The sequence below is a fragment of the Aquarana catesbeiana genome, linkage group LG05, assembly GCF_042186555.1.
Source record: "Aquarana catesbeiana isolate 2022-GZ linkage group LG05, ASM4218655v1, whole genome shotgun sequence".
Lineage (NCBI taxonomy): Eukaryota > Metazoa > Chordata > Amphibia > Anura > Ranidae > Aquarana > Aquarana catesbeiana.
In genome coordinates, this window is record NC_133328.1 from 543,902,937 (window position 1) to 543,975,025 (window position 72,089).

Here is a 72,089-nt window from a genome sequence, read left to right on the forward strand (position 1 = left end):
ACTATGTCGCATAGCACTACCGAAATTACATTTCTGGATGTACTTGTCAAGAAACAACCAGATGGAAGTTTATCAAGTCAAATATTTCATAAACCTACAGCAGGGAACTCACTGCTTCACGCAACGAGTTTCCATCCAAAACCCCTGCTTATGTCTATACCCGATAGACAGTACCTTAGGGTTTGCCAAAATTGCTCAGATGATACTACTTTTAAAAACGAAGCGGATATTCTTGGAAAAAGACTCCCCGAAAGAGGTTATTCTAATACCTGTCTGAAAAAGGCCTACAAAAAAACTATTAAACTGTCTCGTCGTGACCTACTTAATGTACAAAAAGAACCGCCCACGGATGACACACATCGCCACATATTCAGTACAACATAAGCAGTTCAGGCGAATCCTAAATAGGTACTGGAATTTATTGACCATGGACCCCTCCCTGTCTCAGTTTGTCACCAACACACCAGCTGTTACATTTAGAAGAGCTTGTTCTGTGGGTAATAGGGTAGTTAGCAGTGAATATCAACTCAACAGGGGTGATGCATGCAAAATGCTTGGCACTTTCTCCTGTGGTGGCTGTCCATTCTGCCAATACATGGACAGAAGAAATAACATTGACCTACCTAATGGTCAACGATTTCACCCAAAATACTATGTTAACTGCACAACTCCTGGCGTAGTGTATCTGTTCACTTGCGAATGTGGCTGCTACTACGTTGGGAAGACGATTAATGAATTTTGGAAAAGAATTATCGTTATCCAGATGCAGTCATTGGCAGAAACATGGCCATGGTGCATCCAAAATCACTTCCCAAGGTACTCTTCTTGGCACTGGATCGAGTGCACTTTTGCCCCAGAGGAGGCTACTTCAATAAATGCCTCCTCCAGTGCGAATCCAGGTGGATTTTCAACCTACAGGCCACTCAACCGCCTGGGTTGAATGAAGCAGTCAATTTTAGATAATTTCTCCCAGGATTCACATCCCAGGTTTGTGAGCTAAACCTGTAGGACTTCATGTCATTTTTATCTTATTTTGTAATTTTATTAATAAGTTTCTATTATCACCATTTTCTCTAATTACCCTTTTTCTCCTTTTTTGTTTTTCTTGCCATCCCCAATATGCCATGTATTGTGTGGTGATTTTTTTATAATCTGTAAACATTCTGGCTGTTCATTCATCCATCCATTAGATGGCTTTCTGCCACATTTCCAGTTGCCCTTGTCCCTACGTAGACACTCGGCGGGTAAGCTCCACCAGTGCGGGCCGACTGGACAATGGATTGTTCCATCTCTGTGTCAGCCTCATGTGCTGGGGGAAGCAATTGTGTTCCCCTCATTGTACTTTAGCGTCATGAGCTGGGAATTCCCTCCCGCCAGTGACGCGGGGATGCGTGACGTCATCACGCCCCGATGGGCGTGGCTATGCTGTGCACCTCCGTGTCTGAAAGGCTCATGGATCTCAAAGTCAGCTGTTTCCCTACAGCTGATCAAGCGAGATGGCAGGCGCAATTTTGATTGGCTGGCGCCAGACACAGCCTGGTATTTAACTATCGATGCCCACAGGGCTTTGTTAGTATGCCGGCTGCTGACCTGATGTCAACATCACTCACGCCATCACTCCTGAAGGTAAATACTTTGATCTTTAAACTTGCTGAGCAAAGCTATCAGCTACCAAGAGCACCTTTTGTTGCTTACTATACAACCTACTTTGTATATATATATATATATATGCACCTTTGCCAAGAGAGGGAATCACCCCCTTCTCTTACCATTGTCTCCGCAGTGCATATCCTGCTGCTGTGGCAACTGTCAGGCACCTTTTGTGAACATGTTCCGACAACAGGGTTATGGATATACGCTTTAACCACTCATATCGTGTATGTGTATGGATGTGCACAGCCGGCATGTAAAACTTTCTTGTATAGTCCATCATCCTTGTCAAACATGCAGTGAATCTATTATATGTAAGTACTTTTGGTCTTGCTACTCAGTATTATCCATAGAAGGTTGTTGACAGTATTAATATTTATTGGATGCTGCCATGCAAATATTATTATATACCTATATTTATGTTGCAGACAAGAACATAATTACCCATTCTAAAATTACCACTGAAGAAGAAAAATGCACACCATTGCACAAACAATTTCCGAAACATGTCGGGTATATGTCTAAGAGTCCAGTCGGCTGACCTCTCTTGGTCAAGCTAGTGACCTTTTGACTACCGGTTCGGGTTACTATGTACTAATTATTTCTTGTTCATGTTGATTTACTGATGTACCATTGCAATACATTTTAAGCCGTTGTGTTTGTATGTGATATATATATATATATATGTATATATATATATACCGTATTTATCGGCATATAACACGCACTTTTTTCCCCTTAAAATCAGGGGAAAATTGCGGGTGCGTGTTATACGCCGATCCCCCGCTGACTGATCTTCAAAATCGCCGACCGCGATTTGAAAATGGCGCCGCCGGCGCCGAAATACACAGAGCTGGTCCTCGGCTCTTCTTGGCCACTTTCGGCTTCACTCGAGCGCCGCCCGAACCTAGCCCGGGACCCAAACGTCAAAAATCAAAAGTGCCCATTTTGAAGGCTTAAATGCAAGTAATTGGGCATACAATGGTTATAGGGGTCTGGGTCCTGCCCTGGGGGACATGTATTAATAAAAAAAAGTTTGTGAAAATTGAGCAATGATTTTTTAAAAGGGAAAGCATAAAAATGAAAAATGCCTTCCAATATAGTGCCTGGGGGGTCCCCTTAGTCTACCTGTAAAGTGGCAGATCTGTACCATGTCTAGAATCTGCTGCAGCAATAATTACATTTATAAAGCCCCCCAAAAAATGACATTTTCCCTGCAAGCTGCCTTTGCTTTGCTTATAAACAGCTGGGGAGGCAGTGTACGCACTGGGACTTGACGGGGCCTTCCCTGTGGCATTCCCCGTGATGTCAGAGGGGGGCGGGGTCACCGAGTGTCCCTATTTAAGAACCGTCAGAAGAGGAGAATCGTCACACAGCGGGAGCCTCCCTCCATGCCATCATGGATGTGGAGCGGCCCGGAGAAGAAGATGAAGAGAAGAAGACCCTGCAGAGGAGATGCCAGATGAGAACACCGGAGGAAGAACCAGAAGAAGAAGAAGATGGAGGAAGAAACCGAAGGAAGATAGATGATAGAAGAAAGAAGAAGCATTTAAATAAAGGAATTGTCAAAAACTGTCTCTTGTCATTTTTAAAATTTTTGACACTTTTTTTGTGAAATGGTAGGGGTACTTTTGTACCCCCTTACCATTTCACACAGGGGGGAGGGCCGGGATCTGGGGGTCCCCTTGTTAAAGGGGGATTCCAGATTCCGATAAGACCCCTGCCCGCAGACCCCCACAACCACCGGCCAAGGGTTGTGGGGATGAAGCCCTTGTCCCCATCAACATGAGGACAAGGTGTTTTGAGGGCATGTGGCCTGGTACAGTTCAGGAGGGGGGGCACTCTATCGTCCCCCCCTCTTTTCCTGCGGCCTACCAGGTTACGTGCTCGGATAAGGGTCTGGTATGGATTTTTGGCGGGACCCCACGCCAATTTTTTTAAACATTTTGGCACGGGGTTCCCCTTAAAATCCATACCAGACCTGAAGGGTCTGGTATAGATTTTGAGGGGGACCCCATGCTATTTTTTTTTTTAATTTTGGCCTGGGTTCCCCTTAATATCCATACCAGACCTGTAGGGCCTTGTAAGGAATTTAGGGGGACCCCCCACGTCATATTTTTTTTTTTAATTTTGGTTCGGGGTTCCCCTGTGGGGAATTCCCATGCCGTTTTTATCAATTAACTTTTATGTGTATTGTCGGACCGGCAATTCATTAATAACCACGAGTAGTTTTAAATGACTTTTTTTTCCTTTGAAATGTCATTTTGCTGTCAGACTGTTCTAAACACGGGAAACATGCGCCCCTTTACAGGCATACTATAGACACCCCCCAGTACGAAATTTAAAGGAATATTACACTTTTACCTGAGGTAATCGTCCACCGTGTGATGCAGACGCTGCTGATGGAATGTGAAAGCTGACAGCCCTGGGCGGCGAGGACTTAAAAAATTCCGAAATGCCTCACTTAGGCGGGCGCCTTCTCCAACGCTCCACTCTTGACCAACAGAAGACTGCAAACTACATTTTACACATCACTGTAACCTACTGGAGTCAGGAAAAACGTTCAATAAAATCCACTTTAAAGTGTCCTCAAGAGATTTTATCTTCTGCACTCTCTGTGGGGATGGGATGAGTTCTGAGACCTTCCCCTTATAATGGTGGTCAAGGAGAGTGGCCAACCAGTAATCATCCTTCTCCTTTATGCCAAGTAATCTTGGGTCCTTTCGCAGGCTTTGAAGTATGAGGTTGCCCATGCACCTCAAATTTGCCGAGGCTTGAGAAGCAGACTTCTCGGGGTCACTGAGGATTACAGCACCTGGAACTTCCTCCTCCTAGCCACTTACTACTCCCAAGGGTCCTGGCATTGGAAAGCCATCGCTTACAGATTGACGCATGTCTTCTTCCTCTTCGAAGCCTATGAAAGTGCCAGAATCTTCCTCCTCATCCTCCTCCCCTCTCTCCTCCTGTGTGTTCTGTGATATAGAAATGATGGTGTCTGGATAAAGTGGGCCTTGAGAGGAAAGGAAGTCCTCCTCTTCCTCCTGCTGCTCTACCTTCAGTGCCCTGTCCATAATGCCATGTAGAGTCCTACATGGCATTCCAGCAGGAATACATCAGGGATTGTGTCACTGATGCATGTACTGTCATGGCTCACCATCCTTGTGGCCTCCTCAAATGGTGACAATACAGTGCATGCATCCTTAATGATTAGCCATTGGCGTGGGGAAAAAGCCTGAGCCCATCGTTGTGCCGTACTGGCACAGATAGTTGTGACGGCCCTCTGCTGCATTTATAGCCACTGCAGCATTCCCAAAGTTGAGTTCTGGTGGGCATGTCACAAATCAGGCGGTTTACAGGCAGGTGTAATTCCCGCTGAATTTAAGCCAACCGAGCACTGGCTGTGTATGACCACCTGAAATGGCTACAGACTCTTCTGGCCTGCTTTAGTACATCTTGCAACCCTGAGTACATACTTAGTAAATGCTGCTCCACCAAATTTAGGAAATGTGCCAGTCAATTTTCCCTGTCTAAGGGCGTACAGGAGGTTTGAACCATTATCAGACACCGCCATTCCTGGCTCCAGCTGGCATGGTGTGAACCACCTCTGGGCCTGTCCTTGCAGAGCTGCAAGAATCTCTGCTCTGGTGTGGTTCCTGTCCCCTAAACACACCAGCTGAAGCACTGCATGGCACCTTTTAGCCTGACTCTGGGAATAGCCCTTTGAATGCTTAGGGGGTACCTGATGTTAATAGGACAATTCTGCAGAGGAGGGCATGGAGGTGGTGGAGGAAGAGGAGGAGGAGAAGGAGGTAGCGCTCACAGGTCTGGCATCATCACCACCAGCTGTATGGAGACATGGGGCACAGCAAGCTGCAGCACCGAGCCCTGTCCTGCATCCTTTCGAGTTGCAAGCAGTGTGCTGTGAATAAAATATATCATCCCTGCCCATGCTTGCTGGACCACGTGTCAGCAGTAAGGTGGATTTTACGGCTGACTGCCTTGCCCAGCAATGCAAGAACATTCCCTTCCACGTGATAGTAGAGAGATGGAACGGCCTTACGTGAAAAGTAGTAGCGACTGGGCACCTGCCATTGTGGTACAGCACATTGTGCAAATTCACGGAAGGTAGCAGAATCCACCAGGCTGAAAGGCAGAAATTGGAGTCAACAGTTTTGACAAGCTTGCATTCAGACACTGGGCATGTGGGTGGCAGGGACTGTATATTTTTTTTTCACTGCAGCAGGTGGTGTTGTGCTGCTAGGACCTGGGACACCCTGTGCTATATCATCATCCCTGTCAGTGGAGGCTGCTGAGAGGTAATGACTCGGTATGGCAGGGGCAGACTGAAGTGGGTAAGGAGGAGGGACAGATTTTTGCCCCTTTGTGTGGCTTTTAGGTGCTCTTGTCAATGGGTTGAGTGGTTGGACATTAAATGCCTTGTTAAGCATGTGGTACCAAAATGGTTGGTGTTTTTGCCACGTTTTATGTGCCTAATATACAGTTGCAGTTAGCAACAGTGGGATCTGCTGCAGATGTGCTGAAAAAGGCCCAGATAGATGAGCTTTGGGGCGTGTACCAGGAGATAACAGCTGCAGAATGTGATGCAATAGGGTGGCTGCTCTCTACTCTTTCTTTATGTCAGTCTCCTTGGCAGTGGCGGCCCATGCACTATGGGCACCGCCCCCCCATCCATGCACCCGGCCCCTTTCAGGATGCCAGACGCATGGATTCCTATGGTGGGGTGGGAGGGGGTGGTATTTTTTGAAGCATGTGATTAGAGCCATAGGCTCTAATAGGCTTCAAAATAGGGTGGGATCAGAGCACAGAGAGTGCGCCCTGATCCCACCCAATTGTGTGACAATAGCAAATTAATTTTTGTCTATTGTCACATTAACCTTCCTCCCCACCAATCAGGAGGCAGGACATCAGACCTGCTTCCTGATTGGCCAAAGTGCCAGGCCACCCTATTGGATGCCTGGCGCTTAGGAAGAGCAGCAAGGAGACTCACGCTGGAGCCGCCGCTCTGAGAGGATCTCCAGCTGACAGTGCTGCGGTAAGTCCCCTTGGCTCTGTCAGAGCTGCAGGGGGTGTGCCGGAGCCACGATCCGCACGAGTGGGGGTGCCGGAGCCATGATCTGGGGGGTGCCAGAGCCGCAATCCACGACCAGTGGGGGGCTCCTGCCAGAGCCGAAAACCCCACAAGTGTGGGGGTCGGTGGGCATAGTGGCTGCATTTGATGGGTGAGTGGCTACATATGATGGGCACAATGGCTGTGTTTAATGGGCAAATGGCTGCATTTGATGGGCACAGGTGGCTGCATATGATGGGCACAAGTGGCTGCATATGATGAGCACAACAGGCTGAGTTTGATGGGCACAAGTGGCTGCATTTGAAAAGTACAATAGCTGCGTTTGAAGAGCACAGGTGACTGCATTTGATGGGCACATGTGGTTGCATTTGATGGGCACATGTGGTTGCATTTGATGGGCACATGTGGCTGCATTTGATGGGCACATGTGGCTGCATTTGATGGGCACAATTGGCTGCATTTGATGGGCACAGGTGGCTGCATATGATGGTCACAAGTGGCTGCGTTTGATGGGCACAATGGCTGCATTTGGTGGGCAAAGGGGGCTGCATTTGGTGGGCACAATGGCTGCGTTTGATGGGCACAAGTGGCTGCATTTCATGGGCACAAGTGGCTGCATTTCATGGGCACAAGTGGCTGCGTTTGATGGGCACAAGTGGCTGCGTTTGATGGGCACAAGTGGCTGCGTTTGATGGGCACAGGTGGCTGCATTTGATGGGCACAGGTGGCTGCATTTGATGGGCACAATGGATGTGTTGGATGGGCACAGGTGATTGCATTTGATGGGCACAGGTGGCTGCATTTGATGGGCACAATGAGGCTGCAATTGATGGGGGGTTTCAGTATTTTTCAGTTTGTTTGCGCCCCCCAAAAATTTTGAGCACCAGCCGCCAATGCTCCTTGGGGTTGTGCCGCCTCACCTTCAGTTTCCTCCTCTGCTCTATCTTGCACCCAAGTCGCATCAGTGACCTCATCATCATCATCATCATCATCATCTCCATCTCTTCTATCATCATCATTACCACTGGAGACAACTTGACAATACGCTGTGGCTTGGGAAACATGAATGCCAATTTGTCTACCAGTGTTTCTCCCTCTTTCTAGGCTCATGCTCCTGTCATCCTCAACCTCAGACCCAACATCTGAATCCAGTAATGGCTGGGCATCATCAAGGCGAAAGTGGCTGACACTGTGGTCAAATAACTCAGCTGACTCCTCAATGGCTGATGTTGGGGCTATGGCAGGAATAGATGTTGGCAAGGAGGCATATTTATCCACTCTGGCAACTGCAGGGGACTGCAAACTTATCTCTGCTTGCATGACAGAGGATGAGGAGGATGAGGAAGGTTTAGTAAGCCAGTCCACCACCTCCTCTGCATGCTATGGCTGGATAGCATGGGTATACTCACTAAACAGAGGAAATGATGCCCTGCCTGAGGACTGACCACCACTACCACCTTTGCCTGTGGACACATTTGTTGCTGGCCCCCTTACAGTGCCAAGGGAACGTCTGCCTCTCCTTGTTGTCCTCCCAGACATTATTGGGAGGGAGGGGGCGGTGCTTATAAGCAAATGTAAAGAAGAAGTTGAAATCTGTACATAGATGCAGTTTAATCAATGTAAAGAGATGTTTGGTGAACTTTAATTTGAGTACTCACACTACACAGACACACTCCATGGATACACTATAATATACTGTAATATAATGCACTAAAAGTACAGTGACGCACAGAACTATATGGCGTTAAACTGGCAGTAACGCACACAGAAGTAAATGGCGTTAAACTGGCAGTAACGCACAAAACTACATGGTGCTAAACTGGCAGTAACACACACAAAACGATATAGCGTTAAACTGGCAGTAACGCACAGAGACGTAAATGGCATTAAACTGGCAGTAATTCACACAAAATGATATGGCGTTAAACTGGCAGTAATGCACAGAGAAGTAAATGGCGTTAAACTGGCAGTAAAGCAAACAAAAGTAAATTGCATTAAACTGGCAGTAACACAGAAAACTATATGGCTTTAAACTGGCAGTAACACACACAGAACTATTTGGTGTTAAACTGGAAGTAATGCACACAGAAGTACATTGTGTTAAACTGGCAGTAACGCACACAGAAGTAAATGACGTTAAACTGAGAGTAACGCACACAGAACTATATGGCGTTAAACTGGCATTAACACACGCAAAACTATATGGCATTTAACTGGCAGTAACGCACACAGAAGTAAATGCCGTTAAACTGGTAGTAATGCACACAAAGCGATATGGCGTTAAACTGGCAGTAACACACACAGAACTATATGGCGTTAAACTGGCATTAACCCACACAGAAGTAAATGGCGTTAAACTGGCAGTAATGTACAAAACTATATGGCGTTAAACTGTCAGTAACGCACACAAAATCATAAGGCGTTAAACTGGCAGTAGCGCACACAAAACTATATGGTGTTAAACTGGCAGTAACGCACGCAGAACTATATGGCGTTAAACTGGCAGAAATGCACGCAGAACTATATGGCGTTAAACTGTCAGTAACGCACACAGAACTATATGGCGTTAAACTGGCAGTAACGCACAGAGAATAAAATGGCGTTAAACTGGCAGTAACACACAAAACTATATGGTGTTAAATTAGCAGTAACACACACAAAACGATATGGCGTTAAACTGACAGTAATGCACGCAAAACTATATGGCATTAAACTGTCAGTAACGCACAGAGAAGTAAATGGCATTAAACTGGCAGTAACACAATCAAATAGACGGTGTTCAACCTAGTCATCTGAACTGATCCTACTCTAGCTATACACTAATGTAAAGATTACTGACACGGTCTCACTACACTACACTGAAACTATCTGAGCTGTCCCTACTCTACACTGATGTATGTATGAATGGCACGGTCTCACTACATTACAGTGAAACTATCTGAGCTGTCCCTTCTCTAGCTGCACACTATGCAAAGCTGAATGATGGTCCTCCTCACTACACTCACACTATCCCTAGACTGACACTAAACTAATATTCTACTCTGGCAAATGTTGTTAAATTGGCAGTAACGCACACAGTAGTAAATGGCGTTAAACTGACAGTAACACACACAAAACTATATGGCGTTAAACTGGCAGTAACGCACACAGAAGTAAATGGAGTTAAACTAGCAGTACCACACAAAACTATATGGAGTTAAACTGGCGGTAACACACACAAAATGATATGGCGTTAAACTGGCAGTAATGCACAGAGAAGTAAATGGCCTTAAACTGGCAGTAACGCACACAGAACTATATGGCGTTAAACTGGTAGTAATGCACACAAAACTATATGGCGTTAAACTGGCAGTAATACAATCAAATAGATGGTGTTCAACAGTCTATTCATCTGAACTGTCCCAACTCTAGCTATACACATGTATATGTATACTCTAGCTGCACACTATGCAAAGCTGAATGATGGTCCTCCTCACTACACTCACACTATCCCTAGACTGACACTAAACTAATATTCTACACTGACAATTAAAGCAAAATAGCACAGTATAGCACACTAACTAACTAATAGCACTGAACAGAGCCTTGTTCTATCTCTCTCCACACTGAAAATGGCTGCCATTGAAAGAATACTTTTATACTGTGGGGTTGGAATGAGCCATGATTGGATAAAGTCGGGATGACAGTGTCCAATTATGACTCTGACAGTGCTCTATGCCCTGATTGGCTGAAGCTTTCACTGATTCAGCCAATCAGGGCTTGCAATGCACTGCAATGCATTGTGGTCGTTTCAGGGAGCCGAACAAATGGTCGAATGACCAATTTGTTCGGCTGATTGCTGAACATCTGAACAGAGAAAGTTCGGCCTGAACTTATGCTCGGGCTGAACCGTTCGCCCATTCCTAATCTCTAGAAGAAGGACAGAGTCTCGTCCTTGAAACGTGTCAGCTCATTTGTCTATGAGCGAGGTCCAGGCCACATGGAGTGCTCTCATCTTGTTTCCATTGCCAGTTTTGGGGTTGGTGTACCCCTTGAGGTCTTTAGCCTTTTTGGCTCCTATGAGTATGTTTTTGGCATTTATATATTCTAAATAAACGCTTTTTAAGGTAATGCACCAGGTTATGTGCCCGCACCTTTGTCTTTTATTGTTAATTATGGAGACCTCCCCAGTCTGAAGAGGGCTGCATACCTGAGGTTAACTGGTGATTGAAGTGTACTATCATTGCGTCTACAGTGGATGATTTTAATTATGACGCTCAAAGTGGTTCTCAAGGCTTAAGGTTTTTTTACCTTAAAGCATTCTCTGTATTAAGGTAGAAAAAACCTTCTGTGCCATGCGATCCCTTCAAAAGCCCCCTTATATTCACCTGAGCCTGATCTCAATCCAGCACTATGCATGAGAGTAGCAGATCTCTCTGATTTCTTGAGGATTGGGTGGGGGAGCTTGCTTAAAAATTCTGGCACAATCCCCTAGGTCAGTGGTTCTCAACTCCTGTTCTAAGGACCCACTAACTGGCCAGGTTTGCAAGATAGCTGTTCAGTGATTGCAGTATTCTAGTCTGCATCTCCCCAAGGTAATACATCTGGCCTGTTAGTGGGTCCTGAAGACAGGAGTTGAGAACCACTGCCCTAGGTAAAGTCAAAATTGTGAAGAAAATGTTTCCCATGTCTCACCCAAGGAGGAATCTGTGGGAGATGGGGATTTTAAAGTGCCCAGAAACAATAGACCACTATGATAAGATACATAAAATCACAAAATATTTTTGTTTTTTATACAAAATTATTTTAAAAATAAACGGGAGTACAAACTCCATCTCTCTGCTTTCTCTCTTCTCACAGGGCAGATTGATAGCAGTGAGAGCCCTTGGCTCCTGCTGTTGTCAATCAAGCTTTGTGACAAGGAAGTGGGGGCTGGGCCAAGCTGCCCTGTCTGTGTCTATAGATGCAAGCAGCATGGCTCGGGATCAAGCTTGCAAGAGTGCCCCCATAGGAAGCGGCCTCCTATGGGGGCATTCGCCAAAGTGGCAGAGCCAGGAGTGACAGCGGAGGGGCCCCAGAAGAGGAGGATCGGGGCTGCTCTGTGCAAAACCATTGTATAGAGCAGGTAAGTATGTCATGTTTATTATTGTAAAAGAAAAAAAAATGTACAACCACTTCAAGCACTAATGTATTCATTTATTAGCAGTTATATATGTTACATAAGTGGAATTTACCTTTCAGTATATACTGTGATTTCCAACATTAGCCACATGCTAAAAAGTTACTTTTAATAATGTGCATGGTGCAGCCCCCCCATAGTGATTGGATCATGGGGCTAGTATAAATAGCACTCTGATATTACCCCACTTTTTTCTTTAAACAAATATGGCCTTCCTTGATATAGATTGGCATCAGATTGTTTTAAGTTCATATAGCCAAAGTTCATTTAGCTTTAGATTTAGAATTAGAACTCCTGTCAAGTTTTACTGCCATCAAAGGCTCCTTTGAAAAGATTTCTTAATTTCCTGTCTCATATAAAGGTTGCCAATGAAACAGGAAGTTAGGTGGAATCACTCTAGCAGCAAAACAGCAAAGTAATATATGAATATATTTTTACGTATATTTAACTCTTATTTTTACGTATATTTAACTCTTAGGGACCGGAAGGATTTACCCCCTTAATGACCAGGCCATTTTTTGAGATACGGCACTGTGTCGATTTAACTCACAGTTGCGCAGTTGTGCGATGTTGTACCCAAACAAAATTTATATCCTTTTTTTCCCATAAATAGAGCTTTGTTTTGGTGGTATTTTATCACCTCTGCAGTTTTTATTTTTTGCGCTATAAACAAAAAATAGCGTACATTTTGAAAAAAAACAATATTTTTTACTTTTTGTTATATTAAATATCCCCAAAAAATATATAAAAAAATAATTTCTTCCTCAGTTTAGGCCAATATGTATTCTTGTACATATTTCTGGTAAAAAAAATTGCAATAAGCGTATATTGATTGGTTAGTGCAAAAGTTATAGCGTCTACAAAATAGGGGATAGATTCATGGCATTTTTATTATTATTATTTTTTTTACTAGTAATGGTGGTGATCAGCGATTTTTAGCAGGACTGTGACATTGCGGTGTACAGAACTGACACTTTTTTGGGACCAGTGACGATTATACAGCAATCAGTGCTATAAAATGCACTGATTACTGTATAAATGACACTGGCAGGAAAGGGGTTAACACTAGTGCTGATCAGGGGGTTAAATGTGTTCCTTAGGAGGTGTTTCTAACTGTGGGGGCAGTGTACTGACTTGAGGAAGAGAGAGATCGCTATTCCTGTTCACTAGGAGCAGAAGATCTCTCTCTACTCCCCTGGCAGAAAAGGGATCTGTTTGTTTACATTGACAGATCCCCATTCTGGCTCTCTGTGGAGAGATCACGGGTGTCGTGCGCGCGCCCACTGTATCTATTACACGAACCGACGTACAGCTACGGTGATTTGCATAATAGAGCCAACCTGCCGCAGTATGACGGAGGCTGGTTGGCAAGTGGTTAAGTAGAACCTTTGTCAGCTTTTTATTGTTCTCTGTTTGCCTGTTGAAGATTTTCCCTTGCTTTCTGCCTGGTAAAAAGTGGTCTCCAGAAATGGGAATGAAGGGAAATCTCTCTAAACTGAGCCCAAGGATAGCAATAAAACTGACAGGGGTTCTAACCTTTCCTCATTCTTATAAAACTAAAAAAAAAACTTTTTGTTATAGATACGCTTTAAAGCATCCACCCTTTGGCCACATAAAAGAACACAAGGTGCTCCTTTACAGAAAACCCTAACACACAATCCTATTATGTACTCCTGGCTTAATTTAAGAGAAGCCTGCTCCTTCTTTGTATATATGTTTATAATGTTTGCTAATATGTTATAAGTTGTATCCTTTATCATTTTCCCCTTAAAATGTACAGTTGTATATTTTATTCTTCTAATAAATGTTCCTGCTCTCTGGGTCTATATTCCCTGTACCGTTTATTTAATGTGAAGGTCTTTTTCTTTTGAGGAGCTGCTAATTTAAAATACCATGGAGTTAACAGGGGAATGCTGTTTCATTTTGTCCATAGTGTAATATGAGCACTTGGCTGAAACATAGGAGGTGAAAGGGCTTTTTCACCAATACAACAGGTAAGCAATTGTCAAAGTCAGTGAATCCTCCAAAACAAAAGTGAGTGTTATGAAGTCATGGTTGCTAGTGCTTGGCATTTTTAATTTACTGACCGCCAGTGCATGTTTTACTTATAGCAAACAGGAGCACTATAAATTTAGAGGTGATCCAGAGACTGACATTTTACTTGTTTTCATCCAGAGTTTGGTTTCACATTCATTAGGAGAACCCATGGTGCATGTTTCACATTTCGCATAGAAATTGCCCAAAAACTGTATACAAGTCAGTGGGTGGATCATGCCTGCCTATTAGTTACACAAAGCCACAGGTTAGGTGTCCTTACAACCAATGATGCCATTAGTTGATAAGGAGGATGTCGGGCACCTGCACAGCATCCTTGTTTGACCCTCCCCTGCCCCTCTGCTTCAGAAACAGAGTCACATTAGCTGAGTGAAGGAGAGAAGCCGAGGTAGAAGAGAAACATTTGAAAACTAATCAGTACCAGTGTGCAAAGGTGTATTTGCTTTGAAAGAATAAATCACTGCTAATTTTGGGTGTGCATGTGGATGTTGCTATATTACGCAAAACTATTATTTTTTTTTTTTTTACATTTACAAAGGGGTGCCTCAAGATTGTGTGGAATTTTAAAGGGTGCTTTGACTGAAAAAAGGTTGAGAAACACTGGCTTAGAGTATATGTTTATAGACACCAGCGACAGATATACTGTATATATTCCAGTATACAGTATGTTGCCTTATGTTCTATAAGGCTCTCTATTCAATGTTTTTTTTTTTAGATAACACATTTTGCCATGCTGGTCCTGCCTAGATCCCATAACCTCTGGGAACTTAAGAGGGGTGTACTTTCCTCACACTTGTAGATACACCTTAACCAATCCTCAGTAAGGTAAGCTGGCAAATATGTATAATTTAGACAAAAATATACTATTATATTGTTTTTTCATATGTTATAATGTATGCATAAAAACAAAAAACTCAACTGCTAGAAAAAGTCTGTAAATGATGTCATTGCATTATTCATTAGTTGTTATATTTTTGATTTGAGAATTGTGTACAAATCTATAAAAGATAATATATCAGCAGAGATATAATTGTCCAGCACAATCTTCATTGGATGTTCAAACTGTAATTGGAAAATGCATTATTTTTATGTACGCAGCTCTTTCATCTAAAATTATATACTTGCCACTAGGTGGCTATTTCTGATCATCTCATTTTACTGTTTTAATTACATTTTAATATCCTAGGCTGCATAAACAAAGATAAATTACAGACCTTGTTCTATCTGGCTGCTTGCTCAGGCACAATCTGTAATAATATCAGCTTTTGTTTGTGCCTCCTCTAATTAGATTCTGAAATCTAGGCTTCAGCAATCAATAATTTTAATTTCAGAATCGCCTTTTGATCTTACATTTCATGTTTGTTTGCTGCAAATGATCAGCAGAACAAAGCTAATAATTTATGCAGGAAGGGGAAAAAATAATAATATATCTCTGCAGCACTGGATAAGTGTTCGAACCATCAAGAGAAGCCTGCAGACTTAGTTTGACACAGGTCTAATTAGCATGCAGATATGTGTCGCCTCATTGGCAATTCAAATTGCTTTCTTTTTTTTTTTTTTTTTTTTAGATTGTACTTCAAATTGTGCTACTCAAACATTGTATTTGATTTCTAAAGCCCCCCTGGGCATGCCATAATATCTGCCTTCATCCTTATATGAAGCGTTTATTGAACAGCCTGTTTCTCCTGTTTTTCCTTTTGTGTGTGTGTATGTTTTTAAAACACCCAAGTCTTGTAACCCAGGGATCTGCTTTTGTCAATAAAGACAGCAACCAGTTGTTCTATGGAACGGCACGTGGCACATTAAGTATGGCAGCAGACATGTATTGCCTGGCATAGCTCTGTTCACATGATGACTGTTGTAGAGAGGTCCTCATCTAGCTGCCACTCATGGAAAAGGGGGAGGATATCGTCTCAGCATGCATTAATATGCGGCACATAACAACTTGTCTGAGAGCCAGTCTTCAATTCTTCATTACACAAAATGACTGGATTGCCGTCATTGTTTTTTCTAAAGCGTCCTGCATGCTCCCAGAAGGCATTTACTGTCGTAGTGCTATCAGTATGGTGACTTATGCATCTGAAGTTGTCTGTGGTATGACACATTGGAAATTCCTGCCAACATCAAGGCCTTTTTTCCAATCCATACAGCAACAAGTGGTAAAATCAATGATGTACAGTTATTTAGCAATGCAATTCATTTCACTGACTCTGGCTTTTGGCCAGATCCGCCATCTGTCTCTGGCTCTGCTTTCTCTCTCTCGTTCGCCTGAATTTGTCCTACATTTCGTAATGGTCCATTCTTGCCTTCCTTACTGCATGGCAGAGGTACAGTACCAGTTCCCCCCCCCATTTGCCATAGGGGGTAGTGTGACTTCAATGGCATTCCAGATACTCCATCTTCATGCCAAAGGTCAGGAAGAACTAAGCAAGAAAACAAACAAAAACAAACTGCAAGAGAAGTGTATGTATCATATATCCTGCCTCAGCTACTTTCCTTTTTGTTAAAAGCATTAAGATGGATCTGTCTCACAAGGGAACACTTCCTGTTTCATTAGAGTATCTTCGTTTCCTTTATCGGAGGCTGGCACCATACGCCACTGCACAGCTCGTGAAGTGTAGACTATTGGCAGCTTGTGCATGTTTGCCACCAAGCAACCTTCTGCAATGGAGACAGGGTGCCTACTTCAGGATCTTATGCGTGCTTGCTGTTTGAAGCTGCAGAAAAGTGAATAATCAATTAAGTATTGATTTCTTGTACGATTTGGTAAATTTCAAAGGCAAGACAAAGAGGATGGCTTTAAGGAAAGCACTGCAGGGACTTGGTGTAAATTAAACAACTAACAGCAGTGGAGAATAAAATAACACCTCAAATGAATATTTCCCTGGAAGAATTAGTACCAGCTATTGGAAGACAATGGTGGATTTAATCAAAACGGCAAGCATCCGAGCATCTTAACTACGAGACGGGGGAAGGAGCTAATTATAACCACAGATTTTAATGGAGTTAATTTGACTGAACGGATGCAAATGTGCTTTATTTATGGATGACAAAACAAGCCTACAGCATCGACTTTGGAATTATCGCATATGCTTAACATCAAAAATCCTTTAGATATCGAGCCAACAGTCCATTATTTTTTTCCAGAGCAGGTATTTATATGTTAGGACAAATCTGAAGATAGATGTGATACAAATGAGGATTGCATGATGAAATGAATGTTTTATTAATCCTTTATTTTTGTAATCAATCTATAATTTTCTTCATTTAGCACTAAACAGTTCTTTTAATACCTTTAGCTATTTATTATAATATACATATTCTTTCTACTGTGTAGCTTTTGTTTCTAGGGTGCATTTTTTTAACAGCAATTTTGTGTTCCTTGAGAATTTTTCAGTAGAGGGGAATTATACGGAAGAATGAAAATTAGAAGGTCATTTTTGTGTTTTGCATTTATATGTAATCTTGGGACAGATCTGAATGAATAGTGTCTTATAGTCAGTGAGGTCTGTAATTATGAAAGAATTTTGAAACGTGGAGGGAAATAGGACACTTTCTGGATGATGGGCACAATATGGTATAATCATTGAAAGAAAAAAAAATACTGTTCTGGCTGCAATTATAATATCTTGACTGCTTAACTCTTTCACTTTCAGTGCTGATAATCAGGGAAAGTTCATTGATTGTAGCGGCAGCTATGTTAATGTAGATGCATTGGTATATTGTGCAAATGCTGTACCTAAATATTCTTATTCTTCATTCCCATTCTTATCTCACCCTTTCCTATCTCTCTATTTTCTCCATCATGATTTCTTGCTGTCTTGAAAGCTACGTTCCTGAAGCCTATCACAGAAACCACTCTGCATTAAGCTGAAACACAAAGACGATGTAGGAATAATGAATCCTCATTTGCATCAACATTTGTATTCAGATTTGCTAGGCTATAAACTTGCCAGATCAAGCAGCATATTAAACAGATATTCCCCTAGTAAATTGCAGCTTTTGCAATTGTGGAGCCTTGTTGTGTTTTTAGGAGTGGCTGGTAAAGTACCATGACTGTACAGATTGTATTGGTTCGTGCTTCTTGCAGTACATGATGTCAGTCTGGGTCACTGTGAGAGTACCAAACACAAGTGAGGATTTTAAGGCATACCAGGACATGTGACCAAGCAAATTCTCTGCTATCTAGAAACTGCTGTCAATGAGTCTTATAGCACTGGTGGGAACACTGGAGGAGGATGGAGGACACTTGGTGCATCATCATAGGATTACATCATCCATCATCACTATTTACTTGTGGATTATACTGCTGAGCTGACTAATACAACTGACTAATGTGTTCTTTGAAACCTATAATCCTTTTTATATTTTTGAATCTACTAATCATCTAATTGTACAGTAATTTATGTGTAATACATGCTTTTCTGTGCTAATAATGTTAAAATGAATTTTATTTTATCAGTTTGTACTTTATTACCTCTAATGAAATATTTTGGATAACAGTAATATAAAACACATGTAATTATTCATATTTTTTAATGTAAATATAATACATTGATTTTTCTACTGAATTAAATCTGCTCAGTGTATCAGCCTTTGCTGCTTGTGAACTGTAATATTGACTGTGCTAATCTTTGTATAATGACTGTAAGTGCTTTTGTTCAAAATTTACTATTTTGCTCCAATTCCATTTATTTATATGTTCTTTGCTGTTACATAGGTAAAGGTGATAGCAGAAGTTGTGTGAGGGGGGTCAGAGCTTTCTGCTTCTTCAGTACAGTTAGTGATTAAGAATATCAGTATCTTACAGAAATAATACCAGCACCTAGCATAATGAAAGAGGTACCATCCTATTAACTATCTGATTAATCATACCTTGCCAGATTTTCATGTTAAAAGAAGATTATATACTGTGCAGTTACATAAAATATGACAATTAACATATCCCACAATATGTAGATTCTTTGCTGCAATAATCATTTCTGCTTCCATAGCGTGCAGCAACCAATGACACCAGGAGCAAGAAATGTTATTATCGTTTTGTTATTTCTTAAGCTGCAACTGAGTCTGTGTGCTCACTCTAACCTATATAGAAGTCATTTTCATTAGTTATTTTGGAAATAATATTCCAAACTCTTTACAAGCACCCAACTTTGGGTATACTTTTAGACACAATGTCATAATTATTGCCTCATTAAAATTATTTATTTGGATCATTAGAATATGTACTATTTGCACACTTAGTAAAAATCTTTAGGTGGTTAAAGCAGCAAAATAACTGCCTCCTATGTTAAAATACATATAGTGCCATGTTGCTATATCACCTCAGGTACCCTGTGCTGTATTCTGTTTATCTATTTTATTCTATTTATTCTTATTTATACAATAAAATGGCTTATATGAAGACTTACATGACTTTTGTACAACTCACTGCTTCTCAGTTTGACAGTGAAAACATTGAACAATACACACACATTGTACCTCATGTTCAATCTCTTAATGGCTATTCTGCTCTTCATAGAACTATTGTGCAGACTTATGACTGGATTAAAACATTTAGCAATGATAAACTCATCTACTGAATGCCTTTTGGAATTTATTAAAAATGCAGGTTATGTATAATGTGAGGTTATGCGATTTTATATATATAGATATATATCTATACATTTATAGATATATAGATATATATCTATGTGTGTGTGTGCATGTGTATATATATATATATATATATACACACACACACACACACATATAGATATAGATATATATATATATATATATATATATATCTATATATATATATCTATAGATATATATATATATATAGATATATATATATCTATATATATATCTATAGATATATATATATCTATATATATATATCTATATATATATATATATATATCTATAGATATATATATATATATATATATATATATATATATATATATATATATATATAGATATATATATATATATCTATATAGATATATATAGATATATATATATAGATATATATATAGATATATATATAGATATATATATAGATATATATATATCTATATATATATATATATATATAGATATATATATAGATATATATATATATATATATATATATATATCTATATATATATCTATATAGATATATATATATATATATATATATATATATATATATATCTATATATATATATATATATATATATATATATATCTATATATATTATTATATATATATTATTTTTTTTTTTTTTTCAAATCAGTTCACTGAAATACAGCTGCATACTTAACACTGGTATACTCTGTTTTCAAATCCTTTTACATGGAAATACTTAACAATGCAATCAGCGTTAAAAGCTACTGATTACAATGACTTTGATTTTGTTCAGTATGGTCATAGTAGGTGACACATTTTACTACTGTGATCTGCTAAGAAAACAAATGTGGAGAGGCATACATATGGTGTCTGCAAAGCCTTTTAATAAATAATAGCTCGTTGTGCACGTGCAGAGATTTCTATCCCTTTATCCCCAGTGAATTATGTACAAGCAATATTCATGTGCTAAATGACCAAGATGCAGATAATTATGCCATTAACTCCCCATATGTTGAACAAAATCATTGTCTTGTTTAAGGGTCCCATCCGTTAAAGCTAGTGCAGGTCCAGGGCAGAAAGTACACATGACATTAAAGTTCAAGACCATCAATAAGAAAACTTGACCAAAAAGGACAGAGACAGTAAATAAAGGTACAACTGTAAAAAAATACTTGAAATGTGATTATATATATTATAGTGTAATACCACTTTACAATTAAAAATCACTTCTATGCCTAATTAAAGAGTGAATGTTACTCTGACTTGTGTTTATTTCTGGTAAGACTCAGAGCAATTAAAATAGTTTAAATTTCACCCGGAACTCATTGGGTGTTTAAACCAATATAAGAAATTATTAAATTTTTAGTTAGTCAATAATCACTGTAATCTTTTTGAACCCAACTTAAGATTTACTACACTTTGCTAGAACTAACTGTTTGAATTTAAATTTAATATATTAAACAATATCATATGGCTGGTAAACCTAAACAAGATCGAATAATTAAACTATAATGTGTGTGACCAGTTTAAGATTTGGTACAACACACAGGATAGAGAAGTTCTGCTAACATCTGTGTTCTACAGGAGTGACCCTCTATGGGTGAAAAGTCAAGCACTCCCTCTTTTTTGCTGCCATTAATTGTACATTCTGATATGAGCAGAATAAAGGCATTGCCACTGATTTCTCACCTGCTTAAATATGAATGGGGTCTGATTGGTTGTGTCCAAGATCATATAAATATGTCTTAATTGGTGGTATGGAGTATAAAATGTAGAGCACAGAGTTCAAAGTTGAACTGTTTAGCTTATGTAGCATATTGCACAGAATTTAGAGTAGGGGGATGTCATGTACAGCACAATGTTTCTAGAAGTCATCTTACAATACACCAATTCACTCTTCACACATACTTATCACTTCCCTTGCCCACCAGTGGATTGAAACACATCTAGGTTGCAGGTATAGCTGTACATACATCTTGATCAGCAGGATCAGGTTTTGTATATAATGGATGATGCTGATGGACATCATTCCAAATTCCAGTTCTAATAGGCAGAGAAGATATGTACATATGCAAAATGCGCTGATTACTCTTTGCCTAAGAATTCTTCGAGCTTATGCTGGAAACAAGTAGCATTACTGGCATTATGCCATATTCTGTTCACATATCTACCTAACTCTTTTTATGATGTTTTTATGGATGTTTGTACAATAAAAATTACATTTTAAATCGATTTTGTTCTGCTGCTCACCTCAGCGATAATCTCATATCTTTTAAAGTCCTCTTTATTGTATGGGAGAGACCTACTCTTCCTATTTCTTTGGTTTTACTACGTTGATTAGGATGTAGATATGATTGTTTGTCCCTAGAACTGGTTAAAACTAAAATGACAGGTTGCAGAGATCACTGGGTTACACTTTTTTGCATAACACATATTTTTTCTATGTTTCAATTTCTGTAAAAGTACCGTTGGTTTATTATTATTATTATTATTATTATTATTAAACAGGATTTATATAGCGCCAACAGTTTGTGCAGCGCTTTACAACATGAGGGCAGACAGTACACTTACAATACAAATCAATAAAGGAGGAATCAGAGGGCCCTGCTCGTTAGAGCTTACAATCTAGAGGGGAGGGGTTTATGTATATATATATATATATATATATATATATATATATATATATATATATATATATTTAATATATCATTTATAATACTTTTACAAAAGGTCCCTTGATTTTTAATGACATTTTAATATTGCTAGAGTGTGCTATCACTGTTTTAATGATTATGATGAAAGGGGAACCATCATGCACATCCAACACTTAATATTATTTCCTCTATTTCAAAACAAATTAAATTTTTAATTACAGCCAATCATATATTTAGTATGTTTATCATGTCAGCCTACAACATTGTATATATTGTTCATGCATATTTGATTGTTTACAGGATGTTTTATTCTCTCAACTTTCTCATTATGATTCAGGTGAACAAAAATGGCTTCATAGAGATTGCAGATCATTTGGGATAGACTGGAAAACTGCATGTTTAAGTTAAAAGAGTTAACATATTTCACATTTTCAATTGCTGAGGTTTATTTGGGTTGAGTTTATTTGCTGCTTATTGAATGGAAGTCATGTCAGGAGTCACAATACATCAATAAGGATATCAATAGCATGGATTATCAATTTGTTCATATCAAATTGGAAGATCATCAAGTTGCTTTACAGCTGTTGTCCACTGAATTACTTCCCCAAGGAACTTCTATTTTAACCTGGGGCTTAAAGGAGTAATTATAATGCCAAAATGTGTATGTACATTTGAAGAACATCATCTAATGGCAGCACTAGATTTGTTTGCTCTTTTTCTTTTTTATCAAGGTTTCTTCATTTTATTTTTAATGCATATGAAACTAACAATGAACCATATTATTAGATATAGAGTTATGTACTAGCTATGATAAAGCCCAACAATTTAGTCAAATAAGGTGCAAACTTTCTAACACAAAGCAGTTACAAAAGACTTTACTGTATAACACATATTGATTTAATCCATTTTTATAACATTTTGCACCAAAATGAAAATAATTAATTTCAATCACAACATCACACACACTCGAGGATGTTTATTACATACCATAAATACAAAATCCCTTATCTGGAACTCCTGATACATTAAAATCTCTAGACAAGGGGAACATTGCCTAATATGTCTACCAGTATGTAGCTAAAGCTTCCTCATCAGTGTTAGTACAGTGTTAGTATAACCACCAAAACCTAGGGACAAGGGAGCACAAGTAATTCAATTATGCTATAAATGTGGGAGGAGCTACCTATGCTCTTCATGTTATAGTGTGAGTGTGAGTACCTTCCAGCCACAATAGTGTTAATCTGTTAATGTATGTGCCCATATTACAAGAAATCAATGAAACACTGAGGTCACTTAGTAAAGTATATGCTTACCTAGTTTAGCAAAAAAATAAATGACGTCTTGCATATGACTGAATGATTGGAAATGAATGCATCTTCACTTTATTTATTAAGCTAAGCAAAGAATTATCTACTTCTTTAGCAAATGAAAGCCCAATAAATTAACAGAAGCCATTCACTTTGTTTGTGCCATAGCATGTAGTCACAGGAAATGCACTTTTTTTTATCTCAGTTTCACTAGTTTGTAATATAGCAGAAGAAAAAGAAAGTTCATAATCGTATTAACCTCCCTGGTGGTATGATTATTTCGGATTGTAGGTGCTGAAAGCAGTACAATTATTTTGCATGGAAATTTGGAATTTTATATGGTAGGCCTGTAATTCTTAACAATAACACACTTAAATTTGTCCACCAAGAGTCTAGTAGATATCACGAGTTTTAAACACAAAATCATAAATTATAATATAATAAATAAATATAAATATTTAAAAAAATAATAATATAATAATAATAAAATAAATTACCCCACAATTCACTATCGCTCAATTCTGCAAGTGTTCTAATTTACTATTGCTGTTTTCTAGCTGGTCTAAAGCCACTTTTGATGTAAAGGGACACTTTTTGGTTGCTATGGACAATCTCAAGTTTCCAGGCAGAAAGAACAGTATATATAATATAAAACTGCATGCAGAGCATTGGACAAAGCACTGGGGACAAAAGGGATGTGAAATAATTTAATACAGCACACTGTATGTGTTATGATTTTTACATTTTTTTAATTTGCCGCCAGGCTCCGCCCCCCGTGAGTTTCAACGCTCACAAGGAACGGAGCCTGGCACATAGAGTCCTTGGAGGAGGACAGAGCCCATAGACACAGCTGGGGGACATCGCTGGATTATTTTTTGGATTATTTTTTGGTAAATAAAACAAAAAGGGACAGAAATTTTGAAAAAAAAACAATACTGTTTCATAGTTTGTTATAAAATTTTGAAAACAGGTAATTTTTCTCCTTCACTGATGTGCGCTGATGAGGCTGCACTGATGGGCACTGATAGGCACTGATGGGCACTGATAGGCAGCACTAAAGGGCACTGATAGGCACTGATAAGGCGGCACTAATGGGCACTGATAGGTGGCACTGACAAGCACTGATGAGGCGGCACTGGTAGGTGGCACTGATGGGTGGCACTGATGGTTGGCACTGATGGGGGGCACTGAAGGGCACTGATAGGTGGTACTGAAGGGTACTGGTAAGTGGCACCGATAAGTGGAACTGATAGGTGGCACTGATGGGCACTGATGGGTGTCACTGATGGGCACTGGTAGGCACTTGTAGGTATGATAGGCAGCATTGATCTGTGGCACTGATTATTAGACAATGATGGGCTTTTATTGATAGCACTGGTGGGCATTGATGGGTGGCACTGTGTGCACTGGTAGGTGGCACTGGTAGGTGGCACTGCAGACACTGGTGTGTACTGATAGGTGGCACTGGTAAGTGGCACAGTGGGCACTGGCAGGTGACACTGGTGGGCACAGCTGTGGCTTTCTGAGTGAGGGACCGATGTCCCTCTGGCAGAAGTCGATGATCAGATTTTTTTTCCCCTCACACTAACAGCGTGAGGAAAAAAAATACAGATTACCAAACTTCTGTTTACATCATGTGATCAGCCATCATTGGCTGACAGCTGATCACGTGGTAAGGGGCCGGGATCGACCCCTTACTCGGATCTGTGATCAGCCGAGTCTCATAGACTCGGTGATCACAGAGCGTGCCGCGTGCCGCGCGCCACCCGCGGGGTCGCGCAAACTGCGCTTCCTTGGGAGGACATCCATGGACGCCCTCCCGGCAATTAAGGCCCATGCTGCAGCCATTTTTGGCTATAGCGTGAGCTCCACGTAGTTAAAGCACTAGCGGTTTTCATTTTTGGTCATATATCAGCAAAATAGATTCCAGGTGCATCAAAACAAAAGGTGTTAAAAGTCTAACAGTTGTGTTCCTTTAGAAAGTAGTCCAAAGCTGAGTAGAAAAATATGTCTCCTGCCAGCATACTGCACAAGAGGACGGTTGCTCCTTGTGTGGAAGCAGGGTTCTCTCTGCAGGGGTCTGACACACTCCCTGAGGATTCTGAGCTGGATCTCTCCAAACATGACCTTTGCTGACTGTAAAGCTGTAGGTCTGGTTCAGCAGAGGACAAGTTGGACCCTTGCAGAAGAACTGCTGCTTCCACACAGAGAACAAGGATCTGCTTCTGCAGCATAGTGGCAGGGGACATACTTTTTTGAGAGACTGTGGCTGCTTCCTAAAGAAAACAAAATGTATGGCTTTCAACACTCTGGAGGAAATTAACTAAATATGGAACAGACAAAATTAGGAGCAGCTGTGTATGGCAACCAATCAGTTTATAGCTTTCGTTTTCAAAGCTTATCTGAACAAGCTGAAGATATAAGCTAATTGGTTGCCATGCACATCTGCTCCAGATTCCTTTTGCTTCAGTTTTTGAAAATGTACCTCATTTGTGTGTTTTCATGTATTTGCAATATATTTAGCTGATTTCAACTTAAAATTACTTTGAGTACAAAGTATGATTTCTGTAAAACTGGTGGAAATCGGTTTTCTTTATTTGTAATCTAATATATAATATTTTAAATACGCTTCCAGGTAGGTGAGCCTATTTTTCAATTAAAGTGGGGTTCCACCCAAAAAAACAAACATACCTGAAAAATTAAAAACAAAAAAACAAAAAAACATTTGTATATATTTTTTTTTTTTTACTTACCTCTAAATGCCTGTTGCTAGGTGGTCCCTCGTAGTCTGCCTCTTCCTTTGCCTGGGCTGGTGACATCACTTCCGCCTTGGCACAGGAAGGGCTCCGCTCTGTTCCCTCCCTCCTGTCAATCATCTGGGACCCATTACAGGTCCCAGGTGATTGAGCGGCCAATCACGGCGCGCGACGCCGCTCGCGCATGCGCAGTGGGTGCCAGGCTTTCAAGCCACAGCCCGGCGCCCACAGTTGAAATGCCGGCGCCGACGAGCAGAGGGGGGGATGAGCGGGGCTTCGATCCCCCGCATCGCTGGACCCAGGGACAGGTAAGTGTCCAATTAAAAGTCAGCAGCTGCAGTATTTGTAGCTGCTGACTTTTAATTTTTTTTTTTTTTTAATGGACCCCCTGGGTGGAACCCCACTTTAATAACAGAAATAAACACATTTTATTTTCTGTAAATCTCTTAAATGTGCTTTGTATAACTAGTTATGAAGTTTGACCAGTTAATTCAGAAACTAACAATATTTAATAAACCATTGGAAGACTTTTCACTCAACTTTCATAAATAAACACATGCATGAATTTATTCTTTTATATATACAGATTTATTCATGTATAGTCCTTTGTAAGAAGACATTCTCCAAATCCATTTGATTTATTTTCCTCAATTTGTGCATCTTGTATGGTATATGCCAACAAGAATCTTACTTTTAAAAAGTTTGGATGCATAATTTTAGATTTTTGTTTAAAGAGTACAGTTAGGAATATATGAAATGTAGTAATGTATTGCCCCAAGTTAATTACTACTGGATTAGAGAAAATCAAATAATAATAACAACAACAATAACAATAATAATTAAAAAAAACAATAACAAATGGAATAGTGATACCCTTAATGTGAAATATGTGCACATAAGCATACGGTATTAAAAATAAAAAAATAAGTCCTTGCCTACCTAAAAACTTGGGATCTCTGGTTTCAGAACAGGAAATACACTTCCAAGAAGATTTATAATAGTTTCAACATATTATTACATTTTTAATCAATATTGAAGATGCAACACATGACGTACAAGGCATCAGCTCATTAATGAAACAAAAGCTTATTTAATATGAACAATAATGATGGGTCTAGCTAAGAAATTCATGGTGTAAGAGTAGGAAAGGTATTTAAGGATGACACAGGATTCTCAAATTTGAAGTTTGAGAAGTTCCAGCATGTGTATTGTAAGCAGAGAATACCCTGTTTTAAGTTTTCTCCTTGTTTGGCAGTCCTGGCTTGGGACCTAGCACTTGAAGCATCTTTGGCGGGACAGAACCTTCAATCCTGTGTCCGGGCTTTGGTAGATGTCTGCAGCCTGGGTAAGTATACAGATGTGCAGGGACATTATAACCAGATCTGAAAACAGCTCAGACCTGTTGTAGTTGCTGCCGTTCAAATACACAGCCTTGGTGTAAGGATAGAGATGTGATCCAGCCAGAAGTGGTGACCTACTGAGGAGACAAGGCTCCATGTTGGGGAGATTCCCTTACCCACAGGACCCAGAGAGTTGAAACAGCTAACCGGGTCAGCAGAGGACCAGGAGAGCTGAGGCAACTAGGAAGAGGGACTGTAAGTCTCGAGTGGGTGAGCCTGGGGTACTGGGGGACCCTATCCAGAGGTCAGGAGTGGGCCAGTACAGAGAAGTGCTGTGAATAAAGGTTAAGTGAGCCTGAGGAACCTGTGGTGTAAAGAGCAGTGGTACTGCTGACAGGAGAGCCAGGTGGTGTGGCATTTTCTAAGAACTGAGTGAAGCTGAAATCCCTGTGTGGGAAACCTTGTGTTTAGACTTAGTTTTCTTTTTTAATAAAAATGGGCTGCCAGGCCTTTAAATCGCAGATACTGACTGATGTGAACTCGCTTAATCCACTCACCACATTAAGTCTAATAAATCCCATATCACAATAGAAATGATCGGGTCATCATGGTGGTGGCCATCATGGTGGTCAAAATTCTTTATAAAAGATATGTTTTTTTCATGTGTATATGATCTTCTGGTGTCTTTTTGCTCTATGGAGGAAAAGTAAAGTGTCTATGCTAGGTAAATCAACATTAAATGTTGGCATTCATTCACAGTACAGGCACTATAAAAGTAATAGCTGTATTGTAACTTATTGTTATGAGAATGACCAATGATTTCTTTGCTCTAGAGTTTACATGTACCAATGCAAGAAATACCATTCAGGGCCCTCCATTTTATGCAAATTTGAGGTCAATATAGGGATTATCTTCAAATTACTTGGTTGTAAGACACCATTAAGCTGTAAGCATTACATTTTTTAGGCTAATAATGTCACATTATTTTTTTATCTAGCAGTAAAAGGCCAGATCTGCACAGCTGAAGTAGTAGAAATAATAGTTCCAAATGTTATCAAAATGTATGTGTGTCTAAAAAAAATAAAACAATATAGCAAAATGCCTTAACGTCCCAACAATTGACATCACACACAGTGGCAAAATATGTTTCATGGCATAGCTTGTGATATCAAATATTATTTTAATGTACTGTAGTTCCACACTGTATTGTCTACAAACTTTAATAAAATGGCAAAAACACTTAAAAACCACAACCCCACTATCAGGAGATGTGGCAGTTGATATGAAAAAATAGAAATTACAGAGCCATATTTCAGAGAAAATAGCCAGGCATAGCATAATGGCTGAAGAGTTTGTAGGTGGCTTCATTGGGCAGCAGTGTAATGCCCTGTACACACGATAGGATTTTTTTACGATGGAAAATGTGTGATAGGACCTTGTTGTCAGAAATTCCAACCGTGTGTAGGCTCCATCACACATTTTCCATAGGAATTTCCGATACACAAAGTTTGAGAGCTTGCTATAAAATTTTCCGACAACAAAATTAGTTGTTGGAAAATCCGATCGTGTGTACACAAATCCGACGCACAAAGTGCCATGCATGCTCAGAATAAATTAAGAGACGAAAGCTATTGGCTACTGCCCCGTTTATAGTCCCAACGTACGTGTTTTACGCCACCACGTTCAGAACGATCGGATTTTCCAACAACTTTGTGCGACCGTGTGTATGCAAGACAAGTTTGAGCCAACATTCGTTGGAAAGAATCCATGGATTTTGTTGTCGGAATGTCCGATCAATGTCCGACCGTGTGTACAGGGCATAAGAGGGCAAGACAAGGCAGGTTTCATTGTGAAATAAAAATTACACTGTATTGTGCCATTAAACTATTTTTTTGACTGGATAGCTATGTAAAAGAGAAATACAAGGCAGGTTTTATTTTGTACTAAAAATAACAGCGTAATATTCCTGAGACACATTGCAAAAATATAGCACATACACACTACACATCATGTAAGCAGTTTTACTAGGCTGCGTTTAAAGAGGAATAATTGAGATGAGGCAACTTTTATCATAAAACAAAAATTGCAGTTTATTATCTCAGAGAGAGACGGAAAATAACACAGCTACCCTGCACATCATGTATACCCTTTTATTAGACCCCGTTTGAACAGAGACAAGGCACTTTTTATCAAAAAATAAACATGATAGTGGATTATGTCAGAAACAAGTTCCAGAAACATTGCAAAAAGACGCTGCATGTCATGGAAACTATTTTAGTAGCCTGCTATAAAGGAGAGAGAGACAAGGTGAGTTTTATCATAAAATAAACTTTACAGTGGATTATGTAAGGGACAAGAGCCAGAACTATTGCACATACATGATGCACAACTACAGTATGTAAGACTTTCACAAGGCTTCATTTTCAGTGGTACAGTAGACACAAGGTAGATTTTAACTCAATATGAAAAATTGACAGTGAATCATGTCACGGACCAGAGCTAGTAATATGCCACAGACACATTGCTCACCATATAAGCCTTTTTAGTAGGCTGCACTTGAATAGGGGGATACAAGGCCCTTTTTGTTAAGAAATTAAAATTATCATACATTATGTCAACAGAAAAATCTGGAAATATTGTACAATCAGCAACAAATCAGCTGGAGTAGGGCGAATTGTGAAAGGCACACAGCATGCAGCTTTTTTTTTTTTTCTGAAATAATTTTTATTGAAAAAAAAGCATTTTTCTACGTACAGTTCTTCAAGACATTGTATATATAACAGGTAGTATAATAAGCAATGTTATCATAACAATCCATCGAAAATACATGTATGGTGATTTTGAATGGTTTGAAGTTGAGTTGATAACCGTCACTATAAGTACAACATAAGCCTTGAATAACAATGTACTACCATTACCTTTAGATGGGTGTAATGAGGAAAGCAGTAGAAAATAGTAGGAGGTGTAAAGTGAGGTGTGTGGAAGATATTAGGGGAAGTAGAAGGCTGAGGGCAAGAGGGGAGGGGGGATTAGGAAGGTAAGGTGGAGGGAGAGGAGAGCTGGTAGGAGGAGATGGGGAGAGAGAGAGAAAGCACAGGAGAATACCGGAGATTGTATGACTGAGCCCCTGACAAACACATTCTTAGATATATGATCACTGGCTTACATTTGATATTACATTTTCGTACCATTGTGCCCAAGGGAGCCATAATGCGTGCGTCTTGTAGTAAGAAGGTTTACCGCGTGTAAGTACTGATTCGAACGTGTAATGTTTATGTACTAACTCTATGACTTCTGAACTGGCTGGAATATTTGTTGTTTTCCAGTTTCTGGTGATAAGTAATTTGGTTGCCAGTAAAACATGTGTGGTGACAAGCCTGAGCTGTGAAGGAACCGATTTTATGGTTAGATTTAGGATGCTAAGTTCTGGGGTTAATATGATGGGGTACTGTAAAATTTGCTGGAGTTTGTGTTCAATCTCCGACCAGAGATTCCTTATAGGTGGACAGGACCACATAATGTGCATTAAAGTACCAATGTTGGGCAGTTTCTCCAGCAGTCAGGGGAAGAGAGTGGATAAAATTGTGTCATCCTTTGAGGTGTTAAATACCATCTCATCATAGTTTTATGCACCATTTCCCAAAGAGCGGTGCAGTTAGTGGTTTTGTAAATTGATTTAATAGCTGTTTGCCATTGAAGATCAGTGTACTGGGTCTTCAAATCATTTTCCCACTCTTTAATGGGTTTAGATTTGTTAAATGACATTTTTTCTTGTAGAGTCGAGTAAACTAGGGAAATCCCCTTGGAATGCGTGGTATTCGTGAAAAGAAAATTCCAAAGTTTAATCGGAAGTCTCCTATCTAAAGAAGGATAGGTTGCCAGACATTGTTGAATCCTAAAGAAAATAAAGAAGTCGTTTGCGGGTGCAGCATATTCTTTTTGCATGTGAGAAAAGTGTTTGGCTAGTATATGTGTTCTAAGTGACTCTAAGTGGGTAAAGTTATCTGATATCCATTTGGGTATATACAGGTCCGGGGAGAGAAACGGCAGTACAGTCAAGGGTGTTTGAACTAACTTAGTTGGAACGTTGTTCCACGTAAAATCGTGTATGGATCTCCACGCTTTAATAGAAGCTCTAATTGTTGGTGAGTAGTGAGTAAATTGTGATTGGTTAGAGAGGGTACTGAACAACCAATCTTTAAGATTTTTTCCCGGGGTCAAGTTATTTTCTATGTCACCCCACAGTGAGGAGGGTTCGGTGGATAGCCAGTCTTTTAGTTGGGAGGTTAGAGTGGCTAAATAGTAATCTCTTATGTCAATGTACCCCATTCCCCCAACGTATCTATGTTTGATGAGTTTGATGTGGCTGCTTCTGGGTTTTTTTCCCTGCCACACATAGTGGCTAATTATGGATTGTAAAGATTGTAGGTAGGCCTGTGATAATGGTATTGGTAATGTTCGGAATAGGTACAGTATCTTAGGTAAGACTTGCATTTTAAAGGCTGCAAGGCGTCCCCACCATGAGAATTCATGTTTGGCTAAGTTGGTGGTTTCTCTGAGAAGCATTTGTTTGGCTTTTACGTAGTTAGCTGTGAATAAACCTTTTGTGGATTTAGTGAGAGTAATACCTAGATAGGTAATTCCTCCGTCCGCCCATGGATAATTGAAGTTATGTCTGATTAGTGTATTGGTTACAGCATCTAGTCCGAGATCTAATATAAAGGATTTATTTTCATTCACCTTATAGTACGATATGGCCCCAAATCTCTGCAGTAAGTGATGTACCGAAGCCAGGGAAGTCAGGGGATTGGTGAGCATGACGATCACATCGTCGGCGAATAGATTAATTTTGTGTTCAATGGATCCAATTTTAAAGCCAGTTATGGATGTGTTGCTTCTCACATGTTCTGCGAGAGGTTCTATCATGAGATTGAAGATGAGTGGTGAAAGTGGGCAGCCTTGTCGGGTGCCATTAGTGATTCTAAATGGTTTGGACAGCATTTCAGAATTGTATACCTGGGCAGTAGGATTGGAATATAAGGCTAGAATGGCCGATAAAATGGGTCCTTGAAACCCAAACTTACTCAGGGTCATCTTGAGATAAGACCAGTGGACTCTATCGAACGCCTTCTCTGCATCCAAGGAGAGGAGCAGAGAAGGCGTTCGAGTCATCTCCGCTGAGTGTATCAAGTCCACAATTCTACGTGTGGCGTCAAAGGTTTGTCTGCCTACAGTGAAACCTGATTGGTCTTTATGGATCAGTACTGGCATTAAATATAAAAGTCTTGTGGCTATGAGTTTTGCATATACTTTGGTGTCGAGGTTGAGGAGCGATATAGGCCTAAAATTTTGTGGGGAAGTAGGTTCTTTCCCTGGCTTCGGTAATGTGATAATCAATGTGTTTAACATTTCTTGAGGAAGAGAGGAGGAGGAGGCAGCTTCATTACACACTTTGGTTAGGAAGGGTGATAGTATATTGCTAAATTTTTTGTAATAGCCGCCTGTGAGGCCATCCGGGCCAGGGGATTTGTTAGCTGGAAGAGTAGCTATGATTTTTAGGATCTCTGGAGGCGTGAAGGGAGCATTGAGTGTATTGAGTTGAGCTTGCGATAGTTTAGGGAGATTAATTTCATTCAAAAATGCTTCTATGTCATGAGTGGAAGGCTGTGTGGTTTCCTGATCCTCGTGTAGATTGTATAATTTACTATAATACAAGCTAAAAGCGTCAGCAATAGCTTGGGGTTCTAATAGTTTTTCTTGTGTAAGTGGGTGAAAAAGATGAGAGATTTTGGACTTGTTGTAATGACCTTTTAATCTATTAGCCATGGCTTTCCCAGCCTTGTTGCCTGTGGAGTAATGTGTTGCTTTAAATCTTGTTTGCGCTTTTTCAAATGAATCTAACAGGTGAGCTCTCAGATCTTGTCTAAGGCGAGTCAGCTCATTTTTTAGTGTAGGGGTTGGGGAAGATTGATTTTGAGCCTCTAGATTTTTAATATTAGAGGTGAGCACAGCTATGTGCTGCATTCTCCTCCTCCTCTCCCTTGTGCTCACTTGCATAATGATCCCTCTTATGAAAGCCTTGTGGGCATTCCACAGTGTCGTTGTACTGGCTACAGTCCCTTCATTAAACCTGAAGAATTCCATCAGACTTTCTTGGATAAAGGCCGAGTGTTCTGGCGAATGCAAGATACGAGGGTTGATTCTCCATATCAGTGGTCTAGAGTTGGATGGTGTGTCCTCCGTCGTCATGGTGACTGGGGCATGGTCTGACTATGTTATCGTAGAAATATGAGAGTCAGATATTTTGGGTAAGAGCCATTTATCGACAAGGAAAAAGTCAATCCTTGTGTAAGAGTTGTGGCGGTGTGAAAAGAAAGAATAGTCTCGTTTGGTGGTATGGTGGCATCTCCAAACATCGTATAGGTCTTTTTGACCTTATAAATGATCCCATAGGCGATGATGTTCTACTAATGCATGAGGATGTGTCTACGGTGTGGTCAGGCACCATGTTGAAGTCACCACAGGATGAGATGACCTTTTCTGAATGTGTTAATCTTCTTCAGCAATTTTTTTAGAAATCTGATCTGATTGGAGTTAGGTGCATATATATTTACTATGGTGTATCTGATATTATTTATGGAGCAATTGAGCGCTAGATATCTACCATCGTCATCTATCACGCTGTCATGCAGAATAAATGTGACAGAATTTTTAATGGCTATTAGTACTCCGTTTTTCTTAGATGGACCAGAGGCTTTGAATATATGATTAAAGTGAACGTTAGTACATTTGGGTTCTGCTTTCTTCTCAAAATGGGTCTCCTGGATGCATATTACTTCACTATTAGAATCGATTGCTGTGCGCCACAACGACTTTCGTTTAGCCGGGTGGTTTAACCCCTTGGCATTGAGTGATAGGAATTTAGGCATCCTGGTGGTGTAGATGTGATTGATGTGTGTAGTGCTCTGTACTCACAGTTAGTTGAATTGAGTGTTCTATTCAGTAAGTAATGGGTGAAAGTTCTGTTCTGTGATCTGTCTTGATGAGCAGTCACTGGGCTGGGTAGTCTCCTGTGAACTCAAAGGGGAAGAAGGAGAGAATAGGGATAGGGTATACTGGTTAGTCAGGGGAACAGTGAGGCTAGGGGACAAAAATAGGGTCAGCAGTGACACTGGGACTGCTGAGGATCTTGAGGGTAAAAAAGTTTGTGAACTATCTGCTGCGAGCAGGCGCCGAGACGGAATATGCAGTGAGGACATCTAAAAGATGTATGATGGTACCGCTAATCTGGTGGTGGATTTGCAGGGTTGGTATGACGGCTGGTATTGCGGCTGAGGCCTTTAGTTGGCCATTGTGGGTCGGAATGTGGAGTTGCTTCAGGGATGATTCCCCAGACGTGGAGGAGGTGAATGCCCTCTTTGACTGTGGTGATATTATGTTTCACCCCGTTCTTGTTTACGATGATCTTGGTTGGGAATCCCCATTGGTAGGGGATCTTGTGATTAATCAGAGGTTTAGTGATAGTGGAAAGTTGACGCCTCTGTTGTCGTGTAAATTGGGAGATATCAGCATACAATTGTATTTTTGTGTAGGGCTCTGGAAGTTGTCCTAGGTATCTTGTTTTGGCCAGAAGCATGTCTTTCGCGTGATAAAAATGGATTTGCATCAAGACATGTCTTGGGACACTGGCGGGAAGATGCGGGGGTTTGGGAAGGCGGTGAATACGGTCGATGATGGTTTCCATCGGGGTCAGATCAGGCAGGAGAGTGGCTATCATCTTCCTGGCATAGAGATTGAGGTCGGGTGGTAAAACTGACTCCAGTATGCCTCTAATTTTGACGTTGTTACGTCTAGACCTGTCTTCGAGGTCCGCCATCTTGGCCCTGACCCAGTGGTGTTCCTCCCTGGTGTGGTCGTGTGCATCAACTAATTCGTTGACCGTTTCTGTCATGTCTGCCATGCGATGTTCTATGTGATCGACTTTTTTGTCGATAAAGGACAGTTCCGCTTTAAATTTTGTGAACATGTTGGAGATGTCATTATGTAGTGAGCTATGGAGTGACATGAGCATCTCTTTCATTGTGGTATCAAGAACTGGAGTATTAGAAGTGGGGAATGCTGCGATAGGGGAAGTTTGGGCCTGCTGTATGCTGACAGTGTCCAGAGCAGGGATTGCCTCAGGAGAGTGGTGATCTGAATCCAAGCGCATCCGCGCTTTAGCAGGGCTATTACTTGCTCATGATGGATGTGAGGACTTGAGGAGTAGAGGATTAACATCTGATGGGGATATTACCCCTTCTTCTGCATCTGGGAGATCTGTGTAAGCAGCGGTGCTGTGCTCTGAGGAGCCGCGGGCGCCATCTTGGATTCGTCCGCCGGCCTGTACTTTGTAGAAATCTGTCAATTTCTTGGGTTGTCTGTACTCTTTTCGTTTTCTAGACAAGCCCGGTTGCTGCCCTGGATAGTTAGGATCACTCGTAGCCATCCTGGATTCGTGGATTAGCGGTAATGACAATTGTTTTTCCGTTCGGCGCTGGAGCTGTCTATTCAGGCATCCATACTGCTCAGCGGTAGCCACGCCCCCCCCAGCATGCAGCTTTTAATCTGCATATAAATGTTTAAATGCCAAAAAATAGTGTTCAAACTACATATACAACATTTTAGCTGTCAGACTAGGCAAAGTTTTAAACTTGACACATGCAGCTTTTCAGGCCAAATAAATACAATAAATAGTATACTTAACACTATAAAAAGGGAGGAATAGTGTGCACTGCATATGCATTATTTTTCCAATTTCTGATGGGCCTTATGTTTAAAATTATATCCACCATTTAGCATTGGGGCAACAAAATCAATTATGTATTTTTTTTTAGTATTACAATAGAAGTAATATGGTACACACAATATACGTAAAATTTCTACCGTTTATTTTTGACCTCACTGGCTAAACCACATTCACATTTATTGGGTCCAAAGAGAGGAAAAATTTATATTTCTCAGATTCCAGGTGAAATAATATGCTTCACACAGCATACACATAATTTCTACAATTTCTTGTAGACCCCTATGGCCAAATCACATCTCAATTTATTTTATAATATATTCTATGAAATCTATATTTAAATTTGGCTAGTTTTGTCAGCTGAGGAGCATCTGTGGAAATATTAATTGTAGCACTCTGACAGTGCTGAAGCTCCATACTAGAGTTATAGTGGCAACACTAGATAGTATTGCTAGCAGGCCTGAAGTAGTGCTAGGGAATGGTAATGGCGACAGGCTAGGATAGTGTTAGAAGATATTAATACTGGAATTTGATGGTAATGGTCACTGGCCAGCAGTGGTGGCAGGTGACTATTATGGTTGCAGGAGATGGTCATATTGGCAGGCCAGCAGTGGTGGTAGACACCAATGAGCTCCAGTCACTAAAGCAGTTTGCATGTGGTATTTAGATGTCCAGACACATTTAAAATATTGCATGCAATCCTGAAATTGTCAATTCACTATTACTTTTTTTTTAATACCATGTCTTACCGCAAAATGCTGAAAACGCTCAATAAATACCACAGGAAAAGGGGTTAAAGTCAAATCACAGAAGGAAATAAATAATTAAATGCATGCAGTAACTAAATAATGGTCCAGGCATGCATTATTTAGGGAATGTAAAAATATAATAGAACCTTTTGAGTAGTCTTTGCGTTTTTGGATCAGTTCTCTCACCAGTAATATAGAAACCTAACTATAGAAATATGGAAATCATTGGGGTTGATTTACTTAAAGTATAACTTAGGCCCCTTTGACACTTGTGCGACTTGTCCTGCAACTTGGGACTGAAAAGTCGCATGACAAGTCGTACTCCATGATTTTCAATGGGTACTATTCATATCTGTGCGACTTCAAGTTGCAGCAACTTCAAAGTAGTCCCTGCACTACTTTGGTCCAACTTTGAGGCGACTTGAGGTCCTACTACTCAATGTTACATAGGCATTGCTTCAAGTCATGGCAAAATCGTGTCAACATCTCTGCAAAATCACACAACTTTCAGGTCACACAAGTGTGAAATGGGCCTAAAGAGAAAAAGTTTTTTTACATTTTGGATAGAGTGGAGGTGGATTAGAACACCTGTCAGGTTTTTATTGTTGTTTGTGCCCCCATTAGGGAGATTCACCCTCTCTATTTATCATTATCATTGAGAAAGTAAAAGAAAATCCCAAATTTTGGGTTGTCCCCAAAGAAAGTAATAGAGGGGAAATCTTCCAATGGGGACAGGGACATAAGGTAAAGCTTTACTTTACAAAGAAGGAAGTCTGCAGATCTCCCCTTTGTTTACTAAGCTCAGGAGCAACTTCACTTGAAAAGTGCTCAGTTTATGTGCCTTTAGTAAATTCACTCCATTACATTTAATAAACCCACCCATTACATGTAGTACAATGTACATGCATATCACAATGGTGTAATCCCTTGTTTGAACATATGTCATATGTAGTGGGGATTGTTTACTTTTTCACAATTATTTTAATGCCCCGTACACACGGTCGGACATTGATCGGACATTCCGACAACAAAATCCTAGGATTTTTTCCGACGGATTTTGGCTCAAACTTGTTTTGCGTACACACGGTCGCACAAAGTTGTAGGAATTTACGATAGCCAAGAACGCAGTGACGTCAACCACGTACAACTAGACTAGAAAAGGCCAGTTCAGAACCAAGCGCGGCACCCTTTGGGCTCCTTTTGCTAATCTCGTGTTAGTAAAAATTTGGTGAGAGACGATTCGCGCTTTTTCAAAATCGTGGCTTTCAGATCGTTTTCTGCGGTTCAGTTTGTGCTTGTGGGTTTGTATCTGCTCTTCAGTGCATGCAGCGAGTACCATTGACTTGTCATTGTGTTCTTGTTCGTTCGTTACTGTTTTTCAGGTCACTCTTCATAGGCCTTGCTGTTCTTCAGTGCGTTCTGTTACTGCGTTCTGAGCAGCCGACCGTTTTCTAGCCGTGTTGCGTATACATACTCCTCGTAGAGTTCGTGCTGTGCGGGGGCTTGGTGTTGGGGTCCTGACCTTGACACAAGTCCAGTCCATGAACAGGGTGGGGAGGAGTTCATGGACCAAGAATTGGTTGCTCCAGCGTGACCAGTTCTCTCATATGCCTTTGCCCCGTGAGATCCGTGAGAATAATCCTGATGATTTCAAGAACTTTCTCAGGATTACGGACCCCGTATTTCACCGTTTGTTGGCTTCGCTGACCCCCTATATCAGCAGGCAGGATACCTGCATGAGGCAAGCCATCACTGCGGAGCAGAGGCTTGCCGCTACCCTGCGGTACTTGGTGACAGGGAGAAGCCTACGGGACTTGAAGTTCTCAACAGGCATCTCCCCCCAGGCTCTGGGGATCATTATCCCAGAGACCTGTTCTGCCATCATCCAGGTCCTGCAGAAGGAGTATATGAAGGTAAGATTTTTATCCTTTTATTGTATTAAATGTTTGCTAATATATTGTATTTATTTCCTCATTCTCTAATTACCATGATTGTAATATGCTGTGAATGTCCCCTTTGTTCTCATGCATGCTGGATTTTTATGTAATTATTTTTTAGTCCTTCATACTTATTTGCCTTAACTTACCTCCCCAGCATGCTCTCCTGCCCCTATATTCACCTCATGTAGTCACTTAACAATGTATTTTATCAGCTCCATAGTAGTGCTTTACCCCAAACACCCCCTAAAATGTTTAGAAATGTGATTTGTGCTTTAAATTCAGGCAGAGTGCCAGAGGCTTTTTTTTGTGGTGTCCCCAAATCATTTTTATTAACCCTCCCTCCCCCAACTGCTAAGTCAGCTGATCCCAATTCTCTATCTATCCTCAATCATCTATCTGCTGACTTTGCCAAACCCATACACACTATACCCACCTCTTTTGTGGTCAGATGTATGGATGAATTCCCCAAAGCATGTAGTGCAAGGGCCTGCCTGTATACTTTCAAATGGTAATGTTTAAAGTTTTTGTATCCTATTATTATCTTGATAGGTAATAGCAGGATGTCCAAATGTGCTCAAATGTGTACAGTGTGTATTTATATATTTGTATTATGACACTTCTTACCTGTCCAGTGGGCTGCCAATAGTGTAACTAAGGAGGGGCTGTTCAAAGTAATACCCGTTATTTAGGCATTCATCTCTCAATGAAGTGAAGAGGGTTACCTGTCCAAGATTCCCCCCCTATAATGTTAGAAATGGCCCATGAGAGGGGGGGGGGATATGATAGGTGTACCTTATACTTTGGTGTTGTAAAATTCCCCTTAATAAATGTTATCTGGATGTTGGCCAAGAATGTTTGTGTCTAAATCTGCTTTCCATGTTTATGTGCAAAAATATTTCGTTTTTTTTGTTTTCCTCAACAGTTTCCTTCCACGCCACAGGAATGGCAGAATGTGACCTCCCACTTTGCCCAGCGGTGGGACTTTCCTAACTGCGGAGGGGCAATTGATGGGAAACACGTCCACATCGTCCCACCACCCAACTCGGGGTCGTACTATTATAATTACAAGGGGTTCAATAGTATTGTGATGTTGGCGGTGGTGTCGGCTAATTACGACTTCCTGTATGTGGACGTGGGCAAGAATGGCCGGATGTCCAATGGTGGAGTCATCGCCCAGACGGAGTTTTACAGGTGTCTCCAGAATGGCAGCTTTGACTTGCCACCTCCAGAAGACAATGTGGAAGGACTCCCATTCGTCTTTGTTGCAGATGAAGCTTTTGCGCTGGGGGACCATCTTATGCGGCCATTCCCGATGAGGACCCTCACCCTGGAACAGAGGGTTTTTAATTACCGGCTGGCCAGAGCCAGAAGAGTGGTGGAGAACATGTTTGAAATCATGGCCAGCCGGTTCCGCCTATTTCTGACACCCATCCATATGGCGGAGTATAAACTTAATCATATAATCCTGGCGTGGTGTGTTCTACATAACTTTTTACGCCAACATTCTGTCAACTATTCTGGCTCAGTTGGGCCGAGGCGAGAATTCTAAATGAAACAACCCTGACGGCGCTTGAAAGTGGCTGTCCTGGCTTGCCCTCCCTGAGTGCCCGTGATGTCCGGTTAAGATACCTTGAGTTCTTTGCGGGTAGGGGGGCCACCAATATGCCAGACAATTTGTGAAGCCTTTATCAAATAAAAAAAAGCAAATCTTTGGTGACATTTACTGCTTGTGTTTGTTTTAGCTGACCCACACAGCAATGTGGGGAGTCCTGAAAATGGCGTGATTGTGTAACCTTATACAAAGCACTGTTGGGTGTTATTTACTAAAGGCGTAGACATTTTGCACTACAAGTGCACTTGAAACTGCACTGAAACTGCACTTGTAGTGCAAAGAGGATTTGCCCTTAGGAAAAAACCCTCATTTTCACAGAAAGCAGCAATTACATAACCACAAAAGTGTTGTAGCGTTGAGACAATAATCCACACATTCTTGATAACAATCTTTTTAATACCTGCACAATCACATGTGCATTTAGAAAAGGTTTTTAAAACAAACCAACATGTTTGTTGTATAACAATTTTTGGGGTGGCATTATCAAAAATAGAAATGTCCATTTAAGATAAAACAGGCATGTGTAAAACCAACAAGAAAGACACAAATCTTGAACTTACAAAGTTCACATATGGTAAAACTTGAAGGCAATATCAGACATGAGTATTTAGGAACTGTGTTTGATATAGCCTTCAGATGGGGTGAAGTCACCCCTGGAAAAACCAAATTTTGAAGATGCACACCAATTTATGAATGTCAACATGTGCTAGCTGCCATCACGGGGATCAAGGGACGTGTTTTGGGGGAGCAACCCCTTCCTCACAGCTACTTTATTATTGAGGAAGGGGTTGCACCCCCAAAACGTGTCCATTGATCTCCCGTGATGGCAGATAGCACATGTTGGCACACTGTGTGCATCCTCAAAATTTGGCTTTTCTAAAAATCGCTAAAACATTTTTAAGATTGTAGCACACAAAAAAACAAAGTGATTTGGAGGGGTTTTAAACTCGCCCCAAAACATCAATGATGTTATTATTTTTTTGAATAACATTGATTTTTTTCTTGAGGTTTTCCAATTCTAAATTACACCCCATGATCTCCCCAATCAGGATCTGGGCACTTTCTGATGTGAAAGGATCTGGATCCACAACATCACGATCACCTAAAAAGAGAGAAACCAATCAAAAATCTGCCGGCATCCATCTCTTACCTGAGCCTGTGGTCGCAGACACTCACCTGTTGTGGTGACAATTTCCACCACATCTTCTTCCTCCTCCTGCTCTGCTTGGGTTGGGGGTATTTCCCCTTCTTCCAGAGGCGGGGGGTCTGTGGTCTCCTCAGATGAGGGGTGTCCTCCAAGTCTTTTCTCCCCTATGTAAAACAAAAATGGTATAATTAGCACACAGATATTTGATGGCCGAAATATAAAGATGAAACATTGCTTGGAAGTGGGGTACAATTGTCTATTTTGGCAGAGTTCCAAGATGTAGCATTTTTATTGTGCATTGTCAAGCTTCAAGACTTTACCTGTCTTGTACAAGCTTCACAGATGGAGACCCCCCTATAGTATACACTGGAGCACCTGTGTGGGCCCCCTAATAAAAAGGGTGTTCTTGTGTCCCACACTAATGCTCCAGTGTCCAGATGTGAAAACAGCTGCTGAGTGTCCTCTCCTTACACAGAATCTAGTTTGCATTTCATTCTAGTAACAAACCCATCTACACAACCAGATATTTTTCATACAAGTAGGCCCTAAAAAATGTTGGCAAATGCATATGGCCTAAACAATGGTGTTTTATAGGCCGAAAGAAAAATGTTTGATACGAACGAATAATGGGCCCATGAACATGAAAGTTGACATTTTAAACTGTACACCACTTAAGAAAAGCATATGGAGCAGCACGAACGTAATAAAGACAAAAAGAATAGGAACACAGCACAACTACTTACTTTTTTGCAGCACTCTCCGGATCTTTCTGTACTGCTCGGGCTCTCTTCATTTCAGGTCCGACCACCGCTTCCTGAGCTGATCTTTCGATCGTCATCATGATCTTGGCCTTTCTGATATTGGGGTTGGGGTAAGGTCCATACTTCCCGTCATAGTCGGCCTTCTTCAGGATGTCGACCATCTCCAACATCTCCCCAAAGGACATATTTGAGGCCTTAAATCGTCTCCTTCTGGATAGGGACGTTTACGGATCCGGGCTTTCCTCCTCCTCATTGCTATAATTAGCAGGCACCTGCTCTGACTCCACCATGTGCTCTTCACCCACTGCACCGAACGAAAAGGGGCGTGGAATAGACTAGAAAGAACGTCAGGGGCGGGTGGAGTTACACGCATGCGCAGTGTGTATAAAGCGTAACACACGTGCGTAGTACGTACGATCTGTGAGCGGACGAAGGAGTATCGGAGGCGCCGATCGTGATAACGAAGGTAAGAGCCAAACTTGGGCCTATACTGCTTCTAGATTGAGGCCTATATTGTAACTAGATTAGGAGAGTTTTGCCTGACATTAGGGTGTGTCTTGTGTTGTGTCTTGCAGTGAAAATTTATATCTTGAACGATACCGACTTCATGGCAATCTTCATTGACATGTTCAGGGAGCTGCCTTGTCTGTGGTAGATCAACCACCCACATTATAAGAACCAAACAAAGAGGAAGGCAGTGCTGGATCAATTGTTTGAAATTGTAAAGCAGGTGATCCCCACGGCAGACATGACCTATTTGAAGATCCTAATTGGTGGCCTGAGGAGCACATATCTAAGGGAGCACAAGAAAGTCCAGGATTCGCAGAGATCCGGAGCAGCAGATGACATCTATGTCCCCAGGATGTGGTACTATGACAGGCTGCATTTTCTGGCAGGTCAGACTGAACCCAGGTCATCACTCTCCAGTCTTCCTTCCACGTTTCCTTCCCCCCAGCTGAGGCTTCTGATGCCCAACCTGGGCCTTCCAGGCAGCAACATGTGGAGGAGCCCAGCTTGAGCCAGGTATAGCATTCCTCTAAATAGTTCAGGTTGTCCAATCAATTATGTTAACTAGATGTTAGTTTGGAGTACTAATTTATGATTGTGATTGATGATGCAAAAACTAAAACCATGTCCCTTTTTCATACACAGGGAAGTCTCAGCCAGGAGGAGGCCAGCCCGAGCAGGCTGCCTGATATGCAGGTCCCTCCCCTACACCTGCAAAGAGAAAGTGGCAGGAAGAGGAGTACCCTAGAGGAGGCTGCCATAGGCCTCTTTTGGAAGGCTACAGAGGCCCTGGGAGCACCACACACTGTGGAGGAGGACTTTGCTGCCATAATTGCATGTAAAATGCAGCGGATGGAGGAGGGCCAACAACTCATGTGTGAGTCATTAATTTTGGAAGCTCTCAATAAGGGGTTGAGGGGCCAAATAACATCTGATACCCACATTTGTGACCTCACACATGGTCCTCCTCCTCCTCCTCCAGGTCCTTCTACTTCTCCTCCTCCTCCTTCTCCTCCAGGTCCTACTAGTCCTCCTCCTCCTCCAGGTCCTACTCCTCCTCCTGCCACATCTCCAACAGCAGAGCCACAGCCGGGAATGAAGCGTGGAAGGAAGACCAGAAAGTGATGACCCTGGATCCAGTCTGGTCTGCCAAAAGATGCAGCCTCTTGTGGTACCACAGCCTGGGGACACAGATGTCATCTGCTGCTTTCCGGATCTCTGGGACTTCTGGACCAGACTGCACTCCCTTACATATGGACTCCTCAGGCCACCAATTTTGATGTTCAAGAATTGATGTCTGCCCTGGGGGTCCAAGGCTTCACTAATTTCTGCTGTTTATCCAGCGTTGCCTCCCTCTTTGTTTGGTTCTGAGCCCTTAATAAAGGATTTTTGGTTTCAATTATACTTGCCTATGTGTTTTTTCCTTCAAAAAGGACAGTTTGTGAGGATTCAGGTACATTTCAAAAATACAATGGGAAATTAACAAGAGACACCAACACCAAACAATCTCCTTGAGATTAAATAATACAAGATAATAATGGTGTTGTGGTAACTTGACACACAAAACACACACAAAAATATTCTGGAGTAAAACTAAAAATAAAACAAAGATCAGCCTTGGAAAAAATACAAACCTAAAATATAAAAAACATCTGCCTTTAAAAAAAAAAAAAATAATAATAAAAATATTTTTGTCAGATGTGACAAATCAAAATATATTAAGGGAATCACGATAAATAATAAAGAAACAAGTTTGTGAGAAGTCTGTGTGAATATGAGCAGCAAAACTACTTCATTCTTCTCACATTATAAAGAAGAAGAGAGTGCGCTGTATTAAACCATTTTTAACATTGCACCATGACGAAAGTGTTGTATCCATTGCGAACGCTAATTTTACCCGACCGAGCTGTTCCGTCTCGGAATTTCTTCTGAGCATGCGTGGCACTTTGTGCGTCGGAACAGGCCAAACACGGTCGGAATTGACGCGATCAGATTTTGTTGTTGGAAAATTTTATAGCCTGCTCTCAAACTTTGTGTGTCGGAAAATCCGATGGAAAATGTCCGACGGAGCCCACACACGGTCGGAATGTCCAACAACACGCTCCGATCGGACATTTTCCATCGGAAAATCCGACCGTGTGTACGGGGCATAAGAGATATCTTCCCACTGACATCATTGATCTTTTTACCTATCTATAAGGGGGTAATTCCTCCCATAGACTAAACATATAAGGAGCATTCTTCCCACTGACCATCACACTAATGTATCATGAGTTGTAGATGTAGTAATTTTTAGCAGGGGTTTCCTGAGACTGGAAAATTTCAAGGGTTCCTCCTTGTTGAAAAGGTTGAAAAAGGCTGCTTGAAAGTTTAACTACAGGCAAAACTTTATTATTTATTTTGGATAAAGTAATTAGAATTACTAATTAGATTAGAACCCCTGTCAGTTTTTTTTTTTGCCATATATGTTCCATTGGGAATATTTACCTTCACTTTCTGGCCCATTGCTAAAACAGGAGGTGAGAGGAAATCGCTGAAAATTAAGGAAATTCCTTGGGGTCCCCCAGGTCACCAGAACTAGTGTCCCCATTGCAAAAATGTCCCCTCTATTACTTTTCTGGGGACAGCCCAAAATATGTGATTTTTTTTTTTTTTACTTGCAATTATAATGGTAAACAGGGCAAATAGAGAGGGTAAATCTCCCTAATGAAGGTACAGACAGCAATAAAAGCCTAGTAGATGTTCTAATACCTCTCTACCCTATCCAAAACTGGGTGGCAGTCTTATTTTTGTTAGGTGGGAAATATTAAGTGTAGCACCCTGACAGTGTTGAAGCACAGGAGCAGAGCTGTAGAAGCAGCTGGCAGGCCTGCATCAGTGATAGCAGAGATGATAATGTTGAAGATGGTAATAGTGACAGTCCAGCAGCCGTGCCAGGAGATGGTAATCATGACAGGCCAGCAGTCATAGGAGATAGTATTTGTTGCAATAGATGGCAATCATTCCAGACCAGCAGTGGTGTTAGGATATGGTAATGCTATATGGTAAAATGTTTTGATTATTATTTTTTTTCAACTAAAACATATTATTGCTAGCATCAGCTGTAGCGGTTTGCTGATTCAAGATTTTTTATAAATTCAGTCAACTATGACTGGGGGCAAGTGGATTTTTTTTTGTAACAAAACTGCCCACTGCACTAAATGGCTGTTCTGAAACCACATTGATTCCAAGGAAGTCCAACACTGTGACTGCATACCAGGCAAGCTTGAGCCTGTGGTCAATCCTCAACACCCAGTAGTCTGTTCGGGGGTCATCCATTTTAACCACTTGACCTCTGGAAGGCTTTACCCCCGTCATGACCAGGGCATTTTTTTGATATTCAGCACTGTGCTACTTTAACTGGCAATTGCTGGTTATGTAGCACTGTACCCATATGACATTTATATCATTTTTTTGCTATATAAACAAAACAATAACTAAAATTTTAATTAAAAAAACATGTTTTTCTAAGTTTCATGTTATAAAATTTTGCAAACAAATAATCTTTCTTTATAACTGTAGGCCAACATTTCATTGGTATTATTTAGTCTGTGTGAAAGTTATAGAGTCTACAAACTATGGTATATGTGTTTGAGAATTAATAAATCCCGACGTACTGACCACCTATCTCATTTCTTAAGGCCCTTAAATGCCAGGACAGTACAAATACCCCACAAACGACCCCATTTTGAAAAGTAGCCAGTCTAAGGTATTTAGTAAGAAACATGGCAAGTTTTTTAAACCAGTTCGCGCCTAAGGGTAAAATAAATCTTTTTTTTTTCTCAAACAAAAAGGTTTTTATTTCAGCAAAAATTATTACATACAGTTCCAGAGCACATATGTCAGTGTACAAAGTAGCGGTACAATCAGGCATAAAGACAATAAAGATTGCATCACTTTTCCCCCATAATCTCCCGATCAAGCATATTATAGTGTTTAATCCCTCTCATTAGTCTTCCACCTGCACACCTGTATCTTCAGCAAATCACAATACAATTGCTTATTCTTATTTATTTGCAACAGGACAATTAACAGATTCTCTAAAATAAACGGTCAATCACTAGGTCTACTGGCGCAAGTCCAGGGACCTCCAGCCACTGTGCCCAAAGCTTCTCAAATTTTTTTGATGTTCCCCTGTGTTGAAAAATAATTTTTTCCAAACGGATAGTGTTCCCCATTTGTATGATCCACTCCTGTTTCGTAGGAGGGTCTTCAGATTTCCAATGCCTAAGAATTAACATACGTGCCTGAAACAAAGTTCTATGGATGGCTTGCTTAAGGATATCTCCTGTTAATAAGTCATCTATTATCCCTAACAGGCATGGTTTGGGGTCTAATGGTATCTGTACCTGGAAAACCATATTAATGGTATCCAGTACAGTTTTCCAATATAAATGAAGTTTAGGGCATCTCCATAGGAGATGAATAAGATCTCCGTGGTCTCTACGACATCTTGTGCATGTGGGATCTGTGCCAACTCCCATACGGACAAGTCTAGCCGGTGTATAATGTACTCTGGAAAGTATATACAACTGGGACAGTTTTTGAGCAGCATTCAATGAGCACAGGGGGACTGCCTGTAGAGCCTCGTCCCACTGTTCCTCCTCAAATGTGCCAACATCCTGCTCCCACCTAGCCATAACCTTCAATGGCGAGTCTCCCAGAACCAAATTCAGAAGCATAGCGTAGCAGTTCGACATAAACCCTTTATATGTATTTATTTCAAGGAGGAAGTTAAAAACGGGTGCAAGATCTAGAGTCCAAATATCTGGACCCCCCTGGGCATCTATCGCATGTTTAAGTTGTTGATAGTAGAAGTTCATGGAGAGCGGCAACTGGAAGGCTTCCCTAAGCTCCAAAAAGGATCTCAGCTTGCCATCTTGAAATATATGTGTCATGTGTGATAACCCGTACTGCTTCCATTTCACTCCATATGGTATTTTTGCTATTTCCATGTAGTGATTATTTTCCCAAATTGGGCTATATTTAGTATACCCTTGTACTTTCTGTAGCATCCTGGCCTTGTTCCAAATCTTTTGCATAAGAGCATAAGTTGGAAAAAGTTTGTTGGATTTGTTATATTGCAGCACCTCCAGCCCATCCAGGGCCCCACACTTGACCGTAAAGTGAAGTAGCTGGGCCGAGGAGTCCCGCAGATTTAGCTCTACTTCCTGTGTAGGCCGCAGAACTCTAGCAATGTGTTGTAGCTGGGCAGCTAAGTAATATACCCAAGGATTAGGCAGCGCTAGGCCACCGTCATCCTTGGGACGCTGGAGTTGCTCAAGCTTAATTCTGGGTGGTTTTGAAAGCCATATAAACGATCGGAAGAGTGAGTTAATAATTCTGAACTTTTTTAAAGTAATGACCATTGGGGAGTTGTGGAGTATATATAAAAGTTGGGGCATAAGGATCATTTTTATTAGATTGATCCTACCTACTTGTGATAACTTCAATTTGCTCCATACTTTGACCCGATCGTGACAACGATTAATAAGAGGGGTTAGGTTTAGGTTAACATAATCTAGGACATGGGGAGTGACTTGTATGCCTAAGTACTTAAGAGACGTCGATACCGGGATGTCCAGTATACTGTTTTGAGAGGAGGATAGCTCACGATCTAACAATAGGAGGGAGGACTTGGTCCAATTAATAACTAGACCCGAGTACTGCCCGAATCGGCCAATGACTCTCATTGCCTCTGACAGCGATGCTGACGTATCTCCAAGAAGCAGCATGGTGTCATCAGCATACATAATAACTTTCTCCTGGACATCCCTGTATCGAAACCCCTGTATTAAGGGGTTACTGCGTATCATAGAAGCCAAAGGCTCTATGGCCAAGGCAAATAAGAGGGGAGACAGGGGGCAGCCCTGTCTCGTACCTCTGTATAAATTGAAGGGTGCGGAAATCCGGCCTCCCTCTCTAATGACTGCCACCGGGGAGGAGTATAATAACTGTACCCATTTAATGTAGTTATCCCCAATCCCAAACTTCCTCATTACTGCCCATAGGTAGTCCCATTTGACGCTATCAAATGCCTTATGGGCGTCCAGGGAAAGCAGGGCTCTATCCCCCCTATTATCTGACTGGGATTGGATATTGAGAAAAAGTCTGCGCAAATTTATCGCAGTCGATTTCTGGGGCATGAAGCCGGATTGGTCTGAATGTATTATGGTGGATATGACTTTGTTCAGACGTAACGCCAATACCTTGGCGAGAATCTTCACATCATTTTGTAAAAGCGAGATCGGACGATACGATCCCGGGTCCAGTGGGTCTTTGTTAGGCTTTAATATCAGGACTATGCTTGCTCTGGTCATTGACTGGGGGAGGTCGCCACTTTGTTTTGCTGCATTAAATACCTTCAGCAGGTGTGGGAGTATACATTCCCCATACTGTTTGTAAACTTCAATGGGGAGCCCATCGTCCCCCGGAGCTTTAGAGTTGGGGAACAAACTGGTCGCCACCTGTAGTTCATCAATAGTGATAGGGTCATCCAGTTTAGTACGAGATGCCTCAGATAAACTGGGCAGCTGGATTTCATCTAAGTATTCAGTGAGCGAGTCCTGTGAGTATGTTTGTTTAGATTGGTATAAAGAGGAGTAAAATCTCACCAATTCTGCTAGGATCTGGTCTGGGCTATTGGTTATTCCTCCCCGATGAGAGCGTAGTGCTCCAATCGAAGGAGAGGTCTGATGGGAGTGGGCAATGGTTGCTAACAGACGACCAGTGTGCTCTCCCTCCTCATAGTGTGCAGTTTTTTGAAAAAACCTCTTTCTCTCCGCTGTAGATGATGTGACCTTATATAGCGCCTCCTGCGCCGAAAGCCATGCATCCTTATTAGCTGGGGTTGGATCAGCAATAAATCGTCCCTCTAATTCCTCTGCCATATGTTCTATTCCCTCCCTCTGAGCATGGGTCTTCCTTTTAACTGCTAGAATTTCAGCGATAAAAATACTTCGAAGGACTGCCTTAAAGGCCTCCCAGGATAAAGCAGATGAAGCTTCATTGGCATGAATCCGCCAGTACTCTGCAATATGGAGTTCTATTTGCTCATGGGAAGGGAAGAGACTCAGCCAAAATGCATTCATCTTCCACAGAGCCTTAGCCGTCGCGGAAGGAGGACGCACCTCCAGGGTCACAATCAATGGTGAATGATCAGATACACTTCTAATAGCATATGTCACTGTCGAGATGTAGCGAGCCGCTACCCCCGAACACAGACAAAGGTCTATCCGTGATAGAGAGGAGTGGCCCCTGGAGAAACAAGAGAACTGACGCACCTCTGGATTCCCTGCTCTCCAAGGGTCTTTCCATCCCACCTCCTCCATAAACTTACTGAGTGCCGTACGACCCCCACCCCGTCCACTCGCTACTGGTGGGTGCTTGTCTAGAAATGGATCAGTGTAGTTATTAAAATCTCCGAAGGCATGCAGTGGGACCTCAGGATATTTAACTTGGTATGCTAGTAGGGCTCTCACTACTTGGTTGTTATACGGAAGAGGCACATACACAAAGGCTAATATACATTTAAGAGTAGATAACCTACACAAAAGGAATACATATCTCCCTTCTTGATCAATTTCGGAGCCGAGCTCCTCATATTCTATGGAGCTATGCACCAATACACTCACGCCACGAGAGTATGAGGTATGGGTGGAATGGTATGCCTTACCCACCCAATTAAAACCAATGCAAGACAATGAGTCCTTGGTAAGGTGGGTTTCCTGCAGGGCGCAGATAGCCGGGAGACGTTTCCGAAGTAACGATGGTACCATTGTCCTCTTCAGGGGGTCATGTAACCCTCTGACGTTCCATGAAAGCACAGTTACTGTTGTCATCTCAGATTGAAGAAAAAATGGCTGGTATAAGTAACCCACTGCTTACTCCTCCCATGTTCACAGGAAGGAGATAGGGGGGCTGCTATGTGACATCTGAGTGGGAATGCTGGATAAGTGAGTATCTTGAGGGAGAGAAAAAGGGCCATGTCGTCACCCGCATGACACTGTAGCTTTACAGTTCTGGAGTAAATCTGCATAGATGAAGAAAAACAAAAACCCAAGACGCACAACGGTGCGGCAAACAAACATGGGGGCCTCTTCTGAGCCAGGTTACGCACCTGCAACAGCTCAACACGTAGAAGGGCCCACTTGCTTTGTAATCCAGGACTCCAAAATGTCAAAAAAAATGACAAACCTTTGTAGGACAACTGGTCCCACAGGCCATCCGGGATCTCCTGGACCTCCTGCCCAAAGTACCTGATGGGTACTGACATGTACTTCATCAGGGTGTAACTTGCATCCGAGCTCGCATTACTTAATGAAGAAATCAGTGTGCGTTTCCGGCACTACCCCCATCCGGGGGAGGAATATGAAAAAGACCTGTACTGGTATTAATGGCGTCAATCAAGTTCCATGCCTGGTCTCCGCTCTTGTCTAAATTCGCTTTCGTTGGCATCCAGCCAGTCAGAGGCCTCCGCCGGGTGTTCAAAGAAGTGTGCTTGACCCCGTAGAGTAATTCTAAGTTTCGCTGGATACAGCATTGCGTAGGAGGCTTGTAGCTTTTGTAAGCGTTTTTTAATTTCAGTGAAACGTGCGCGATTTTTCTGAACCGCAGCGGAGAAATCAGGGTAGAAGGAAATTAGGGTACCATTGTATTGAACATTCCTTTTCTCTCTGTCTAGCCGCAAAATGATCTCTCTATCCCGGTAGTTTAGAAGACGGGCCAGGATTGGACGAGGAGGGTGCCCCGGGGGGAGGGGTCTGGTGGGTACTCTGTGCGCCCGTTCCACAGCATATAGGTGGGTAAAGGCATCCTTGCCAAATACATCCGTCATCCATTGTTCTATAAACTGCGTGGGATCACGGCCCTCTGCTTTCTCAGGAAATCCCACGATGCGCACGTTATTGCGTCTGAGGCGGTTTTCAAAATCCTCAGCACGTGTGTCAGTGGCTCTTGCTAATTGTGTGGTAGCTTGGGATTCTCTGATCATATGGGGAAGCTTATCCTCTATTTCACTTATTCTGCTTTCTGCTGCAGTGGTCCGTTCTCGGATCTTCTGGATGTCTTGCCTAAGGAGACTAACCTCCTCTTTCAAGCCCCCAAATCGTGCCTGCAAGTTATTGACAGAGGCTGTGCATTTGTTCACCGCTCTCAGTATGGCTGCAAGTGTGGGCTGTTCACCTCCCTCCTCCTCCTCCCAATCATCAGGCTCCTCAGCTACACCGCTGTTAATGTCTTCCTGTGTTATAATGGCGCCTGCCCCCTGTGTTCTCTCCCCCTCCTCCTCATCAGGATCATTGTGTATATCAAAGTCACAGTGGGACTGAGCTGCCAGCAGGCCGGATTTATCATTAAGTTTCTGGGTATAGTACCTCATGTCCCTAGGGTGTTCAGCGGAGCCGTCCTTCAGGCTTTTCTGCTGTTTGTTCTGTGTCTCTTTCAGTTTATCAGTGCCACGCTTCTGTGCTGATGGCGGAGCGGCGCCATTTTGCTGATCCATCCTCGATCCTTCTCCCCTCTGTCCTCGGGTCATCATACCCTCTGCACGGACCGGAGCAAGTGCGGAATGTAGCAGGGACTTTCCCAGGGCTGGTAAGTAGCTTTTGGGTCGGAATTAGCGCCGGAAACCGGATCAATTCAGGGTAACTGTGGGAGCTCTGTGACTAAGCGTCTGCTCACATGCCGCGCTGGCCACGCCCCCCCGGTAAAATAAATCTTAAAGTGGAGCCGGAGCTGCAAACCCGGAAGTAATGCAGATTCAGGACATCGTTCTGAGGCAAGTATTTCATAATGAGCTAGTAAGCAATGTATACTAGCTCATTATACTTTTGTCTTGCAGAGTTTGTTTGTTTTTTTGTTTGTTTTTGGAGGTTTACCACCTCTTTAATGCCTAAGCACAATTTTGCAACTTTGACAATGTGTTAGTAAAACTGTACATATCATCACAGCTACTTTGTGCATCCAGGTGGATTATACCAAGTTTATTTTTTTCAGGACAAATTGGGCTTTCATCTGGTGGTACATAGTAATGGATACGCCTGATTTTTATTTTTTTATTATCAAAGGAAAACTGGTCCAAAATAGTAAAAATACATATAAATAATTTAGCTGTATATTTCTTGCTGTTACCATAACCTTCTACCAAAGAACAACACAAATTAAATTCTCCTGCTCCTGACGATCGCAGCAATACCACATATATGTATGTTAGTTGTTGTTTGTACCCGTAGAACAGCCCAAAAACAATAGTATGCATTTTACTTTCTTTTATCCTACCTAACACACTGACACTAAATGATACTAATTGAAAAAAACCTGACCTTTGACCCTTTTTATTTTTTTTACACACACTTTTTTATGATGTATCTCTCTCCTCTAGGGATGAGCTTTCTGTTTGGGTCAAACATGAGTTCAACTCAAACATTGGCTGTTCACCCGTTCGTCGTAAACCAAACCTTAGGGGCCGTTCGCGCCAAATTCGAGCTGCGTGTAATGGCCCCTAATGCACTGCGGGAGCGCAGTGCATTGCTGTATGATGATTGGTCAAAGCATGCACCATGACCTGCATGCTTTGGCCAGCCTCAGCGCCCTCAGCTAAGAGAGCCATAATTGGCCAAAGGCAGGGTGCCTTTGGCCAATCATGGCTCAGGGGAACTAAGTCCACACCCCACACTATATAAGGCTGCCTGCACGTCGGCCCCGTGTAGTGTGTTGTTGGCGTGGACGGAGAGAGTGTCAGGCAGGCAGGTTATTCAGTTAGCTGCAGTGTATTTAATATATATATATATATATATATATATATATATATATATATATATATATACAGACAGTCTCGTATATTTATATATCCACTGAATCCAGTTTGGCTATATCTGACTGCAGGCCGTTCCTGGTGTACTTTTTCTAATATACTTCAGGCAGGCAGGTTATTCAGTTAGCTGCAGTGCATTTAATATATATATATATATATATATATATATATATATATATATATATATATATATATATATATATATATATATATATATACACAGACAGTCTTGTATATTTATATATCCACTGTATCCAGTTTAGCTATATCTGACTGCAGGCCGTTCCTGGTGTACTTTTTCTAATATACTTCAGGCGGTGTACACAGTACACAGTACTGTGCACCCATAGTGCAGTTGCTACTACTTTTCTGGTGGTGTACACAGTATACCCATAGTTGTTATTAGACTTCTGTTGGTGTACACAGTACCGTGCACCCCTAGTGCAGTTGCTGCTACTTTTCTGGTGGTGTACACAGTACACCCATAGTTGTTATTACACGTATGTTGGTGTACACAGTACCGTGCACCCATAGTGTGGTTGCTAGTGCTATTACTTTTCTGTTGGTGTACACAATACGGTACACCCATAGTTGTTATTACACTTCTGTTGGTGTACACAGTACCATGCACCCCTAGTGCAGTTGCTACTACTTTTCTGGTGGTGTACACAGTACACAATACATACAGTACACCCATAGTTGTTATTACACTTCTGTTGGTGTACACAGTACCATGCACCCCTAGTGCAGTTGCTACTACTTTTCTGGTGGTGTACACATACACAATACATAAAGTGCACCCATAGTTGCTATTAGACTTCTGGTGGTGTACACAATACCGTTCACCCCTAGTGCAGTTGCTACTACTTTTCTGGTGGAGTACACAATACAGTACACCCATAGTTGTTATTACACTTCTGTTAGTGTATACTGTACTGTGCACCCATAGTGCAGTTGCTACTACTTTTCTGGTGGTGTACACAGTATACCCATAGTTGTTATTACACTTACGTTGGTGAACACAGTACCGTGCACCCATAGTGCAGTTGCTAGTGCTACTACTTTTCTGGTGGTGTACACAGTACACAATACATACAGAGCACCCATAGTTGTTATTAAACTTGTGTTGGTGTACACAGTACCGTGCACCCCTAGTGCAGTTGCTACTACTTTCCTGGTGGTGTACACAATACATACAGTGCACCCATAGTTGTTATTACACTTCTGTTGGTGTACACAGTACTGTGCAACCCTAATGCAGTTGCTACTACTTTTCTGGTGGTGTAAACAGCACACAATACATACAGTGCACCCATAGTTGCTATTAGACTTCTGGTGGTGTACACAATACCATTTACCCCTAATGCAGTTGCTACTACTTTTCTGGTGGTGTACACAATACAGTACACCCATAGTTGTTATTACACTTCTGTTGGTGTACAGAGTACCGTGCAGCCCTAGTGCAGTTGCTATTAATTTTCTGGTGGTGTACACTGTACACAATACATACAGTGCACCCATAGTTGCTATTAGACTTCTGGTGCTGTACACAATACTGTTCACCCCTAGTGCAGTTGCTACAACTTTTCTGGTGGTGTACACAATACAGTACATCCATAGTTGTTATTACACTTCTGTTGGTGTACACAGTACCGTGCACCCCTAGAGCAGTTGCTACTACTTTTCTGGTGGTGTACACAGTACACAATACATACAGTGCACCCATAGAGGTTATTACACTTCTGTTGGTGTACACGGTACCGTGCACCCCTAGTTCAGTTACTACTACTTTTCTGGTGGTGTACACAGTACACAATACATACAGTGCACCCATAGTTGTTATTACACTTCTGTTGGTGTACACAGTACCATGCACCCCTAGTGCAGTTGCTACTACTTTTCTGGTGGTGTACACAGTACACAATACATACAGTGCACCCATAGAGGTTATTACACTTCTGTTGGTGTACATGGTACCGTGCACCCCTAGTTCAGTTACTACTACTTTTCTGGTGGTGTACACAGTACACAATACATACAGTGCACCCATAGTTGTTATTACACTTCTGTTGGTGTACACAGTACCATGCACCCCTAGTGCAGTTGCTACTACTTTTCTGGTGGTGTACACAATACAGTACACCCATAGTTGTTATTACACTTCTGTTGGTGTACACAGTACCGTGCACCCCTAGTGCAGTTGCTACTACTTTTCTGGTGGTGTACACAATACAGTACACCCATAGTTGTTATTACACTTCTGTTGGTGTACACAGTACCGTGCACCCTTAGTGCAGTTGCTAATACTTTTCTGGTGGTGTACACAATGCAGTACACCCATGGTTGTTATTAAACTTGTGTTGGTCTACACAGTACCGCGCACCCCTACTGCAGTTGCTACTACTTTCCTGGTGGTGTACACAGTACATACAGTGCACTCATAGTTGTTATTACACTTCTGTTGGTGTACACAGTACTATACACCCCTAGTGCAGTTGCTACTACTTTTCTGGTGATGTAAACAGTACACAATACATACAGTCCACCCATAGTTGCTATTAGACTTCTGGTGGTGTACACAATACCATTTACCCCTAATGCAGTTGCTACTACTTTTCTGGTGGTGTACACAATACAGTACACCCATAGTTGTTATTACACTTCTGTTGGTGTACAGAGTAATGTGCAGCCCTAGTGCAGTTGCTACTAATTTTCTGGTGGTATACACTGTACACAATACATACAGTGCACCCATAGTTGCTATTATACTTCTGGTGGTGTACATGTGAAAGACCTAGCCAGAAAAGAGGCTTTTAGAGGGGACTGAATGCCAGCCTCCTGCAAACCGATTATGGGCCCTGGCATTTGGGGGGACGGTGCTCTTTGTGAGCTGTATGCCTGGGGACCCTGGAGGTGGCGTTACTTTAGATTCAGGTCCATGTCCCCCAAGACACACAGACTCTGGGGACCCTGGATATGCCATTGTGATGGGAGTCACTAATAGGGGCACAGGGTGAATGAGAACCCCACTATGATCTGTGCTAGTCAGAGACTCAATGCTGTATATGTGTGTATATATAATGTGTGCTGTCTCATTGTGTTGTGTACTGTTTGCTGTGCTAGTTTTGGGTGGGGCTGTATTCCAATGTTCTATTGTGTTTGTCTGCCTTGGATCACAGGATTTGTATTGCATTGGAGGGAGGGGGATTCTTCCAACAGCTCTCCCTGCTAAGACTGTGTACTGATGAGACGTTAAACACACCTGACCTGTGTGTCCATTGTCATTGGACAGTTTAACCGCCCTGTTTTCCAAGGATGGGGGGAAAGAGACTGAGTTATTTTATCTGTTGTGTCCATGTGTTATAATAAATGAGTTGATTCCTGCTTGAAACCCGAAGACAGAGACGTGTCTCATTTTTGGGGTGGATTATTTGTATGGGTTCCTTGTTCGACTGATCGGAGTGTTCGGTAGCTGCCTTTGTGTTTGGGAATGGAATGTCCTAAACGACTTTAACCCCTTTCATACTCGGGGTGTCGTTACACTGGTGGAAGTGGTGGGATCATTCCCACAACCCAGAAGGACAGCTACAAGAGGACACAGGACAATGGAAGCACAGTATGGACGGCTAAAGCTCTCTTTCCTCAAGGACTTACTGGAGAACCGGGGCCGACTGGCCAAAACCGTAAGAAGAGGAACATTATCACAGAACTAGTTGAAATGGATAGAGCTGAAAGACTCAACATAACCGAAAGGCCCAGCATAGCAGACTTCAGACACCCCTGCGGAGATATGGATCTGGCATCAAAGTTCCCGGGGCTGCTGCGGATCGTCCTTTCAGCAATCCCCAGGACAGTGTCTGTGGATGAATACCTGGAGCTCAGGCAGAAGATCCGGGTAAGACACTGGATTAGAGCCCTCCAGGTTGCTGCAACACAACAGGGCAAGTGCTTTCCAGCCCCAGAGCAGCAGGCCAGTGAACAACGGGAGTTACGGATGCAATTCCTGGGAGAGCGGCCCCAGGAGCAATGGGTGACTGAGTTGGACAGGCTGGTCTAGCAAGAAATAGAGCTGGACAATCGGTATCGGGCTCTGCAATGGCACATGGAGGAGGAATATTTAGGGGAGACAACAGAATGCTCTCCGGAGGGATATGACTTTGGTTTCCCTGGATTGCTGTGGGAGAGCCTTTCAGATTGTTTTGTGTATGGTAATGAAGGGGAACCTACCCTGGAGGACCTGCGAGAATACAGAGAGGCTATGTTCAGTCTTGCAAGGGTCTCAGAGCTTAAACCTGATGTAGACTATTTGCTTAGGAAGGAACAGCATCTGGAAAGGGCATACAGGAAACTGCTAGAATGTGTTCAGCAGCATGCCAGAGAATCAGCAGTGGAAACTCCGGAGATTGCCGTCTCCAAAGCTGACGTGCTCACAACAGGGCAGAGTTCTGCTAACCTCTGCCCAGCACTGATGGCATTTTCTGGGTTCCACGGACATGAGATTATGAACTTCTATCCCCAGACACCAGTTGCAGACACAGGGGATTTGATGGACTTTTCTGCTGAGGAGGAACAGCCGGGTGAGCCTCCGGTGGGGGAGCTGGTGTTAAGGCCGGGCTTCGGTGTGCTCTGCCCAGCACCAACAGCAGTATCTGTGGAGTTACTAGGAACTTCCCCAGCTGAAGCGCTGGCCACCGGACAGAGGGTCCAAGACCTCTGCCCTACACCTGCGGCGGTTCCAGAGGCCCAGGGTGAGAAGGAGATGGTCTCTTCCCAGCAGCATATGGCACCCCAGAATGATGTCACCAATCCAGCAGAAGAGCTGGCAACAGAGCAGAGTGCTGCAAGCCTCTGCCCTCACCTAACAGAAGAGGGAGTTCCTGTGGTAGTGGAAGGGACTTCGGTTTTCACTGACACAACCCCAAAAATTGGTGCAGCACTGGGACAGGAGGATGTCAGCCATGCTTTGCAAGCACTGGGGGATTTTTACCTACCAAAAGTGGATGGGACTTCAGTCTCCACTTGTATACCCCAGGGATGCTGGGCGGTCAGCCCAGATCCCCAACAGCATGACGGAGTGAGCCCAGTCACCCTGTCTTCTCTCCAGCAGCTGAAAAGACTCCAGGGAGAAGGGCCAGTCCAGGCTTCTCCCCAGCGGCGGGCATGTTCTCTGAGAGAGGCAGAGGTTGGCTGGGTAAGTAATTCTCTGGAACAATTTATTTGGGGTACTTTGTGGATACCTGGATTGGGGGACTGGAACTACTGACTAACTTCGGAGTCAACCCATCTGGGGTCTCCTCCTGTGTTAGTCTCCTGCGAAAGGGGAGAAATGTGAAAGACCTAGCTGGAAAAGAAGCTTTTAGAGGGGACTGAATGCCAGTCTCATGCAAACCGATTATGGGCCCTGGCATTTGGACAGTGCTCTTTGTGAGCTGTATGCCTGGGGACCCCGGAGGTGGCGTTACTTTAGATTCAGGTCCATGTCCCCCAAGACACACAGACTCTGGGGACCCTGGATATGCCATTGTGATGGGAGTCACTAATAGGGGCACAGGGTGAATGAGAACCCCACTATGATCTGTGCTAGTCAGAGACTCAGTGCTGTATATGTGTGTATATATAATGTGTGCTGTCTCATTGTGTTGTGTACTGTTTGCTGTGCTAGTTTTGGGTGGGTGTCACGACTAATACTCACCGAGGCCAAGATGCCGAGAGCGGCTCGCCCTTACAACCACGCGCACCCAGACCCCTGGAAATGATACAGGGAGCAGGAGGCACACGGAGGCACGGGCCTCCAGCAGATTGGAGATCCGAAGTTAGGACTTGAAGGCCTGGTAGAAGTCTTCAGATGCTGACTGGAGGTGCAAGGGAAGGTGTCATTGCAGGGTCAGGGGACTGAGTAGCAGGAAGTTCGTAAAACAAGCCAAGGGGTCAGAACCGGATAATCAGGCAGGGCAGAGTCCGTTAATCAAGCCAGGGATCAGAACCAGGTAATCAGGCAGAGCAAGTCCGTTTAACAAGCCAGGGATCAGAACCGGGTAATCAGGCAGAGCAAGTCCGTTTAACAAGCCAGGGATCAGAACTGGGTAATCAGATAGAGCAAAGTCTGTTTAACAAGCCAGAGGTCAGTGGGTATCAGGCAGGGAGTGGTATCCGTTATAACTAGCCAGGGGTCAGCACAGGTTTAAGCAGTAGACATGGAGCACAGAGGAGCAGGGAACCAGGAACAGCTGACGACAAACCAGCAACCCGACTGGGTGCTGGAGTCGTCAGAAGTAGCCCCCATGGTGCACGCGTCAGCGTGACGTGCTACCGAGCACCTGCACGGGCGATGGCGCACACTCTGGGACCATTGTGCACCTGCACGCGCCGCACCATTGGGCCGTGAATGGGTGTGCGCTGAAGCGCCAGTCCACCGCGCATGCGCCCCGGAGCCCGGCGGACGGAGGCGACTGAAGTCCCCTGACAGTGCCCCCCTCCTAAGGGCAGACACTGGACGCCCAGACTGGACATCAATTCCGGGTGGTCTCGATGGAAGGCTTGAATTAAGCGTGGTGCATGAAGATTCTTAGCAGGCTCCCAAGAATTGTCCTCAGGTGGGTATCCCTTCCACTGGATCAGGTATTGCAGCTGCCTGCCCCTCTTTCTATAGTTTAGGATGGACTCCACTTCGAACTCATTCTCCCCATCCACCCTGATTGGTGGGGAGGAAGTTCTCCTCTTCCAGGAAAAGGGATGGGCACAACAGGCTTCAACAAGGATACATGGAAAACAGGATGGATTCTGTACGTTTTTGGTAGTACTAGCTCAAAAGCCACAGGGTTAATTATTCTCTTGATTTGAAAAGGTCCGATGAACCTGGGTCCAAGTTTTTGTGATGGCAGAGGTAATTTAAGGTTAGTAGTGGATAACCAGACCTCCTCCCTACATCAAAAATTAGATTCTCCCTCCTGCCCCGATCATACTGCTTTTTGTAATCCTCTTGTGCTTTATGTAGCATGTCTTGGATCTTCCAAAAGTTGGATTGCAGAGAGGTTATCCTGTCTTGAACTGTGGGAACTGCCATTTCGGGGATGTCATTAGATAGGAACATAGGATGGAACCCTCAATTTGCCCAGAAGGGTGTTTGGTTGGTAGTCGCATGAACAGAATTGTTATAGGCAAATTCAGCATACGGGAGAAGACTTGCCTAATCGTCCTGGGAGCCTGAGCAGAAACAACGGAGGTATTGCTCCAGGGTCTGGTTTATCCTCTCCGTTTGGCCGTTGCTCTGAGGGTGATACGCTGAAGAGAGGCAGACTTTGACCTCCAGAATTTAGATGTAAATTGCACGCCCCTATCTGATACAATACTCTTCGGCACACCATGGAGCCTAATAGTCTCTTTCAAAAAGATATTGGCTGTGTCTACAGCAGAAGGAGTGCCCCTCATGGGTAAAAAATGAGCCATCTTGGAGAGACGGTCGACAACAAAAAAATGGTGGTAAAGCCTTGCGAGGCAGGCAAGTCTACAATAAATTCCATGGACACATCGGCCCATGGACGTTCCGGGATGGGCAAGGGTTTGAGCAAACCCCAGGACTTGGCGTTTTGCCCCTTGTTCCGCTGGCACAGAGGACAGGAGGCCACATACTCCTTACAATCCCGTCTCCACCCAGGCCACCAGAAGGAGCGAGAGATCAGCTCAGACATCTTCTTCGTCCCAAAATGACCTGCCAATTTATGGTTATGACACATTTTAAGGGTTAGAGGCCGTGTCTCTCGAGGTACAAAAATTTTTCCCCAGACCCAAAAGAGATCCTCACATTTCTTCAAGGAATGTACCTCCAGTTCAGCACACAAATTGGATGAGGACCTGATGGATGATATTAAATCCGTCTGAGTCAGACCAAGGAAGTTTTGTGGAGAGAGAATAGTGCTTGGTTCAGTCATTCGTGGATCTGCAGAAAACATCTGAGAGAGTGCGTCTGCCTTTCCATTTTTTGCACCAGGTCTGTAGGATATATGGAAATTAAAACGAGAAAAGAAGAGGGCCCAACGTGCTTGTCTGGGTTTTAGCCGTTTTGCTGTTCGGAGGTATTCCAGATTTTTGTGATCCATAAAGATCATCACTGGGTGTAATGCGCCTTCCAGTAAATACCTCCATTCCTCTAGAGCGAACTTTATGGCCAGCAGCTCCCTATCACCCACATCGTAATTAAGTTCTGGCGGGCTGAGTCTCCGGGATGCAAAGGCTACAGGATGTAGAATGGCTTTAGGTCCATGTCTTTGGGAAAGGATAGCTCCTGTTGCGATTTCTGATGCGTCCACCTCTAGTACAAATGGCTGAGTTTGGTCAGGGTGACGGAGAATCGGGGTGGAACTGAACAAGGTCTTCAGTTTCAGAAAGGCTTCTTGTGCGGCTTGGGACCACTGAAAGGAACCGTGCTGACGGGTTAACTGAGTGATAGGCGCCACAATAGCGGAGAATCCGACAATAAATTTTCTGTAAAGGTTGGCAAACCCTATAAACCACTGTACCCCTCTTTTATCAGATGGGGCCGGCCATTTCTGAATTGCTTGTATCTTTTGTGGATCCATTGCAACCCCATTAGTTGAAATGATGAATCCTAGAAATTGTACGACTAATTTTTCAAATTCACATTTTTCGGCTTTCAGGTATGGCTTGTGTTGTTTCAGTATGGTGAGAACCTTTTTTACATGCCCCTTGTGCAGTTCAATAGTGGGGGAGAAAATAAGAATGTCATCCAGGTAAACAACAAAGAAATCATCCAGATATTCTCGGAATATATCATTCACCAGGTGTTGAAAGGTGGCCGGAGCATTACAGAGCCTGAATGGCATCACCAGGTATTCGAAATGTCCAAACCTGGACCTGAAAGCCATTTTCCACTCATCCCCAGCCCTGATCCTGACAAGATTATAGGCACCTCGGAGGTCAAGTTTGGAAAAAACCTTGGCTGATCGGAACCGTTGAAACAACTCAGGGATGAGCAGCAGTGGATACCTGTTTTTGATGGTGATATTATAAGGCTGCCGGTAGTCTACACATGGCCTAAGGGATCCATCCTTTTTCCCTACAAAAAATATGCCAGCTCCGGCAGGTGAGGACGAGGGATGAATGAAATCCTTCTTGAGATTCTCATCGATATATTGTTTGAGAGCTTCCAGCTCAGTTTCTGAGAGTGGAAATATACGGCCGAACGGAACTTCCGATCCGGGCAGGAGATCGATCGGACAGTCGTAAGGCCGATGAGGTGGCAGGCAGTCAGCTATTTGTTTGTTAAAGACTTCTTGAAAGTCAAGGTATTCGAAGGGAACATGTTGGAGACTGTCTGATGGAACTGTAATTGCCGCACAAACTTTCGGAGCCGTGGGAAGACAGTGTTGAGAGCAATATTGAGAGCAGAAAGATACCGCCTTAGTACTCCATTTGATCTGTGGGTCATGTGCCTGTAACCAGGGCAGGCCGAGTATAACAGGGAAAATAGGAGAGTGAATGAGGTCCAGCCGTAGAAATTCCTGATGACCGGAATCTGTGGTCACAAGGATAGGTTGGGTTTCCTGGGTGATGGGACCTGAACGGGGAAGTGACCCATCGGCCAGATGTATTCGTAGACCTTGAGCTTTGGTTTGCAGAGGGATATGCAGGCTGTGGGCCAAGGCAACGTCTAAGAAGCTCCGGAATCAATGATGGCCGGTAAGCGGGTCTCCCCTTCCGGTAGCTGTAGGGAAACAAACAACATCACGTAAGTATTAGGAGCAGTGTTGGTTTGACAGTTCATCAGATTTGGCTGAAAGAACTTACTAGGTCTTATTGGGCAGTTGCGCAAGAAGTGTCCGGCAATATAGGCACAAGTTAGATTGCTGTCTGCGTTGTCTCTCTTCAGAGGTCAGCGGAGCACGGACCAGGCCGAGCTGCATAGGCTCAGCCTCAAGGACTGGTGTTGCAGTAGCAGCCGTTGGAGATGATGACTGAGCAGGCAGGGGTCTGGACGACGTCCAGGCAGGGCGCGGACTTTGAAAACGCTCTGAGCATCGCTCACGTAGGCGCCTGTCCAGTTTCGTGGCTGCTTGGATTAATTCTTCCAAGGAAGCGGGAGTTTCCATCCTGGCCAATTCATCTTTGAGAAGTTCAGACAAGCCCTGACGGTACTGGTAGCGCAGGGCCGGCTCGTTCCAACTTGTGTCAGTCGCCCATTTACGAAATTCCATCATATAGTCCTCAATTGGCCTCCTTCCTTGGGACAGGCTGTGTAGAATTGCTTCAGCTGTGGCCATGCGCTGTGGATCATCATAGAGCTGGGACATACTCTCAAAAAAGGAGTCTATCGTGTTTAGCACTGAACTTCTCTGTTCCATCAAGCCGTGGGCCCAAGCTTGAGGTTCCTCGGACAACAGTGAGATCGCAAATCCCACCTTAACAACCTCAGATGAGAAGGTTCTGGGCTGAAGAGCAAAGTAGAGGGAACATGCGTTTTTGAAGGCCCTAAATTTCTTACGGTCCCCTGAAAAACGATCCGGTGTAGGGACCCTGGGCTCTGGGAGCACCATTACGACTGTGGGACTGGCGGTAGCCTGAGGGAGCGGACCCCCACTACTGGGTGCGAGAGCTGCGGCTGCAGAAGGAAGTGACCCCGTAATCTGTTGTAGGCGGCTGTCAATTTGGGTATATCCCTCCTGCAATTTTTGAATGGAGTCAGCAAGAGCGGAAACCTGCTGACACAGGATCTCCAAAGGAGAGTGCGCTCTGTCGGCCTCGGACATCTGGTTGGTTTGTACTGTCATGACTAATACTCACCGAGGCCAAGATGCCGAGAGCGGCTCGCCCTTACGACCACGCGCACCCAGACCCCTGGAAATGATACAGGGAGCAGGAGGCACGCGGAGGCACGGGCCTCCAGCAGATGGGAGATCCGAAGGTAGGACTTGAAGGCCTGGTAGAAGTCTTCAGATGCTGACTGGAGGTGCAAGGGAAGGTGTCGTTGCAGGGTCAGGGGACTGAGTAGCAGGAAGTTCGTAAAACAAGCCAAGGGGTCAGAACCGGATAATCAGGCAGGGCAGAGTCCATCAATCAAGCCAGGGATCAGAACCGGGTAATCAGGCAGGGCAAGTCCGTTTAACAAGCCAGGGATCAGAACCGGGTAATCAGGCAGAGCAAGTCCGTTTAACAAGCCAGGGATCAGAACCAGGTAATCAGATAGAGCAAAGTCCATTTAACAAGCCAGAGGTCAGTGGGTATCAGGCAGGGAGTGGTATCCGTTATAACTAGCCAGGGGTCAGCACAGGTTTAAGCAGTAGACAAGGAGCACCGAGGAGCAGGGAACCAGGAACAGCTGACGACAAACCAACAACCCGACTGGGTGCTGGAGTCATCAGAAGTAGGACCCACGGCGCGCGTCGGCGTGACGCGCTACTGAGCACCCGCACGGGCGATGGTGCGCACTCAGGGACCATTGTGCACCCGCACGCGCCGCACCATTGGGCCGCGAACGGGTGTGCGCCGAAGCGCCAGTCCACCGCGCATGCCCCCCAGAGCCCGGCAGACGGAGGCAACCGAAGTCCCCTGACAGTGGGACTGTATTCCAATGTTCTATTGTGTTTGTCTGCCTTGGATCACAGGATGTGTATTGCATTGGAGGGAGGGGGGATTCTTCCAACAGCTCTCCCTGCTAAGACTGTGTACTGATGAGACGTTAAACACACCTGACTTGTGTGTCCATTGTCATTGGACAGTTTAACCCGCCCTGTTTTCCAAGGATGGGGGGGAAAGAGTCTCTGAGTTATTTTATCTGTTGTGTCCATGTGCTATAATAAATGAGTTGATTCCTGCTTGAAACCTGAAGACAGAGCCGTGTCTCGTTTTTGGGGTGGATTATTTGTATGGGTCCCTTGTTCGGCTAATCGGAGTGTTCGGTAGCTGCCTTTGTGTTTGGGAATGGAATGTCCTAAACGACTTTAACCCCTTTCATACTCGGGGTGTCGTTACAGTACACAATACCGTTCACCCCTAGTGCAGTTGCTACAACTTTTCTGGTGGTGTACACAATACAGTACACCCATAGTTGTTATTGCACTTCTGTTGGTGTACACAGTACCGTGCACCCCTAGTGCAGGTGCTAATACTTCTCTGGTGGTGTACACAATTCAGTACACCCATAGTTGTTATTACACATCTGTTGGTGTACACAGTACCATGCACCCCTAGAGCAGTTGCTACTACTTTTCTGGTGGTGTACGCAGTACACAATACATACAGTGCACCCATAGTGGTTATTACACTTCTGTTGGTGTACACAGTACCGTACACCACTAGTGCAGTTGCTACTACTTTTCTGGTGGTGTACACAATACAGTACACCCATAGTTGTTATTACACTTCTGTTGGTGTACAGAGTACCGTGCAGCCCTAGTGCAGTTGCTACTAATTTTCTGGTGGTATACAGTACACAATACATACATACAGTGCACCCATAGTTGCTATTAGACTTCTGGTGGTGTTCACAATACCGTTCACCCCTAGTGCAGTTGCTACAACTTTTCTGGTGGTGTACACAATACAGTACACCCATAATTGTTATTAAACTTCTGTTGGTGTACACAGTACCGTGCACCCCTAGTGCAGGTGCTAATACTTCTCTGGTGGTGTACACAATTCAGTACACCCATAGTTGTTATTACACTTCTGCTGGTGTACACAGTACCATGCACCCCTAGAGCAGTTGCTACTACTTTTCCGGTGGTGTACACTGTACACAATACATACAGTGCACCCTTAGTTGTTATTACACTTCTGTTGGTGTACACAGTACCGTGCACCCCTAGTGCAGTTGCCACTACTTTTCTGGTGGTGTAATGAGGTCACTGGCTCTACTTGGGTGCCTGATAGAAGAGAGGAGGAGGCACATCTCCAATGAGGCAGGATGCCCTTCAGGGGGCAGCTTAAGGGCAGCCACCTTATTGCATCACAACGCAGAGCTAAGCACGTGCATTGTGCTGCTGACTCCCCACATATTTTGAAAAGTTCTTTGGTGTGGACCTTTTTTGACACATGTGCAGCAGATCGCATCGTTGCTGTTTGCAACATATGTCTGAAGCGTATCAAGCGTGGCCAAAACAGCAGCTGCTTGGGCACCACATGCTTGACCAGACAAATGATGACCTCCCATGTAGTCCGTTGGCAACAGCACTTAAAAGACCCACATCAAAGAACAAGGCAGACCTCTCCTTGCTCCTCATCAGCTGGGACCTCCAACCCCACTATATCTCCAGTCCTCTTAGAAACCTGAACTGAGAGGAACGAAGGTATAGAAATAGGTGTCCCAAGTACTTGCAGCCTATCTGCTAGCGGTACACCAACATCGGATTCTAACAGGCAAATTTCCCTACTCCAGTTGCTAAACCGTCAAAAGAAATTCGGTCCCCGCCATCCACATGCTCAGCGTCTGAATGCTAGCTTGGCCAAATTGCTAGCACTGCAACTGTTGCCTTTCAGCTGGTAGACTTTGCCCCCTTTTCGTGAATTTGTGGAATGTATGGTACCTTAGTGGCAGGTTCCCAAACGCCATTTCTTTTCACGGAAGGCCATTCCGGCTCTCTACCAGCATGTGGAAGGCAATGTCTTGGCCTCATTGGACAGGGCTTTCAGCAGTAGGGTGCATATTACCGCTGACTCATGATCCAGCAGGCATGGACAGGGACATTACCTTTCTTTCATGGCACACTGGGTAACTCTGCTGGCAGCTGGGAAGCATGCAGGACAGGGTTCAGTATTGTTGGAGCTTGTTCCGCCACCACGCCTCCAAAATGCTAGTGGTGATTCTGCCACAGCTCTCTCCTCCACCCCCTCCTCTTCTTCTTCCTCTATGGCCTCTTCCTCTGCAGATGTCTCCTCTGAACCAGCGGTGCTCTGTAGGCGTTCAAGGGGCTACGCAAGCACTCAGGCAAAAATATGCCATGCGGTGCTTGAGTTGGTCTGCTTAGGGGACAGGAGCCACACTGGGGCAGAGATTCTGTCAGCTCTGCAGGGGCAGGCTCAGAAGTGGTTGACGGCATGCCAGCTTCAACCAGGAATGGTTGTATGCGACAATGGCACCAACCTTCTCTCCGCCCTCCGACAGGGACACTTGACCCATGTTCCCTGTTTGGCTCACATCCTGAATTTGGTGGTGCAGAGGTTCTTGAGCAGGTACCCTGGCTTTAAGGCTGCAACTAACGATTATTTTCATAATCGATTAGTTGGCCGATTATTGTTTCGATTAATCAATTAATCAGTTAATAAGCTTAAAAAAAAAAGTGTGGTGTATAATTTAGTTAATGTGTAAAGTTTAAAAAAAAGTAAATTTATTCTTAAATATTTCTATGCAGTGGTAAATAGGGAGCAAAATATCTAATCCACTCTGAGAATAAAAGACAGAAGAGATATACTATTAGAGGGGATGTACTGTATATTAGTATTAGTATATTAGGAGAGAGATACTATATATGCTATTGGAGGATATATACTATTAAAGGGTGAATCTGGTAAATATCATCAGACTCAGAGATCAATTTTTTTTATTTAAAAAACAATGTTTTCCTTCAAAAAAAAAAAATGGCATTTTAAGAACGTTAGTTCGATTTTCTAATCGTTAGTGGGGTCAAATCGACGTTCATTTTCAACCATGGTGACAATTTGGAAATAATAGAAAACTTCTTGGTCAAAGGAATTTTCAGACAGTGTATGTGGTTTTCCTTTATTTTAACCTCCCTGGCAGTATGATTATTTCGGATTTTAGGTGCTGAAAGCGGTACAATTATTTTGCATGGAAATTTGGCGTTTTATATTGTAGGTCTGTAATTCTTAACAATAACACACTTAAATCTGTCCAAACAAGAGTCTAGTAGATATCCCGGGTATGATAAAGTTTGAAACACAAAAACATAAATTATAATATAATAAATAAAAATAAATAATTAAAAAAATAAAATAAAAATAATAATAAAATAAATTTCCCCACGATTCACTATCGTCCAATTCTGCAAGTGTTCTAATTTACTATCACTGTTTTCTAGCTGGTCTAAAGCCACTTTTGACGTAAAGGGACACTTTTTGGTTGCTATGGACAATCTCCAGTTTCCAGGCAGAAAGAACAGTATATATATAACATAAAACTGCATGCAGGGCATGGGCCAAAGCACTGGGGACAAAAGGGATGTGAAATCATTTCATACAGTACTGTAATCTGTAAGATTACAGCACTGTATGTGTTATGATTTTTACAATTGTTTGAATTTGCCGCCAGGCTCCGCCCCCGTGCGTCGCAATGCTCGCAGGGAACGGAGCCTGGCAAGGAGAGGCTTCGGAGGAGGACGGAGCCCACGGACACAGCGGGGACATTGCAGGATCCCGAGGACAAGGTAAGTAAAGCCACACCAGGATCCTGCGATGTAATCCCGAGTGTGGCTCGGGGTTACCGCTAATGGTCCTGAATTTTAACCCCGAGCCACACTCGGGAAAACCGCCAGGGAGGTTACAGACAGAATGTTAAAAACAAGTGAAAATTTCAAACATTCTTTCATTCAGCGAATGTACAAAGATTTTACGTCTGAATATTCTTGTCTGAAAATTGATCCATGTGGCCAGCATAAGGCTCGGTACACACCTATGCAGTTTGCTTTTGATGTTTCTCTGCAGTGCATTTTGATTTTTGCGCACGTGATTTTGCTGCAATTTGCATTTTTGCATTTTCTTTGGCCAACTTGTTGCTGGGCAGATTAAAAAAACACAAATTTCTGCAAAAACGCATTACATGCTTTTCTGCAGCTTCTCCATTGAAGTCTATTGAACCAAAAAAGCACTGTTTTGCATTAAAAAAAGTCCCTGACCCTTTCCAAATACGCAGCAGCTAAAAAAAAGCATAGATGTGAACGCGTAGCATAGGAAACCATGTAAATGAACTGTAGTGCAACCAGGTCTAAGACGTTTAGTAACATAATGGGGTTAAAAAAAAACTAAAATGAGCCCTTTATAGTACAAAAAAAAGCAGATAATCACTACTGTAAGGGGTTCATTTTTTTACTGTAGAACTGTGAAAGTAATATTTACAGTAGTGATTATTTGCTCTTTTTGTACTATAAAGGGCTCATTTTAGTTTTTCTTAACCCCATGTTACTGGCCGATTAATCGATTATGAAAATAGTAATAGATTAATTTCATAATCGATTAGTTGTCGATTAATCGATTAGTTGTTTCAGCCCTACCTGGCTTACAGGATCTCCAGAGGCAAGCCAGGAAAGTCTGTGGTCATTTCCGCCAGTCATATAATGTCAAAAGTTATATAGTGCTCGGCTAGCTGACATTCAAAGAGAATGCAACCTGCCCAAGAACCGCCTCAGTTGTGACATGCCCACCAGGTGGAACTCAATGTTGGCAATGCTGCCAGTGGCTATTGATCAAGGATGCATGCACTTTCATGTCAGCATTTGAGGAGGTCACAAGGATGGTGAGCAGTGACAGTGCATGCATTATTGATACTGTCCCTCTTGTCTTCCTGTTGGAGCACACACTTCATGGAATAATGGAGAGGGCACTTGAGGCAGAACAGCGGGAGAAAGAGGAGGACTTCCTTACCTCTCAAGGCCCCCTTTATCCAGATATTAGTATTCCTGCAGGCCCGCCGATCACACAGGAAGAAGAAGAGGAGGATTGTGTCAGCATGGAGGTGGAGCATAACACTCAGCATCAGCAGCAGTCTTCAAGGGATCGTTTGCAGTTCCCAGAAACCCATGGAGTTGTACGTGGCTGGGAGGAGGTGGTTGAGGATCATGTGGTCCTTAGTGACCCAGAGGACTCAGGATCGAATGCCTCTGCAAACTTATGCTGCATGGGCTCCCTGATCCTGCAAAGCCTGTGAAAGGACCTTAGGATTTGTGGTATCAAGGAGAGGGATTATTACTGGCTGGTAACCCTTCTTGATCCACGTTACAAGGGTAGGATTGCAGAACTTATCCAGCCTTCACAGAGGGAGCAGAGGATGAAACATCTTTGGGAGGCCTTGCAGAAAGGTTTGTGCAATGGGAGGCCTCGCAGAAAGGTTTGTGCAATGCAAGAGCCTGGGAGGTTACAATTTCCTGGTGCTGGACAACGTGTTGCTGAGGCTTCGTTCAGTCACAGAAAGAGCAGCAGAGAAGTTAGCCAGCTGACGGATGCCTTCAGGCAATTCTTCAGTCCTCAGCGCCCAGGTCTGATCAGTTCCAGCAATCATTGCCAGCGTCTAAATTACATGGTGCAGGAATATCTAGGGGTAAGATGAGACTTTGAGACCTTTCCACCAGAACATCCACTGGGTTACTGGGTCTTGAGTAGGGATAAGCTTCGAGTTCGAGTCGAACTCATGTTCGACTTGAACATCGGCTGTTTGCCAGTTCACTGAACAGTGAACAATTTGGGGTGTTCGTGGTAAATTCGAAAGCCACGGAACACCCTTTAAAAGTCTATGGAAGAAATCAAAAGTGCTAATTTTAAAGGCTTATATGCATGGTATTGTCATAAAAAGTGTTTGGGGACCTGGGTCCTGCCCCAGGGGACATGTATCAATGCAAAAAAAGTTTTAAAAACTGCTGTTTTTTCGGGAGCAGTGATTTTAATAATGCTTAAAGTGAAACAATAAAAGTGTAATATTCCTTTAAATTTTGTACCTGGGGGGTGTCTATAGTATGCCTGTAAAGGGGCGCATGTTAGAACAGTCTGACAGCAAAATGACCTGAAGGGCCTGGTATGGAATTTAAGGGGACCCCTACGCCATTTTTTTAAAATTTTGGTTCAGGGTTCCCCTGTGGGGAAATCAAATGCCGTTTTTATCAATGAACTTTTATGTGTATTGTCAGACCGACAATTCATTAATTGCCGCAAGTAGTTTTAAATGACTTTTTTTCCTTTGAAATGTCATTTTGCTGTTAGACTGTTCTAAACACGGAAAACATGCGCCCCTTTACAGGCATACTATAGACACCCCCCAGGTATGAAATTTAAAGGAATATTACACTTTTATTGTTTCACTTTTAGCATTAAAATCACTGCTCCCGAAAAAACGTCCGTTTTTAAAACTTTTTTTTGCATTGATACATGTCCCCTGGGGCAGGACCCAGGTCCCC

General features: G+C 42.8%; 1 long non-coding RNA gene across 1 annotated transcript; it reads left to right on the forward strand.

Annotated features, from left to right (window-relative positions):
- Positions 1-15,742: 15,742 nt before the first annotated feature.
- LOC141145280 (uncharacterized) lies at positions 15,743-18,544 on the forward strand. Its single transcript, XR_012244535.1, has 2 exons — positions 15,743-17,104; positions 17,781-18,544. It is a non-coding gene; the product is annotated as an uncharacterized lncRNA (long non-coding RNA).
- The last annotated feature ends 53,545 nt before the right edge of the window (positions 18,545-72,089 follow it).